This window comes from Ricinus communis, chromosome 5 (genome assembly GCF_019578655.1).
Source record: "Ricinus communis isolate WT05 ecotype wild-type chromosome 5, ASM1957865v1, whole genome shotgun sequence".
Taxonomy (NCBI): domain Eukaryota; kingdom Viridiplantae; phylum Streptophyta; class Magnoliopsida; order Malpighiales; family Euphorbiaceae; genus Ricinus; species Ricinus communis.
This window is the reverse complement of record NC_063260.1, coordinates 5,389,397-5,455,372: the sequence shown is the minus strand read 5'-3', so window position 1 is coordinate 5,455,372 and position 65,976 is coordinate 5,389,397. Positions and strand designations below refer to the sequence as shown.

Sequence of the window (65,976 nt, the reverse complement as noted above, 5' to 3'; positions counted from 1 at the left end):
AAAGACATTTTTATACCAATTTCCATCAGAAGTTGGTATATCCATATAATTTCACATGTTGCTTTTTCCATAGCTCTATATTCTGACTCTGCGCTTGATCGGGATACAACATATTGCTTCTTGCTTTTCCATGAGACTATATTCCTTTCAAGAAAAACACAATAGCCTGTAGTAGATCTTATGTCCATTTTAGAACCTACCCAATCTGCATCCGAGAAGCATTTGATTTGAGTGTGCCCATGATTTTGATAGAGAATTCCTCGTCTTGGAGCTCCTTTTAGATAACACAATATTTGTTCTAAGGCTGCCCAATGATGAACTGTTGGAGCTGCCATAAATTGACTAACAACACTAACTGAATAGGCAATATCTGGTCGAGTTATTGTAAGGTAATTCAACTTCCCAACTAGCTGTCTATATCTCTCAGGATGCTCAAATAATTCACCATCTTCTGTGAATTTCATATTAGGATGCATTGGTGCATTGCATGGTTTTGCCCCCAGTTTTCCCATTTCTTGCAGTAAATCAAGGACATATTTTCGTTGGGACAGAAAAATACCTTTCTTACTTCTCATTACCTCAACACCTAAAAAATATTTTAGATTTCCCATATCCCTCGTGTGAAACTGGGAATGAAGGAAGGACTTAAGTGATGAAATGCATGTAGAATCACTCCCAATGATGACAATATCATCCACATATACCACTAATAGAATGATGCCAGATTCTGAGTGTTTATAGAAAATTAAGTGTTCAGATTTGCATTTTCTCATCCCAAATGTCTCAACAGCTTCACTGAATTTTCCAAACCAAGCTCGCGGGCTTTGTTTCAACCCATATAATGATTTGTGAAGATGACATACCTTCCTAGACTCCTCCTGAGCAACAAATCCAGTTGGTTGCTCCATGTAAACTTCTTCCTTAAGATCACCATGAAGAAATGCATTTTTGATGTCCAGTTGATGTAATGACCAGTCATGTGTAGCGGCTAGAGAGATGAAAATCTGAACAGATGCCATTTTAGCAACAGGAGAGAAAGTATCAAAATAATCCACTCCATAAGTCTGAGCATAGCCTTTTGCTACTAAGCGGGCTTTGAGGCGAGCCACTGACACATCCAGATTAACTTTGATGGAACATCCATTTACATCTTATCGCCTTTTTGCCTGTAGGTAAATCAACCAATTGCCAAGTACCATTTTCATCTAATGCATTCATCTCTTCTATCATGGCGTAGCGCCAACCAGAGTGAGATAAAGCTTCATGCACTGTTTTGGAAATAGTGATGGAATCGATAGAGGCAATAAAAGAATAGGAAGGAGGTGACAAATGATCATAAGATATAAAGGAAGAAATGGGGTAAGTGCATGGACGCTTACCTTTCCGAATGGCAATAGGAAGGTCCAAGTCGGGAGAAGGATTTAATGATGAAGAAACCATAAGTACAGGACATGAATCGCTGGAAATTGGCCTTCTGGAATAGACATTGTGAATAGGTGGTCGCTGAATTTGTGGTGGATTGGAGTCCATAGCTACTATGCTGGTAGTCGTATAAATCAACCAATCATCATCCTCAGCTTGTTCTGAAGAAGGAGATACAAAGAAAAACCGAGTGCTTTCGAAAAAAGTAACATCAGTAGATACCAAGTATCGATTAAGATCAGGACAATAAAAACGATATCCATTTTGAAGACGAGAATAACTAAGAAAGACACACTTAAGAGACTTAGGATCTAATTTTGTAACATGAGGACGGACATCTCTGACAAAACATGTACACCCAAAGATTCGTGGTTCGATAGGAAATAAAGGTTTATTAAGAAACAAAATACTATAAGGAGGCCTACCATGAAGGACAGAAGATGGCATACGATTGATTAAGAAATAAGCGGTTGAAACCGCATCAGCTTAGAATGATTTAGGAACTTGCATCTGAAATAGAAGAGCTCTAGCTGTTTCAAGGAGGTGCCTATTTTTCCTTTCAGCTACACCATTCTGAGAAGATGTATCAACACAAGAAGTTTGATGAAGAATACCATTTTGAGTCATATGAGTTTGAAAAGAGTGGGATAAGTATTCTCTTGCATTGTCACTTCTTAAGTTAAGCACAAAAAGATTAAATTATGTTCTAATTTCAGCACAAAAATTAGAAAAATGTGAAAATAACTCAGAATGATTTTTCATTAAATCAAGCCAAGTAACATGAGAATAATCATCGACAAAAGTGACAAAATAATGAAATCCATTTTTAGACACTACAGAATAAGGACCCCAAATGTCAGAATGAACTAACTCAAAAGGACTACTAGCCCGTTTATTGACTCTTGGACCTGAAAAAACACGATGATGTTTGGCAAACTGACAAGACTCACAATTTAAAGTAGATATACTAGAAAACTGAGGATATAACTATTTAAGTAGCGGAAGTGATGGATGACCCAATTGACAGTGAATATCGAATGGACTGAGGGCACTGGAACATGCAATGGGTTTAGGCACATGAGTATCTAATATGTATAGTCCTCCTAACTCATGTCTTCTACCAATAGTCTTCTTCGTCATAAGATCCTGAAAAAGACAGTAGTCAGGAAAAAGTGAGATACAACAATTTAATGCTCGAGTAAGTTTGCTAACATAGATTAAGTTGAAGGAAAATTGTGGAAGATATAAGACAAATGATAAAGAAAGGGATGAAGTTGCATTAATAGTGTTTGAGCCAATAACATGTGAGGGCGATCTATCTGCTAAACTAACAGTGCTAGAAGAGGAATGTGGTTGAAAAGAGGAAAATAGATTGGGGTTACCTGTCATATGATATGTAGCACCAGAATCAATGACCCATTTTGATAAAGAGGAACCTTAATGTCTCTTGATATTGAGAGAATTTAGCATATTCATCTGTAGAAACCATGATTGTCTTATCAGTTGGTTGAGGGGAAGGAGTTGTAGTAGCTGTAATATGCGCAGATGGATTCCTTTGAAGCCTATTTTGCAATTTCTTGCAAGTTCGTTTTGAGTGTCCCGGCTCATGACAATAGTAGCACACAACTCCCCCTAGTTCTAGAACCCGATTACTTGAACTTCCCCTTTTATTAATGTTCTTGCTGAAACGCCCAGAATCAGTATTTCGACTGATGAGGGCATTAGTCGGCTGAGATGAAGCAACTGATAGGGTTGATTCATTGCGGACAACCCTACTAAAAGTCTCCTGCAACGTTGGAATTTGGGGACTGGAAAGAATATGAGATTTTACCGACTCAAATTCAGGACGAAGACCAACAAGAAAACTCATTACAGCTATTTGTTCTCGTTGAGCCTGTTGGACTATTATGTCAGGACTAAAGGGCAATAAAACATTAAGCTCCTCATAAGTACGCTTAAAGTTCATAAAATAAGCAGTGAGAGATTGATCTTGCTGTTCAGTACGTTGAAAGCTCCGGCATACATCATAAATACGAGAGATATTGCCTTTTCCCCCAAATACATAAAATCCAGATAATCCATTAGTTCCTTAATATACTCACAGTGATCAATGAGAGGAAGTATTTCACCATCAATTGAGTTCCTCAACTGTAAGAATATGCGGGCATCATCTGTTAATCAAGCTTCCTTGGTATTGTCATCCGGAGGATTATCTGTTAGGTGATAACCCTTGTTGATGCTTCATTAATACACACGTACAGTCTTGCTCCATCCACGAAAATTGGACCAATTTAATTTTTGATCCATAATTTTTGTCATTGCCTGAACGATATCAATAGTGACAGAAACTGATTTGGTACCACTCATGATTACAGTAGTAGGCAGCAGAGAACAAAATGGATAATAGCAATGTCCAAATAACAAAGACACAGGCAACAAAGCAAGAAACACCACAAAAATCTCATAGTACTGCTCACTAGGGCAGAAAATTATTTTTAACAAATGATTGCTCACTTGGGCAATCTAAAGCAAAGAAGGATCAGATAATCAGATTAGGCTGTAATACCATGTAAAATTAGAAAATAAATATGAAATTGTTGTTATTTTTTTATTGATTATGGAAGTATATATATATATATATATACAATTGGAGAAGTTTTTATTCTAGAATATTTTAATCTCTAGAATTATCTCTAATTAAATACACTCTATCTTCTATTAATTACTCCATATTCTATAATATTCTAGATTATTCTACAACAATAAGAATAAAAGTAATAAAATAAAATAATAATAAATAATAATTAAAACTAAAAATAAAAATAAGATTAAAATTAGAATTAAAAAGAAATAAAAGGAATATTGCCCTTAATATTTTGGTATATTAACACCCATGAGAGGTCATTTTGGGTCATCTTTGTTTGAGCCATTGCAAAGTTAGAGAGGAAAACAACAAAAGTAAATTTAGTTCCTGACATGGCCATTTTACAACTGTTTTGAAAAATGTGATGAAATATGAGAAAGAAATTGGTGGTGAAACACGACCATGTTAAGCTCGTGCGTCAAGCCATGTGAGGTAGTTGGCAAAAGTAAGAAACAAGGATATGGCCATGTTGCGGTCATGTGTGAGGGCATGTTACCCACTAGAATTTTAATCAATTTTGGATATTATATGGCATAGCCATGTCATGCTCATGTTGCAAGGTATGTTATATTACGTACGAAACATTAAATTTCAATAATCTTAAGCACGTCAGAGCATGCCCATGCTGAAGACCGTGTTGCCTACTGAATATAATGCTTATTGTGTCACGATCGGGCACATGGCCATATCCTTACCATGTTTCCTTTTAGACAAACACACAAAATGATTCGTACCTGAGCACGGAGAACGACATGGTCGTGCAGCTGGGCATGTTGAGCTCCTAAACTTGCTTTTCTCAACTTATTGCCCTCTTTTCTTCATACATGATAATTCTAAGTGAAAAACATTGAAAACTAATATAAATAAGAGAAAAATAAAGCATAAAAATTAAAGAAAAAATAAAAAAGTAAGAAATTATTTGGTTTCCTCCCAATTAGTGCTAATTTAAGATTTTTAGCTTGACCAAACCACTATTATCTCAATTGAGATTGTTGAGCGTGTAACAAATACTCTTTAGGCTATCCTTCCTTATGTGATAGAGCTTAAGGAATTGTCCATTGACTTTGGATATTACATTTTCCTTCTTTGTGAGTTCAATGGCTCTATGTGGAAAAACTTATTTAATTTTGAAAGGGTGCAGACTATCCTAACTTGAGTTTTTCTCATAAAAAGCTTAAGTCTTAGATTGAAAAGAAGCACTAAATCTCCCCTTTTAAGCCCTTTCTTTCATAGATGCTTATCGTGTGACTTCTTAGTTCTTTCTTTGTAGATTTTTACATTATCATAAGCATCCATTCTAAACTCCCTAAGTTTATTAGGTTGGAGAAGTCGCTTAGCTCTCACCTCTTGATTGATGTCATCTCCTTTTACATCATGAACTAAACATGCTTTAAGTGGATCACTAATGAGTTGTTGCCCAAACACTCCTTGTACACAACTCTCTCTCACATCCACTTAAAGCACGGCCCTATTATTGTGGTTGCTTTTCCATTTTAAAGACATCAACTCCACTTTATTATTTCCTTTTCGAGCAAGATTTTTCCTCATTTGACATCTATAATTGTGTCAGCTAGGGCTAGCAAAGGACGCCCTAAAATGATTGGAACTTGATGGTGGTCCTCCATCTCCAAGATGATGAAATCTCTCGTCATAAATTAGTCTCTAACTTTTATAGGTATATGTTCTAAAATTCCTTTCGGATATATAATGGATCTATCTGCTAATTATAGTGACACCGTTGTTGGTTGAGGTTCTCTAATGGTTAGGTGCCTGCAAAGAGAAAGAGGCATTATACTTACACTTGCAACTAAATCATATAAAGACCTACATATAAACTCATTCCCAATGGTTCAAGGAATAATGATACTCCTTGGATCCTTAAGCTTTTATGGAAGCTTATTTTGAATCATTATGTTGCACTCCTTATTAATTGGAATGGTCTAAAGTCCTCCTAATTTTGCTTACGTGAAATGATATCCTTAGGGAACTTTGCGTAAGCAGGCATCATGTTGATCACAACCAAATTGGCATGTTGAGCTTGAGTTGCTGGAACATCTTTATGAACTTTCCAGACTACTTATCTAGCTTTTTTTTTGCTACTTTTAAGGAAAAGGTAATGGTGGAGTTTTTATAGACACTTCCTTTTTTTATTTCATTCTTCTTTTCAACTTCCTCAGTATGTATTTCCTCTTCTCGTGTGCCCTTTATAGCCTCTTCATCATCCTTGATGATTTTTACCTCAGGTAATTTCTTTCTACTTCTTAATGTTATAGCTTTCACTTACTCTTTAGAGTTTTCAAGTTGACTAGGCAACATTCCACTTTGTCTCGAGCTTGATGCTATGGATGAAATTCGGTTTTCCAACATTTTGGTATGAGCAAAAAATTTATCCCATTTGAGATGTTAAATTTCTAATAACCTCATTTTGCTCCTTCTTGAAGCTTCTCCATCATACTTTCAAGGTTAGATTTACTCTCATGTTGTTCATGGAAAGTATTCTTTTGTTGGAAATAGGGTTATGGCTGCTTGAATCCTTCATTTTGCACTTCTTCTTTGATTAGACCATGAAAAATTAGGGTGGTTTTGCCATTCTGGATTTTATATCTTCTACTCCAACACTTCTCCTTGAGAGTTGATATTCCCTTGATACTCCATTGATGAATGTCCTCCTCTACAGTACTCACATAAATAAACTAATATCAAATCAAGTGCCTTGGTTATAGCTTCTAACTTTTTTATAAGCATATCAATCTTTGCATTAGAAGGTTCCAACCATCCACTTCGTGCATTCCTGTAACTTTTTTAAGTGCACTTCTTTCTCCTTGCCATTAATAGTTATTAGATGCAATGGTCTCAAGTAAATTGTATGCCTCATCAAGTGTCTTACTCATAAAAGATCCTTGAGTTGTAGCATTTTAGTGATCCTCATTGGTTTGGTGAGTCCTTGATAAAACTTCTGAATGAGCGGCCATTTAGGGCCTCCATGATGTGGACTTTGATGTTGTAAGTCCTTGAACCGCTCACATGCTTCATACAAAGATTCACCATGGTGTTGAGCGAAGCTTTTGATCTCTTGTTTAAATTTTATTGTCTTACTCGGTGGAAACTATTTACCCAAATATTCCTTTGACAACAAAGCCCAAGAAGTAACTGATTATGGTGCTAGAGAATTCAACTACAACTTAGTTTTATTCCTTAAAGAAAGAGAGAATAGCATGAGCTTCACTGCATCTGCAGTAACCCCATTCATTCGGAATGTATCACGTATCTATGAAAATTGAGCTAAATGGCGATTAGGGTCTTTAGTTGATAGACTTCCAAACTAAAATTGTGAAACCATCTGAATGATTGTAGGTTTAATCTCAATGTTATTAGCTATTTTGAGTGTCTTTCGGATTAGGCATCGTGTACTCTTCAAGAGAAAAATTCTTTAGTTGTTGCGTTGCTTCATCTTCAGCCTTGATTTGCTTGTCTTTCTCATGCTTTTTCTTTCAGGTCTTCTTGTAAGGTTTCTCAATTTCAGGGTTGATCCTTTCTACATTTCCTCCTTGATATTGAGTGTTAAACTAGCAAAAGCCTAAAAAATCAATAGACAAAGCAAGTATACAATAAAGAAAAATAGTAATCTAAGAAAAGTAAAAATTAAATTAATATCAATATTGTCAATTCTCGGCAATAGCACAAAAAACTTCTTGTGTTCAAAATCTGCAAGCGCACAGATCATGAATTGTAGTATAAAGAATTATTATTTCCTTGAGGATTGTATATTGAGTACTAAAATTTCTATTTATAATCTTAGCTAGCAAATCAAGTAAAGATGATTAAGCAAATAAAATATAAATCTAAATAAATAAAACTATAAGAAACTCAAATAATTAAAGTTTAGAGCTTAGGCTTAGTTTTACTATTCTAATCTAATAATGAAGACCTGTATTATTAAACACCATGATTTCAATTAAGGGTAATTATTCTAAAATACTTAAAGACTATTTTGAGCTCAATTAAGCATGTTAAGATTAAATTTTAACCTCTCGTTATTAAGAAGTTAATCAAAATTCATTAAGCTCCTTAATAATTATTTTACCTTAGAAAAGCTTGCCTACTCTCGTGGTCAAGTGATCTAAGTTTTATAAGTCTTAAGTTAGTAAATCTTTCTAACTCTCGTTGGTTAATCTACCCACAAACATGAAATCAAGCTGGCCAAGAATAAAAACATAAATAAGCACAACACATGGAATTAACTGAAAATTAAATTAATAAAAGAAACATGTTCAATCACATCATGTAATAGCTACTCCTAATCCTAAACTCTAAAAGAAGTTTAGCCACTCATAATTGTGGTAATAAACACAAACATAATTAAACATGAAGAAGATGAAACTCTTGAATCTTGCGTGATCTCTCCTTTAATCTCCGTTCAAAACTTGGTTTCTCGTCAAGCCAGAATCCACAGAATGATTCTTTATGTCCCTTTATATAAGAAAGGCTTGAATAAAACCTATTTACTCTTGAATTCCAAAGTTCATTTTGAATAAAAAAAATCATCTATCTTTCGACATGGCCATGTTGTGCTCGTGTCACGTGACTTCTTCTCCGACGTGGCCTCAGCATGGACATGCTTTTGAAATTTCTTCTTCCAACGGATGGCACGAGCATAAGCACACCCATGTCATGGCCATGTCGCTCTAATCTATGACGCTTTAGAATTCTTAAATAAACATACTTGTAAAAAAGAAAAACACTAATTAATACTTAAAAAAACTCTAATTAGACTAAAATTGAACTAGAAACAATAAAATCCTAATTAAAACTCTAAGCTAAAATATTCCTAATTAAACTAAAATTCTAACCAACTAATAATTTTTATTTATCCAAAATTCATCAAAAGTCAACTCAAATATACATATAATTATATACATCAGCTTAAAGCTTTGCTTTACTATCAAGATTGTGGAAAGGAATCAAAGTATCTTTCTCAACTTACATTAGTATTTCGAATTCATAATTAATTAGGTCATTGATGCTAACTTCTAGAGCTTCTTTCTTGTATGTACATGTTTTTACGGCCTTTAAAGATGTTAAAGGTCATTTCTATCTTTTACTTTGTCGATTTTACTCAAGACCATGGACTTCAAAAATGTCCAAAATCTTGAAAGTCTGAATCTTGAAGGTTGCAAAAGGCTTTTTAAAGTTCATTAATTCCATGGTTTTGAATAGTCTAGTTTCATTGAACCTAAAGGACTGCAAAAGCCTTACAAGGCATTCAGTTAGCATATATGATCTTAAGTCCCTTAAATTTCTTAATTTGCGAAGCTACTCAAAATTTGAGGAAGTTCCGGAAAGATTGGGTAACATTACAAGTTTGGAGAAGCTTAATGTAGGTGGAATTGCTACAAGTCAATTTCTATTAATTAAGCTACAAAATATTTTACATTTCTATTGATTTGTAAATTTCTATATATAACAAGTTTCATCGTTGTTTCTTTATGGCAATGTAGTTTAAAATTTTATCATTATATCATGTACAAAGATTTGATGATGATAGTCAATTTGAGTTTGCCTTTGAAGAGAGCTAGCTTTTTTTCTTTTTGGTAAAAGGGAGGGTGAAATCCCGACTACACACTTTGTTGTACATACATTGATGAAAGCATGGTGGCAATGGGGGTGGGTGTTATTGTGGGTCTTTAGAGACAACAAGAGCAGACAAAGCTATATGGTTCATAAAATATCTTGCTTTAGTTTCTAACTCTTTAAAGAAAAACTCATTTTCTCCTACTAATGATGTTAGGTTAAAACGTTAGGGTGAAAACCATCACCTTAAACTCAAAACCAATTATGTAAAATCAGTAAGAATTAATAAACTAATATACATGGAAGTATACCTAAATCCATAGTGATTAATCGCTCTCTAGGTCTCTACACATTACAGGCCCACATTCTATCAGATATATTAGAGTCTAGATTATCCAAGCCTTATTAGATCATTTTTAATTAGGCTCAATCTTATATGACAACTTGTAATACATAATCATTGACATATAAGCCTAATATTGGATTAAGGATCCAACAATCTCCCACTTGGGTTATATGTATAACCTTATAATTATGCATTGCCAAAATAACTATATGAGCTCAACTTTTGCTATCATATTTGAGATGTATCTATAACCAATATGGTCCATCAATTACACCAACATAGAATCAATGTAGCCTTTATTACATTTTTTGTAACTTGACTTGTCTATGGTCACATATGCTGACACAATTGAATGATATGGATGATGATGTAGATGAGTAGCTTGGAAATTTCATGTAATGTGATCTTAACATGTCTATTTCCAACTGATCCATCTTTAAACCTTAATAAGATCAAACGATACCAAAATTAAAGTATGAATAACTAGAACTTTGTTTTTGTAGAATACAACCTCAAAATACCATAACCGAAATAACTGAAAGTATGTCTATAAGCATCTAAGTTACAAACTCCCACTAAAGTTGAAAATCGTCAAATAGCACGACTTTCATACGAACAGTATGCTCATGAAACATCTTGGTGGCAATCCTTTAGTAAGCTCATTTGCAATCATGGAGTTTGTACCGATGTGCTCTATAGATAACTGTCCACTTTGAAATCTTTCTTTAACAACTAGGAATTTAATATTTATATTTTCGACTTTGTTGAGCTCCTATTATTATTTGGAATATAGAACTATTGATTTATAGTTACAAAATAACCTTAGTGGTTTATCCACACTGTCCACTAAGCGCAGCCCCATTATAAGATTTATGCAGCCATATCCCATGATTTGATGCCTCACAACATGTTATGAACTCTGCTAGTATAGTAGAAGAGGCAATAAGAAACTGTTTAGCACTCTTCCTAGAAATAGCACCTCCAGCTAGTATATATATATAGCACAAAGTGGATTTCGAACTATCTTGGCATCCAATAAAGTCAGAGTCAGTATACCCAATGATCTCAAGTTTATCCAACCTTTGATATGTGAGGGTGAAGTCTTTTGTTATTTGTAAGTACCGAAAGACCTGTTTAGTTGCTTTCCTATGGTCCATTCTTAGATTGCTTAAATAAATGCCCGACATCCCAGTAACGTATGCGATATTAAGTCGCATACAAACTTGAGCATACATTAGACTTCCTACCATTAAGCATATGGAATCTTTTGCATTTCTTTTTTCTCAAAATCATTCTTAGGGCACTGATTGAGACTAGACTTATCTCTTTTAGCCACAAAGGTATCACTTAGTTTACAATCTTGCGTGCTATATCTTTTGAGAATCTTTTTGATATTGCGCTTTTATGATAATCCAAGAATACCTCAAGAGCGAGCTGGTGTATTTTTATGCCTAACACAAAGGAGGCGTCACTAAGATCTTTCATCTCAAAAATCTCAGCTAGAAATATCTTGGTTTCATGTAATAAGCCTATATCGTTCTTGGCTAGCAAGGCTAAACCCTAAATGTAACACCCCCATCACATGTTAACCAATAAACATTAGCCAGGAAGCATACAAGCGTCGTAGAATATATACTACAGGTAGATAGGTCAATATGTAGGTTGTTAAGAATCCAGACACAAGGTAATTAACATATAAACATATGATTATACTTAAACATCATTTAACAAGTATTACAAACATCTTCTTATGCCTTATAAGGCATACTTCCATATATATCACATAGCGCATACAAAAATGCATCGGGAGGAGACTTCACAAAACGGCCCAACTTGACAGGCTAAAAGCTAGACTTCGCATACAACCAACGGATGCACTACTATTTACAAACCTGAAAAGAAAAATTTTGGAGAGGGGTGAGCCTCCATTTCGGTAAATAAATAATCAACATAATCTATATCACATACACTTAATACAATTTCCACCCAATCACATAACCTTCCATGATATTCATAGCTTAGGTATAAAGTCATACCATTCTACTCAATTCATTACAACCATCATAGAAGAAATACAATTCAACAATTATGGTTAGTTCTCACGGCTTGTGGATCCCCTTTAATGTGCTGCTTTGCCTCATCCTCACATATCACACACGTAAGCTGCTCCGCCTCATCTCACATTATACACTTTTATAGCCTCTCTAGGCTTTAGCCTCCCAAGGCTTTATATATATATCTTTTTTTTTCATAGGGAAATCCACCATTCACATGCACATATGCACTTAACATCACAATTCAATCATTTCACTTATATCATATTTCAGCAATAACAATTGTTCCACTCAACACCAATCATTTCCATCTCAGTCATTCAAACATAAACAATATTAAGCAAACGCAACCATTTGCGGAACATTTGATTAAATATATGAACATAGCAAATATTAACTAATTACTTACTCAAAATATACTTATTCCTTTAGCATATAAGAACCTCCTTTCTCCACAACTTCCTTTCCAGGCCTTTGAGTACCTGTCAACACATTCATCAATTCACATTTCATGCATATTACAAATATTCATGTAAATGCGAGTTCTAATGCATTACAAGATCATCCCCTCTCTAATTCATAGGTCTAACTCTTCCTCTAAGACTCTCAATTACTGTTTTAATATCCTATAAACATTTTCCATCTAGTTAAATACCAATTTAACTCAAATTAACATCAATAAATTGCATAAAACTAATCTCCAACATTTCTGTTTTCTAGACAGAATTTAGTACCAAGGTATATTTATTGCTGGGCAAAATTTGCTTAATACAAAAATCTCATATTAAATAGACATATCCATTTATGCGTCTAGTTTCATCTCCAAGAAGAATTACTCAATTCCGACTTCTATAGATTTAATTATTTTCAAATTACTGAGCAAGGGTCATACAGCTAGTTGTACCCGAGCAGCAATCTGTTTGCTCAATTTAAGCAACCAAAACGGCAAAAATAGCAAAATCACAAAACTACAAAGTTATAGAGGACTCTTTAAACTTTCCATAGACACCAATTAAGCTTAATTTGGACTTATATAACCCATGTTATGCCTAAAATACAGAACATTAAGGTTGCTGGAATTTTGACAGTTTTCTATCTTAACATACTTAAACTTAAATCAAGCTTAATCTTTATGCAATCATTCAATACTCTACTAATTCATGATAATCAGACCTTTAATTAATCAATGAGAGCATCAAATGAAGTTTTTTCAATTTGTAATCAAGAATTCTAATGACAAATTAATAATACTCAAGTAACAACTTACCAATTTCAGCTTTTGGGTTGCTAATATGCTTAAATCTTTTAGCTTTAGCTTGGCTCCTTCAATAGTTGGCAAAATCCTATCTTAATCTTAAGTTTTTCTAGGTATTTCACTCCTCTCTCTTATTCCAAATTTTGTGTTTTTGGCCATGTACGAATTTTAGAGAAATGAAGAGGTAAAATGAGCTTACTAATGGTTCCAATTTCCAATATTCCTCTCTTAATGCCACCACCTACTAAACTATTTTTATCATCCTAAATTAATTCTTACTAACCATATATAGGTACTAACTTTTAATTGTATCTTTTAAGTCCAATCTATTTACCCAACCTTCAACTATTGGTTCAATTAAGTCTTAAGGCTTAATACACATAACCCAAGTACTTAATCAACTTATCTAAATTAATAATCTAATATCATGCTTCTTATTCTCTACTTATAATTAATATATATATGTTCTCATAAAATAAAAATATCATTGATATACCATCATATGCCCAATGATTAAATGTAAATGCACATAACATGGATGATGAGAAAATGCAGGCGTTACACTAAACCCTAAACCCTCATCAACATAAAAAAAACTAGAAGAATGTATTTACTCCTATAGAACTATAGTATATGCAATCATTGACCAAATTCATCTTAAAACCGAACGAGATGATCATTTGATGAAACTTGAAATACCATTATTGAGATGCTTGCTTGAGCCCATAGATGGATTTTTTAAGTTCGCCAACCATATTCTTTGAGTCTCCAAACATAAAGTTTTCTGATTGCGCTATATAAATTAACTCATCAATGTTACCACTGAGAAATGTCATCTTCATGTTCATATGATATAACTCAAGATTAAGTTGTGCCACTAATGCCAATATAAGTCTGAAAGAGTCTTTTAAGGATACTAGAAAGAAAGTCTCTTTATAATCAATGCCTTCTTCCTGTGTAAAGCCCTCTATAACTCGGCGAGCCTTGTTTCTCTTCACGTTACCTCTCGAATCCATCTTATCTTAAATATCTATTTACAATCAATAGGTTTTGCTCCTTCTAGCAACTAGACAAGGTCCTATACATCATTGTCCTTCATGGACTTTATCTCTTTATTCATAGCATCAATCTATTTTTTAGAGTTAGAACTTTCCATGGATTGATAGAATTTGATCGAATCATCTTCCATCACTCTTATGCCTGCATCATATTCTTAAAGAAATGCAATGTAGTCATTTGGCACTACTCTTCTCTCTCTAGTGGATCTCCTTAATGGCATAGATTCTTGAGGTGCTTGAGTTTGTTCTTTTGGAATAGTTTCTTAAAAGGAGGTTCTCTAACATTATCTTGATCTATTGTGTCTTGGACAAAGTTAGGAATAGGATCCTGATCAGTGCCAATAACTCTTATGGGAACATCTATTTATTCCTCTTTAAAGATAAAGTCCTTAACTGTATCTCCTCTTGCAAACTCAACATCCTCAAAGAACCGAGCATTTGCTGTCTCGAAATCAACTTAGTCATGGGATTATAAAACTTGTACCCACTAGATCTTTTAGAATATCCAATAAAATAGCAACTCACCGTTCTTAAGTCCAGTCTCTTTTCATTAAGCTTATAAGGCCTTGCCTTAGTTGGACAACCTCAAACATGAAGGTGCTTTAACCTAGGCTTATTACACGTCCAAAGTTCATAAAGAGTTTTATAGTTGCTTTAATTACGAATCTGTTAAGGATATACGATGCAGTCTTAAGTGCTTCTCCCCATAGTGATTCTGGCAAGATAGAATGATTAATCATACTCCATGCCATGTCTCTAAGCGTTTTATTTCATCTTTCAACTGCACCATTCATAGTGGGTGAACCCGGCATGGTGTACTATGGGATGATACTGCATTCCTCTACGAGTTTAGCAAATGGTCCTACACGTTGTTCACTTGTACCATCATATCTGCCATAGTACTTACCTCTATGATTAGATCTGATACTTTTGATTCTTTTATTAGTTGGTTCTCAATTTCAGTCTTATATTGTCCAAACACATCCAATGATCGTGACTTTTCATGAATGTGATATTTTGTAGCCATATATGAAAAAATCATCTATGAATGTTATGAAGTATTATTGGCCATTCCAAGCAACCGTATTGAATGGTCTAAAATATTTATATGTATAAGTTCTAAAACGTCAAGAGTCTTGTTGGCTTCAAATCTCCTTTTAGTGGTTTCTTTTCCCTTTATGTAGTTCATATAAACATCAAAGTTTGTGAAGTCTAAGGGATCTAGAAATTTATTTGACATGAGTCTTTCTATTCTCCATCTAGAGATATCAGCTAATCTCTTATGTCATAACACATTCGAATTCTCATTGATTAATTTTCTATTAATACCTCATGCATTTAATTGCAAGGATTCATTAAATGAAGCAATTGTATCAATTGAATAAAGATTATTGTAACCTGAAAAAGAATCAGGACCAACCAATTTTGAATAATGAAACAAACTGAATTGTCCATTCCCAAATGAACAAGAATAATATGATTTGTCTAAAGCAAAAATCGAAATCAAATTCTGTCTAAAAGACAACATAATAAATGTTTCATTAAGATTCAAATAAAATCTAGTCCTTAACAATAATCTAAAAGTTCCAATTGCTTCAACTTGAACTGTTTTGTTGTCGTCCTCATAGATGTATCTTTCACCATCACTTGGCTTTCTGCAATTTAGGCAACCCTGCATAGACACGCTGATGTGGGTTGTTGCACTATAATCTATCCACCATGTGTGTCTAGGAACTGTAGTTAAATTAACCTCCGAAAGTACCAAATTAAGAAGCATACATTTATTAGCATGCCATGCGTGATAATTGGTGCATTATTCTTATGCCCTTCAGCTCCATTAAAGAAACAACTAATACTTTCTGGTTTATCCAATTTCTTTTGTTGTTTCTTTTAAGATGTTGTATTTATAGCTTCCTTATCCTTCTTTTTCCTTTTCTTTCCCTTGCCCTTGTCTTTGAAGGTTAAGGCCAAGTGTGCACTCTTTGTCCTATCTTGCTTCAGCCTTTCTTCTTCTTGAACACAGTGTGAGAGGGGCTCATTTAGAGATTAAGTCTCTTTCTTTCAATTGTAGCTCACCTTAACCTAGTTAAACTATATTGAAAGTGATATCAAAACCAAATGCACTAGCAAGTCCTCAAAGAGTTCTAGCTTAAGTGCTTTCACCTTTGAAGCAAGATGAGACATTTTCATGTTCTACTCCCAGATATTGCCTTTAATCTTGTACCTCATTGAAACTAGACTTGTCAAGAGCGTATCAATTTCAGCTTTCTCATTCTTGATAAATCTCTTTTCAATGTCCGCAAGGAAATCCGTAGTTGTTTTTATTTGTTCAGATATTGTGCCCCTGAATGCTTTTGGAATGGCTTTCTTCATGATTATCATACACATGATTCGATCTCCCCCACCTTTCAACATCCCTTTTTTTATTAGAGGTATTATTATCTATAAGATGTGTAAGAGGATCAATCCTTAATGCAAGGTTGAGTTCTATGACTCTAAGAACTATCAATAGATTTTCTTAACATGATTTGAAGTTAGTGCCATTCAGTATAGGAATAGAGTTGATTTTGGCAGTGATATTAGCAAGATTATTCATAGCAAAATTTAGAACAACAAATTCACATAAGTCTTAAGCAATAATAAATTCAAATAAGATATATCCCATCTCAAGATATTGGGATTCCATTAATATTTTATCTTTGGACAAAGATATTAACTTCTGAGTGATATCTTGGAGTAGTAACAAAATATTGATAATAAAGTACATATCAAATAATAAATCTTTCTTTGAGCCGTTATTTATATATAAGATCAAATAACCATCATGCATTTATTACTACAAGTGCACAAGTAATTCTATTGAACATTGACCTTTCTTTATGCTCATCAATATTCACATAAATCACATGCACATAACCGATTATATTTTAAAATAAAATTAACTTTCATAAGAGATGTCACTTTAGTGATATGTTTTTTCAATTAATTCATCTCAAAATATATATAATACAAATTATTAATATTTAAATTTAAAATTGCACTAAATTTGACAATCAAAATTAACCCAAAAATCGACAATAAAAATAGTTGATTGGATCAATCTTAATCCTACTCAATTACCTACAAGCCAAAGCTGAAATATATATCAACAAATATTATAATCATTCATCATAAATATAAATAAATCATATGATATAAATAATTTATAGAATAGCCTAAATAAATAAACAAAAGATTATAAAATATATTATTAAATATACTGAATTATTACTTGACCACAAATCTATATATATATATATATATATATATATATATATATATATATATATATATATATATAGGACAACAATGTTCTCTCACAAAAATAGCTATCCTGACGTTGAAAAAAAATGATTCAAAACAATTTTTCTTTTTATTAACCAAATTAATAGTAAAGAGCATGTATCAGTAGTAGCTATTAATTTTCAATTCATATACATATCCAAAATTCTTCTTAAATCCAAATAAAATAAAAATAAAAATAATGGATTCAAGAACATAAAAAAATATATATATTTAAATTTAATTTAATTTTCAATAATCAACATAAAGGGTGGCTCTTGTACCACTTGTTAGGTTAAAATCTTAGGCTGAAAACTATCATTTCAAATTCAAAACCAATAATGTACAATCACAAAGAAGTAATAAACTAATATATGTGGAAGCACATTTAAATCCGTAGCGATTAGCAGAGAGCATAGAGAGTTCTTTAATTTTTTCAGTATTTTCTAACTGATGATGGAATGTCAATTTAGAATAAAACCCTACTTGTGACCTAGGGACTATAACCATTATAAATAGAGACATAATAAAATTCTAATATTATCTTTTGGTATTTGTATTTTAGCCCATTTTAAAAATAGAAATTACATCCTATCAGGCACATGAGTCCAAATTATCCAAACTTTATTAGATCATATTTTATTGGACTTAACTTTATATGACAATTCGCAATACATAACTATTGATATATTGCTCAATATTGGATTAAGGATCCAAGAAATGATCTTTCTCGTCCTATTGCTAAGTTTCTCTCTTTATTGTTCCTCTTAACTCCAATGATGATAATTCTTCTCGCCAGATTCACATTACCTTTTTGTTTTCTTATATTTTAGTAAGTATAGAATGTATATTTGAGTTCTTTTTGTAATATGCATATCTTCTTTTCTTGCATTGATTGGTTTATAATGTGAGTTTGTTGAGTTTAATAGATTCTAGCGTTTTTGGGTATTCTTTTTTTCGATTTTATTTCTATGTTTTCATGCTCTTTACATTAAATGATTTCTTGGGATTTTTTGTTTTGGGTTGTTTGTATTTTTCTTTCAAAGATTAATGGAGTATTATAATGGTAATAGATTCTTGTTTTGTTTTGGGATTGGTTTTGTATATGCATGTTCTTGCATTTTTTAGGCTGAAATTCTATGAATGTGCACTCTTCTGTATCAGTACTTTAAGTTTAATTTATAATGCACATCAGCATTTATATATATTTATTACTTGAGTTTAATAAATGACTTATATTCATGTAAAATTTTCTTGTAAATGTAGAGCTAAAAGCTATAGTATATTTTGATATATGAATAATTTAGGAGTTAACAGGTAGTTTTATGAAAATATTTTATACTACTAGTGTTTTTGGAAGAGAGAATACTTTTGATAATGATCAATGGGTCACTTAATTAGGATGGTTGTTCATAAGCTATGCATATACCTACGACTTTGAGTCAATTGCAATGTGTAATGGTAGTTTGGTATAATTAGGAGTGAGCATCATTCGGAGAAATCTGGAGATTTGTAAATCTCTAAAATCATATTAAATTTCGGTTCAAAATTAAATATTCAGAACCATACCGTAGCATAAAAATATATATTCCAAACCGTACTAATTTTTCGAGACGATTCAGTACAGAGATTCGGATTTAATGAAACGGCTCGGTTCGATATGATATGATATGGAATAATAGAGGTTTGAAAATTTTCTACTTTTAAATAGTTAAATATATATTTTTAGCTTAAATCAATTGGACTAAAATTAATTAAAATTATACAGTAAAAAATAAAATACTTAGTTACATTATATTTGTATTCGACAATTACATAATACTTTTTAATTGATAAAAAAATAACTACATAATAGAAAATTTATTTTTAGTCCACCAAGCTAATAAAAAATCGCATGTTAAATAAATGTTTATTTAATAGTTATAATCCACTAAGCTGAATATTCACAATTTTTATTGTCCAACTGATAAATACATTTCATCTAGCCTTTCTAATACAATATAGTATTGTTTTATTAAATAACACATTATTAATAAGAATTACTTTACAATATGATCAATGTTATGTTAGTACTATATCATCATAAGTTAATAAATTAATTTGTTTGATACCAAAAGAGTTTTCATTATTAAGATTTAAAAAAAAATTAGGTCTTATATCTTTTAATTAAGTGAATGACAATGATGTGAACTTGTAACTTTGTTAAGAAATCAAGATAAACTTAGTGAATAATTAATATTATAATAAAATATAAAATTTAGTGCTTCTATTTTATATTTAGACCAATAAGTTTAAATTTTGTTAGAACATAATTATTATATTTGTATCTAGTAAGATCTTTTTTATATTTAATTTTAAGTTTGAGCTTAAGATTTGAACTTATCTATTATAAAATTAATCATATATATAAATAGATACAATTTTAAATCGGTTCTAGTTTCAGTTTTTCGATTCGGGATAATACAGGATAGTTCGGAATGGTTTTCGATATGGAGAATTAATGAGATCCATAACGATACTAAAATTTTTTGGTACAATACAGTTTAGAAAAAGTCAAATGGTGAATAAATATTTTTAGTTTTGAATTCCTTCGATACAGTTTGAGATCTCCAAGCCCCATGCTCCAATCCTAATTTTAATGAAATCTGATGATCTATGTGTTAATAAAATAATAATGACCAAAAAAGCATTCCCTTCAAATATTGCAGAAGACCACTCATTATCTCTTGCCCTCATACTCCATTTTGAAGCTAAAGCCTCCATTGTCAAAGGATCAATAATGCTAAGGAAAACATTAGAGGTAGAACTGAGCAGAGCACCTGTATGATCATGTACCGAATTATATAGTAGGGGATAGTGTATCATACCATCATCTTGTTTGGTTGTTTTGCTATAGATATGATCTCTTATTTTTTTAAATATAAATTGGTAAAATATTTGAGATTGTTTTTATAAATTGAAATTGATAAATATTATGTGATCCCACTCATAATTGAATTATAATAAATAAAAAAAGTTGTCAACTGGTAAATTAATTAATCAATTATAAATCAATTACCAAGAATAATAAGTTTACCTTTTAATGTTATAGTGCCACAATAGTAGTTAATAAACTTATCATACTTATCTTTTAGAGATTCAAATACTTGTTTTCTTATCTTATTTTTTATTGATTATATTATATTATATTTTTTTATTAAGTATAATGAAATAGTAAAAGTAAATATATAAATTTTCAATTTAAAATTAAACTTAAAACTATTTCGTCACTAGATTTTATCAATTACCAACAGATAACTAATGCAAAGCTAAAAATAACTCATTATAAATATTAAAAAAATTTCAATTAAATATCAGTGAAAATTTTTTGTCACTAAATGGCATGCCAAAATTTAATACCAAAATGTAGTGATGGATTACCAATAATTATTTATCAATAAAATTTTTCATTGCTAATCAAGGCATGAAAGAATGAAGTCAATCATCATCAACGATGAATGAAGTCAATCATCATCAATAGTTTATGGATGAAAACTTTTGTTAGTTATTTATATTGGCTTTTTGTTAAAGAACCTCCAAGAATAGAACCCATGAACCCTGATTCTTATGATCCTGTGAATCACTAACTTGAGAACATAATAAATAATTTTAGATCATATTCTAGGATCATCTAATCGGATTGAAAATGATCAAGAATTAGAACCTAAAGAAAACTAAGTCCTTTAAATCCTAATTTCAAATACACTACAAGGATAGATCAATTTCTTGATTATTAAGTTTTCTATTCACTCAAGAATACCAAGTTCAAAGCAATAACTTTGAAAGGAAAAATATTTGAAGAATTATTGATAAAAGTTCCCCCCTTCAAAGAAGATTCGTTTTAGACTCTGTAAGTCTCAAAAACTCTAATCCTAGCTTGCTTAGGAAATATATCTCAAAAATGAACTTTTCTAACTAAAAAAGATAACTAAAGACAAATCTTAATTAAGCTAAAACACATAAGTAGTCACTCATATCAAGCTATGAAACTATAAATTAAAATAAGTCACGTACATGGGTCTCATTAAAGTGTAAAGTAACTAGGTCCAAATAATAAACTTAAACTAAAGTCCAAGTGTGGTTTGTGGAACTCGCCCATCTTGAATTTGGACTTGCAGTATATTAAAGGAGATGTGATCCACTGTCTTGTCTCAAATAATCTCTTTTGTCCGCCCACACGTGGAATGCTAAGCCTTAGATATACTTTGTTAGGGCCTCTTGATACTTCTTAGCTCTTGATCTAGTAATAGGGCTTTGTGAAAAGCTATTGGATCATTGGCTTATTGGACTTCTAGTCTTGGTCGAAATCCATCATGTTTTTGCTCATCTTCATCAAGTCCAATTTTATGAATTTCATGTGATGATAGTTAGTCCATACCATTTTTCATGATGAAATGATGATAAATCAAAATATTAATTTTTATTTTATAAAATACTAACATAGATGATCAATCAATAAATTAAGAAATAAATGAAATTTTTCGTCGAAAAATTTCATTTATTAACTATAATATATTTTATTAATAAATCAATAAAAGAAATTTATTGGTATTTATCGGTGAAAATTTTATCAGTAAATTAAAAAATTACAATATTAAATATTTTTTATTTTTGTAAAATGCCAAAGTAAATTTCTTTCTAAATTTCTATTAAAGTATTAATGGTATATTCGACTGAAGTTTTATGGTCAGTATTTGAAATTCTAGAAGAAAATTATCTTTTAAATTTCTAATACTGATGGATTATTGATGAAAATAAAATTTTGGATAAATTTTTTTAAATTTTATATCATTTGATATTTTTAAGAAATCAAATTTAAAATATAATCAGTATTTCCTTTCAAAAACATGTAATCAGTATTTTCCAAAAAATACACATAAAAGATAATCCAATCTCTTTCTCATCACTTTTTCTCATTAATTAATATCTCTATCTCACTTTTCTTTATTCTCTTTCTTTCTCAATTTTTTGTAATATTCTTTGTATTTTATTTCTTATTTTCATATTTCTTCCTTATTAAATTTTCATATGATCTGTTTCTTTCTTTTCGCTAATATATTGTTTTAATTTCTCCATATCCATAAAAAACAGATGTTTTTTACTTTTCTTATATTTACATTTTTAATTATTATTTCTTTTTCTTGACTGTATTAATATTGAGAACATAATATTTACTAAATTTTTATCTTGCATGATGTTTATCTTAGGTATTTTTTATAACCCTTATTTTAATTTTTATTCTTTACATTTATTTTCGTTGACATTTTGTATAGAAAAATTGGTGGCCAATAATTTCAATTTTAAAATGTATTTTTATTTTTGTTTTTCTTAAATACAGAAATCATTTTTCAGAAAAATAAAATTAATATACCGACAGATTTTATTTTAAAATTAAAATTTTAATATTCTTATTTCCTTAAAAAATATTTAAATTGACGAGCTACTGAGGTAATTTTATAGTCAGACCATCTTATATATGTTAGTTAAATATAGTTACAGTTATTTTGGGATTAAATTTAACGTAAACTAACCAAGTAAACATGTATATTGACCCACTTTAGTAGCATTTTCTGAGAAAGCATGCCAATGCCAAACAAGTACACAATCGTTCAGGATATTCCATTCTTCAGTGTGAAAGCTTATATGGATATATAGAGGATTGAGAGAGAAGAAAGCCTCTTTTTTTTCCTCCTTTTTATTGATAACTATATGCAAACGCCTTGGGCGATCAATAGGGATCATATGAACAATCATCAGAATGAAGCTTCAAGTACAAGAAACCTTTTCCACCTCTCCTGGAATAAATTTCATCTTGGGATGCAGAATGTTATAAAGGTAGGTGAGACATTCATAAAGTATGGAAAATTACCACCTATTGCCCCGAACCGCATGGGCACCGGCACGGCACCCAACTTTCATTTCTTGTGGAATTGTGAAGTCACCAGCATGGAAGGAGCTTTAGTATCAATGTGCAAATTCAGCCTGTTTCTTTGTAAGAACCAATATGAACACAAAGAAATACTGACAATTAGGTTTTGTTCTGATGTTGGTTTGAGTCAACATAGCCTTCAATGCCATACTTCTGGTAGACTGTAACTTGATTCTCTTCCCACCATCGCTCTGCTTCTTTCTCTGCAAATCGTTTCCGGCTGCAAAACACAGTCCAAGGAACAAGAATCTTTAACCAAAGCTGATTCAGACTTAAAAACGGATTTCATGCCACTACATGAATGAGACATAATAGAATAAGAGAATGAATGACACAAGAAGCTAAAGGCAGAAATCCCAGCATGAAGATGTTGGGATTTGGGAACATTTAACCAGCAGGTTTGTTAACGAAGTAATTACCTAAATCTGACTCGTTTTAGCCCCTTTTCCCCACCTGGCAAGACTGTAAATGTAATATAAACACCAGGTTCATATTGTTCGACCCATTCAAGCCTTGACCCTTTGGTTCCATTTTGCTTAGAGTCTGCTCTTGGTGTTTGAGAATCATTCTCTAGTCTGCCAATTTCATGGCACAACCCTCTACTGTCCATGGACTTTAAAGTATTAGAAAATACAATAGGAGAGCTTGATAGACTGTCTAGTTGTCTGTCTTTCGGTAGATTTACTTCAGGAGGCAAATGAACTGATGCCAATGTAGCTCTAGGACTCACAAGAGAAATGATGTCCTTATATGCAGGTGTGTTCTGAGAAACACTAAGCTCGACTCCACCTTTTGTTTTTCTTCCGGCTGATATCTTCTCCGACATTGCTCGAAGCTGCACCATTAAATAGGAATTACTGCTTAATTCAGCAGGTATATCAAGCACAACAATTTCTAACCTCTACTCCATGCTGGGATTTGATAAGAAAGTAAATTATTTTTCTTATGAAGAAAAAGAAAGAAAAAAACTATCGAATGAATAATTTTTATCTAATGAATAATTTATACTATCTAAGAAAGTAAATAATTCTTTTATAAAGAAAAAGAAAGAAAAAAGAACTATCTAATGAATAGCTATTTTTTATGAGCAAAGCAACCAATACATCTGAAGACAATTTTAGCAGTTCAGTTTCCCACTAATGCATAGTTAAATAAGTTTCGACATCGAGTCTCTAGACAGAAAAATTACCCTTGATGTCAAAGCCTTAATAATCTCATTTGCGGCTTTGCGTTTGGCTGCCTCTTCTCTGGCCAGTGACCAAGTTCTCTCTATAGTTTCCCGACATTCTTGAATCTTCTGGTCTCTAATCTCGCATTGCATTTCAAGATTCCTAGCCTGCGATATAAAAAAAATATTTAGAAAAAAAAACTCAACATTTCCCAACAACAAGCATTTTTCTTATAGAATCGATTTTGAACACACGGAATACAACTAAAACAAATATGGAATGAATGAAGATATTGGGGCTGAGAAATTAAAAGACACTAGACCACTGGCTGAAAAAAAAACATATAGAAGAGCTATACTACCTCCCCAAGGCACATCAGACAGAAGAACCAAAGAGAGCAATTACAACAGCTAGAAAGGCTTTCACATTTCATCAGTAATACATACAATGGCCTCATACCCAGAGACTACAACAACACAAGAATGTCAATGCTGCTAAGAAAATGACCAAAAATATGAGCCAGTTTCTTCCCTGCAAACAGAGTTTCAGTTAGACCTTGTGATGTAGACATTTTATTACCAAGATTATCAACAGTCTCGTCTATGTATGTCAAAATCCCCTTTGGCACATCTTAAAGTAGCAATCAGATACTATCTATAAAGCACAAATCAGAGAGATATTTATCATATCTGCACAACTATTATCTATAGAAGAACATTTTGAGAATAAGTTACGCCCAAACAAGAAATGCAGAAGGTACAAAGTTCAAGTTCAGAACTTCAGCAGTCGAGAAGCCCAGATCAGCATACAAACAAACATGATAAGAGCCTCCTAGTAGCAAGGATTGTAGACCAGCTACCATGCATTAATATAATTACTAGTTTCTAAAAGCTACAAACACCTCAAATTGTAAATCAAACTAGCATAGTCCTTTTGCATCCTGACCAGTCGCTAGCATTGGTCATGTCTCTCGATATGAATTTGGGAAATTTTTTTTACTCCTCTCTAGACTAGTCATTGGACTAATGAGCACAGAGGTTCAATCTTGAAAGTAAATCATAGTGTTTTCAAGAAGACAGGTGACACCTATCTGCTGAATGATTGGAATGATAACGGTGTTACCTTCATAATATATTCGAAACACAGACTTTAAGTAGATGTTATTCAATAAACTGAAGCTATACATTTTCAGGAACTTAGAGACCTATCAAGGAGAAAACTAGTGCAAGTGGTAATGGCCAAGACTAACAAACTGGCCTTCTGATGCTCACCAGTAATGATAAAACCAGTTATCATGAAAATTCTTCCATTTATATGATAGTTGTTTATGCACATTGCTGAAAGAGAATCAAGTGCAATACCATGAAAGAAGAACATTTCGTCAAGAATAACCACCCAAATGTTAGAGCAAAGTCACGTGAAAACCTTACCTGAGCTTCTAGTCTCTGAACAGAACTTAGCATCATATTTGACTCCAACATGCCATCGTCTATAAGTATAGCGTTTGAATCAGTTGATTTTGATTCGACTGGCAGGAAGGAATTCTTGCTATAGTATGATTCAAATACAACAGGGCATGAGACCTGCCCCCATCGAGGCAATCCAGCTGAAAGGGAAGAGACAGTTTCTACATGATGCTGATGTTCCCCTTGGTCTTTTTGGGTTTTCCTCTGACTAACTGGGCTATCTTGATTGTATGATTGGCTCACTGACCGTGTATGACTTCCTGGAGGTGTTGCTTCCCCCTTGCCTTCTTTCTCATTAGCTAACACCTTATTTGGACATAAAAGCTGCTTTGAACCATGAGTTCCTGGTTTCGACATTCTACCTGAAAGTGTAACTTTCTGCAGATGATTAAGACATGAATCGCAGACACGAGAGGGTTTGCTTTTATTAGGAGCCAAAGATGCATTTATGACCTTCTTGCTGCTACATGAATGGCAGAAAAGAAGACCGCAATTATAACAGTTATGTTTTTTTCTTGTAAGTCCAAATGGCATTCTACAACCACTACAAGATGACTGATCAGTAACAGAGATGGATTTGTGCAGACAGATTGCAGCAGTTAAATTTGATCCACAAGCTATACTTTCAACCTCCCTGTCTCTCAAAGCCTCAACATAAGTTGGTGAGTTTCTATCTTCAATGTTGCCTAAACCTAATTGTCCGTTTCCACCTTTCCCCCAAGTATATACGTTGCCTCCCGATGTCAATACAGCAACATGATATGATCCTGATGATATCTCTTTAACAAACTCCTCCTTAAGCTTGCCTTCAACAATTGTGATTGATTTATCCTTGGCCTGTGGATTACCCAACTGGCCATGCACTGAACTTCCCATTGTATAGACCTTACCAGTATTGGTAAGTGCAACGGTCAGCATTCTTCCACAGGAAACCCGAATAAAATCATAATCCACAAGTTTTGCAACACATGTTGGTACAAGTTTTTTTTCCATGTCACTATGCCCAAGTCTACCTTTATCACCATCTCCCCATGTAAATAGTTTCCCACCAACAGCATTAAACTTGAAGCGGTCGGCAATAATGTCCACAATAGCAGCAGTGTGCCATGATCCACATGCAACGGATTTTACCGATAAACCTCTTAAGGATGCAACTTCTTTGGGATGAGAAACACTTTGAAGACTCCCATGCCCAAGAACCCCAAATGTTCCATCTCCGTACGTAAACAGCTGCCCAGACAATGATACAATTGCTGTATGCCATTCACCACAAGCAACTTTTGATATAGTGATACCATCTAAAGGGCCAAAAAGTTTATATGGTAACCACTGGCTTCTGGTTCTCATCTCATCAGTCAAATTAGCACCATTTTTGTTGTCACCCCAGGTGTATAATTCACCAGAATGTGTCAAAGCACATGTTTGATATTCACCACAGACAACAGATTTTATATGGACATCATCAAGAGATTCAACAACTTTTGGCATGCCTACATCCATATTTACTTTATGTCCAAGCTTTCCCCTACTTCCATCACCCCAACAAAAAACTTCACCCCTCTTGGTTATTAAAGCAGCATGTTTTCGTCCTAAAGATATACTTCTTACATCCAGCATTGCAGTGGATTCCAATAACTTTGGCACTAAAGCATCAACTTGCATCACACTCTGGTTGCCAAGCCTCTGAACCATACCCCCTATATTTCCTCCTTCCACACCTTCCCCCCACATTAGAACATCCTTCAAACTGTCATTTTTTCCTATCTGTGTACATCCATATGCAGGGGTAACAAACCTAAAGGACATATCTTTTTGGAATTTTGAGCAAGCATAATCAGATCCGCATTTCTCGAGAATTGGTCCAACACATGGTGAATTGGGAACTAAAATGTCGACTGCATTATGCATCTGCAGACTTGATTCTGATAAACAAAAGCTATCAGAAGAAAGAGATAATCCATCTGAAAAACACTTCTCTGAAAGTGATGGAGTAGGACTCCCACATAAGCTGCGCACCTGCAAGATTTAAGACAGAAAAATTGAATTATTGACATTAGTAACATGGAAAATAATAGTGGCTCTCAAAAAGGGGCTATCAATTATACTCATAAGTATTCCACATCTAAGTTTGTATATTCGTAGCTAAGAAATATACAGAAAACAAAAACAAAAAAAAACTCATACTGACTAATTATACTCTCATCCATGTATAAAATTGCATAACATACGAAGTGAGATAGTGATAAAAGTAGAAAGTTTTCTTTTTCATTATGCATCAGTACTATTCAAAAATAGGAGACAGGTGAAAGGAACCATTCTCATGTGGGAAGAATAGTAATGCACCTAATAATCATGCCACAATAAACCATAGAAATTTTCCAGCAGTATATATATTAGGCCCCTATGGGCAAGATTATCTTGCATAATAAAAATTGCATTTTCAATCTCTAAGCAACATTCTTACCTAGAGTAGCGAACGAAAATGAAATCAAAACAAACCCTCAACACCCGATAAAAGATTCTTTAGAGTATGCAGAATGAAAAATAACAAATGACTACCTAAGTGAGAACATCTGACATTCTTCAGTGACTCAGCATGACTCCAATTAGCAAGTAATAAGATGAGCTTCTCATCAACAATTCAGGACAGTTATTAAAACACTTCATAAGAAAGAACGAAATTTTATTTGTTATTTTCCATATGAAACATCATTTTTGTTTTTACCTTTTTTCAATCCTGAAACAAATTACTAACATTTCATAATGGCTAACCAGTTAACTTTGATGGTTTCCAGTTCCTTTCTAATATTTCATAATGGCAAACCAGTTAACTTTGATGGTTTCCAGTTCTTTTCGTAATCAACTTTCAAATCATAAATATCCTGCCCACCAAGTAAAGTTTTGGGAGTGCCAAAGTTATGCAATAAATGAACAAATACATTAGCTTTAGTATGAAATAATTTAAGGGTAGAACCTGTGAAAATTCTTTGTCGTCCTCCAGAATTCCCAGATTATGCTTTCGTCTAAAGTAACCTGCTGGACTATTGACACAACTTTGCGCACTTCTGTGGCTCCTGAGAGCAGTAAGAGGCCTAGAACGGTGACACCTTGATATCACAGCTCTTAAGCCTATAAACCAAGAATCAGCCTGTGCTTTGTCCTTGCATATCTATATTAAAGATTATGAATAAAAAATAATGAAACCATCAAGTTGTTGAAGAAATGAAATAGACATAACATGTCAGACAGCTTAGATGTCTACATAAGAATCTAAAGTTACCAGATCTAGTGAGCGTTCGCCTTTAGCATAGATTAATGAAAATGACTGGTGCTCCTTATCTGGTTGAAGTTGCCTTTGAAAATTGACCTGTGACAAGTGAATAACCATCAACAACAGTAAGAGTCAGATTGGCAAATGCCAGTAGAAAATATTTAAGTTTAACCCAAAAGCATCCTTGTTTACTTACAGTCCTCTGCCCAGTTACAATCTTCATAACTGAGCTCAATTTCAATTGCTTTTCCTCCTGTCCAGAATACCAGATCAAATATTTCTCATCCTGAAATAATAAATAAAATTAATTGTACTTATCCATTTCAGAAACACAATTAAAAACAGAAAAGAATAAATTATATATATATAATTAATAGATAAACCCAGAACTTTTGGTGGGAAATGCCAATAGATTGTCTTTATGTATAAGTCAGAAAGACCAAGCTAATTGTATAACAAAAAATTCATTATAGCACAAGCCTTAAAATATTTTCATATCTAACCACATAAAGAACTCCATCACATCATTATGAGGGACTTAACAAACATTTCCATCCATACTTCAGTAGGTAATGACAAAAGCCTAATTACAAATTCTTCCATTTATTACCAGAATAATGCCCAAGATAATGCATATAGTAGTAACCTAGTTGGGTACCTCTAAAAGAGAAAGTTCTCGTTTCAAGTATCCCGTCGCTCGACTCTCGAAAAGTTATATTCTCTAATCTATGAAAAAATGTCAATTTTATCAGGAAAAGCTCTGTCCACTTGGTTCAAGCATCTTTTAGTGACCAAGAGGAAAGAACCTCCATAATCATCCAATAAGCAGCAAAACCAGCTCTCTGCTTTCTTCACTTTAAAATTAGAAGACATGTAACATGTTATACTTACACTTATACCAACATACATTGCAGGGCACAAAATTCATGAGCGTTATCCAAGGTATTAATACATCCTGCATTGAAACTAAAGACTAGTTTCTAGGATGTAGAAAAAGGTTTTTGTGGCAAGGAAAGTGAGTTTCTGAAGACATGCCTCTGGACAAGTATTGATAGATTAAGACAATTAGCAAAGCTGAAGCCACAAAAAAGAAAAATAATCACCTAGCAATTAGACAAAAAAGCTGATCATAAGGTCTCACTTTATTCCATGTAAGATGCACCTACCGTGGATAACCTAAAAGGACAAAATTTGGGCTTCCCTCTTCTTCCATACTTCAAAAGATGTGCACCTTTCTTCAAAGCCAAAATTGCCTGAAAGCCATTAAAAGTAACTTTTATCAGTCTCCCACCTCAGAAAAAAAAATAAGATAAGTAAATTAATCCATGTATATTACAAACAGATATTAAAAAAAATAACAAGGTAGCATAGTCATGCAGCTAAATTGATCAAGAGCATAATCAAAATGAAAATTGGAAGCTCTAAGTAAATGAGCCAGTGGAGGAATGAAATTGCGGGAGTAATACAACCAAAGGAGAGCCCACAAAGCAAAAATTGCGGAAATTTAATCAAATTTTCCAGCTAGTGCAAAAAGAAAGTAAATTGCTAACAAGAATGGAAAAGAAGAAACAAGTATGTGAAATCTTTTATGAGAAATTCTAATATACCAGTAACTAAAAAGAATTAAAATAAGTATCTCATCTAGAAATCAATAAACACAAGGAGTTTTCCTTTAGATGATATAATGTGAGTTCTAATTACAAAAGAGGAAAGGCTAATCAGTCTCCACTCAAAAAGCTTTAAGAAAACCAAAAAAAGAACACAACGAAAAATTAGAGTTCAATGAGTGAGTTTGATTAATTGAAGAAGAACCCACAAACTGATAACGTAATTTATGAATAACCAGCATCCCATCATCCAAAAGAGAAAAAAAAAAATCTCAACTTGCAAAAACAACAGATTGAAAAAGAATGTTATAAGTTGATGATACCCAAGAAAGAAAGAAAGCAGTGTACAATGCAGAGAAGATAGAAAGAAAGATCAGTAAAATGTCAAAATGGTAACAAACAAGTAAATGAAAGAACAGACATTAACACAATTTCAAAAGAAAAAAGAAAAAAAGAACAAGAAACAAGCATGACAGAGAGAGAGAGAGAGAAAGACCTGTTCAACAGTTCTGTCAAAGGGCGCAACTTGCAAGGATTCTTCAACCATATTTGACAGACAAAATTTCAAGAAAGAAACATTGGATATACAGAGAGAGAGAGAGAGAGAGAGGAGAGAGAATTATTTAGGGAAGTGACAAGAGAAGCAGAAGGTGAAGAGGAGTTGGCATCCCCATGAGGGAACCTTATGAGTAACTTGTACAGCAGAATGTGTGATTTGAGTATATGTGTCTGTAAAACAAGAAGAGAAAAAGAAAAGAGAAGTAATAAAACTACAAAATAATGGCTATCTCTGCTCTGAACTCAACAGAGTACCTCTGCAACAGGCGCAACAACAACAACATCAACAACCACCACCACCACTACTGTCCTGTATATATGCAAATATAACATATTAAAGAATAAAAAAATTTAAAAGAAAAAAAGAGCTGTCTTCTTGTTTTCTTTTTGCACTTAATATTGGTTTCTCCCTATTAATTCTTTATACCACTGAATATGTTACTTCCATTACTGTTTTTGTTCACTTTGTAAGTCGTGCACAAAGGATTAGAAGAGAGGACAGAGAAGGAGACTGGGTGTTTATATTAAGTAAAACTAAACCCATGTGCACGTGTACACTCCAACACATGAAAATTTTGATTTTCTTATAAATTTATTTATTTATTTCTATAATTTCCTTCTTTAAGTAATTTATTTAATAATATTAGTATTATTACCACATGTTCTTTTGTCCTTTTCCATTGTTTCTCTTTGTTTCCTTCTGATTGCTTCTGTATGTTACTGTAATGATATATCTACAGTGGTGTGGAGACTGTTACTGGTACTTAAGGAAAAAAGAAAAAGAGACAAAACAACAAAAACATTAAAAGTGGAATTTGACTGTTTCTGATGGGAATAAAATAGAATTAGTTCCTTAATTTTGGATTAATTAGAGCATGATTATAGTTTAATTGTTTTATTTTTGTTAAGTATGTGCTGTAATGCAAATGTGATTTGTTTGATTTAATTTAGGGTCAAAAGTCAAGCCACTCAATCCTCAATTATCTTTTAATAGCACCCTTTTAAATCTTTTTTCACCTCATTTGTTTCCTTCTATGCATATTAGCACCCAAGACTGTATCATAACACACACTTATATATACATATACACCTTTGACTTTACAATATCAAACCAATAAAATTGTACATCTAAAACATAAAATTGGATTTTTTTGAAAAAGAAAAAAGCAATTTAATCTTATTTTATAATTAAAAAATTAAAATAATCAAACATATATTCTTTATTTTAATTTAGTAGAACAGTAAAACTTATAAATTTAATCTGACAATAAGTACATATCTCAATTTAGATAAAATTTTAAATTATAATCTTTTCCGTCATTTATAACTCAAAACTAAGTCTAATAATAAAATTATCAATTCATTTAAATCTCATCAACTAAACAAAATTACATATACCCAAAAGAATTACATAGATCATATAAAAAGTCTTAAAATCTTAAAAGAAATAGGTTACTAAATTGTGGTTTTGTAGCCCCAAATGTCTTACTTGTCTAAGACTGTAGTCTAGCATGCAAACAAAGAATCATAGACAAAAGAAACAACTTGAGCTCCCTCCCCATTTTCCCTTGCCACCTCCCATTTCTATCATTGCAGGAAGGTTTTGCAATCCATCACCACCCTACAAGGGATCGGAACACCACTAAAATATGAGTTTTTCCTTATGTGTCATCGTAAGAATATAACACATATTCATATAGTTTTATATGTTATTAGCTAATAAATAAAAAAGAAATAGTACAGATAGAAGGTTATGGAAGCTTAATAAAAACAGAGAAACTGAACCGATTAGTTTAGTTCTTTTCGGTTATTTTTTATTTTCAGTTCGCTCTAATAAAAATAGCAGATTGAACTAAATTCGATTCGGTTTGATTTTAAATGATAAGATATTGTGAAATTGAATAAGATTTAATTGAAGTTTTGTACTTATTAATAAAATATTTACAATAAATTATGAAATTTAATATTTTAAAGAAAATTTTACTTAATTTAATATATTTAAAAAAATAAATATTTTCTCACGTATGTAATATATAATCTTCTATTGAAATAAAAATTTGAATAATATAATTAAAAGTTCTAAATTGGAGAACAAAATCGAACTAATTCATATCAGCTCAAATCAACTTGTGTTTTAATCTTAATTTGAATTAAATTTTATTTTAAAAAGAAAATTAATAGTTTAATCTATTATCAGTTCAACTTGATTCGACGATCATTTAGTAGTTTTAAGTAATAATAATTAACAGAAATGGTAGATGTAAATCCATAGATGGAGATTCAACTATGTTACTAAGTAGGCATTTTTGCAAATATTTAGCTTTATTACATTTTCTGTTATTACTATATACTAACTACAATTTTTTTAATTAAAGAAAGGTTCCTTTTAGTAGTTATATATAGTATTATGGGCTACGTTTTCTGCATCACATTGTATTTGTTTTTAGGTTTGGTTTAGAATAAGGTATTTATATATAGAGCAAAAGACTGCCAAAAATATATAAAATATAAATTGATTGATTAAAAAGAGAATTACTTATGTAATTTCGTACTTTCTCACTTGTAAAACAAACAAATAGATTGATTCTACTTTAGATAAAGCTTTGATAGGCCATTCATGTTCACATATACTTTGTCAAAAACTCCATAGCCTCCCCCGACATAGAGTAAACCTCTAATTCCTACAAGAGTTTCTCTATCAACATGAAAATGAAAATTGTAAGTACATATGTAATCTAAACTTGTGGAATTTATGGTTTAATTTTAGCTTTGAATTAGCTTTTGTGTAGGAGGGAACTAGTTTCTCTAAAAAATAAATAAATTTTGTATTAGTAATTAATTACTGGAAAAAAAGTCAAAACTGCTTGAATGCTTTGTTGTATATATAAATTTTTTTATTTATACCAGGTGTATACACCGTAACAAATATAAGAGAGATACGTATATATGATCATATTTTTATATTTTTTGATGTTAAATTATTGACACATACTGAATTATATAAAATTAATAAATAATATTGCCACAATCATTTATTGATTTTGATATATACAATAATATCCGATAAGAAATAGTCGATAAAGTGAGAAAATTGGAAGTAGCTAGGCTTAATTATTTAGGAACCTGGATAGAAGAAATCACTATCATGTATACATGTGATCTCCAGACTTTGAGATGGTGCATTTTATTCAATGAAAGGGAACATATCTGAGAAAGAGCCTTTATAAGGGAAAGAAAATGCATGAATGAGAAGATGAAGTAGGGTTATTGGTCTGCAAGCAAAAGAAAAAGAAAACATATAATTGACACTGGAGGACAAATATGCCCCCAAAAATTGTTGGAGATAGGCTATGCAAAGACAGCAACCCTTGTTTTAAGGTCCATAGACAGCCCAAGTAGAGAGAGACCAGGGATTTGCTTCTATTGTCAACATGTTCTCTAGAGGTTTCCTTTTCTTTTCTTTTTTTCTTCTTCTTAGGAACTGAATGAAAATCACAGTTCATGATTTGTCATGGGTGTATAAAATTTCTGTAACTTCTTCCAAAGTTAGCAAGCTGCCTGCTCCAACCCAAGAAAGTCAGCTTTCTTCTGCTACCCTGACACCCTTGTAGGACCATACTTTTTTTCTTTTCTTTTTACTTTATTCTTTCATTAGATTTCATGCTCCAAATTTTTCAAATCATTGAGCAGCAGAGAGGAAGATATTGAAGACAAGAAAGACAGAAAAATTGAACCACAAAAATTAGTTTCCTATATTAATATATAAGTGAATTTGATGTAATTTATTGATCGGAAGAACTTCAATCCTAAGAGTAGAGTCACTACACTATAAGCGAATGTATTTCTTGTTTCGAATTGATTTCTTCAATCAAAAGTCTAAAAAATGGATTTATTATTCAATTCATCCCTATACTAAAAAAAAAAAAAATTATCTAATTTAAATGTATGTCATCATTTATATACTAAATTAATAAATAATTAATATATATTTATTAATTTTAAATAATTATGTATGTGTTAATTATTTAATGTCAAAATATATGTATTATTTTTTTATTTTTGAAGATATACACATCTCATATAAGTAAGAATTATAATTAAAAAAAAAAGAATTAAATTGACTTCAATTTCATATCATATTACAGGTAAATTAGCATTAAAAACTCTGCAATTCTCATGGTAAATTAAATAAGCTGTTCCTAGGCATAAATTTCTCATGGCACATGCATGTAGTTGCAATTCTTTTTTATTTTCTTTTTCCATGGACAGTTACACTTTTTAAAGAAATAAATAATTAATGTTGTCTGAAATCTTGAATTCTAATAATGAATAAGACTGGTTGATAATTAAGCCTGGGACCATGGGACAAGATTTGTACTTTTTTGGCATTAAGAAATTTTCCATGTAATTATTGACTAATTTGTTGAAGAGAAAGACTTGTGCAGTGTAATTGACCTAAATAATAAAACAAGATAAGGTTTTACACCAAAATGATGTTGGGTTTGAGGATAATCCTCTTAAGGCAATAATAGTAATCATAGGAAGCAAGAGTGAATATGGAAATTGTATGACTATGAAAAAAAGAAGCAAAGAACAAAGTCACATAATGTCCATAACATGTCAAAGAGATTTCATGTGTTATTTCACTATTGCTTCCTATGATTACTACTATTCTATGAGTATAACAGTAAACAAAAGCTGTTCAGAAAAAGAAAAAAAAAAAAAGAGTAAATAGAAGGAAAGAGATACCCAATTAGCACTGCCAATGTTATATGAAGTACATAATGAAAGTAATTATTTATCTCTCATAAATTTTCATCTTAATTATTTATTTGTATTAGATAAAAGGAAGAAGGGCAGCAATTAGTGGTACAATTTCTGTTAAACATGATTAATAATGTTTGATGAGTCGCTTAACTTGAGACTATAGCATAATTTCGGATCAATTGGAAGAGATTTGACCAATTAGCATACTATGGGTTGTTCATAAATATTTAAAAGTCGGCCTTCGATATTGAAACCAGATCCTTGTAACTTGGTAAAGTAGGACCAACTATAGAATAATTACCATTGATGGAAATCTCCATCCAGTTTAAAAGCATTCAACTTAAAGAACTGTTGATAAAAATCACAAATCATACATCAATAGGAAATGACCTAAATTGATATTATGGAGAAAAAAATTTAGCTTAGATAGTGGCCTAATTAACATTGATGACCAAGTTATATCTAAAAGAAGAATCCAATTAGAATTCACTCCTGTTTACTTGTGAGTTTAGTATAATAGTATAAAAAGATACATCCATCTAAGTCTAGAGAAGTTCAAATATGAATAGAGACAGGATATCGAGATATATATAAGAGATCAAAAGTAAGAATTAATTAATTAAGCATTTTAGCTATAAATTAAACTCATTTAATATCACCAAAGCAAATAACTATTTTACTTGATCGTCTGAGTAAATATTGGAATACCGATCTAATATTACTCTAATATTTTATTTTTACAAAATTAATCAAAAAATCCAGTGAAAGAGTCATCAAACATTATATAATAAAAAATATTTTATAGAATAAGTATTTATACTGTCCGTATAACTCGCAGATTAAAAAAAGAAAGAAGGAAAATTTGAATCCCACCATTTTAGAGTGTTGCCTTGGATTTTATATGGGGGAAATCAAAAAGTTTAAATTCCATCAAAATAGGATGATTAAAAAGAAAGGGTTATTCAATTATTTAACATGTTCTATTCTTCTTTTCTTTTGTTATCTACTATAAGTAAAAGGGGAAAAAAGTGAAGTAAATTAACTAACACTTCTCAAATCTCCGTGGATGTGCAGCTTGGAGCCATGGGCTACTTGTTTTTTCCTATATAAGAATATAACCTAACATAACAAACCTTTCTTCCTCTTTAAACTTATTTCTTTTTAAGAAATTGTTTAGGGTTTCTTCTTTCAAAGCAATACAAAACATTGCACATGGTCATTCTTAGCTATTTGTCAAAAAAACGGCTAAATTAAACTGTATCTGAACCTCTCTCTCTCTCTCTCTCTCTCTCTCTCTCTCTCTGTTTTTACCACAATTAGTCTTTTAAATGTTTTCCCTTTCAAGAAACAAGAAGCCCAGTTTAATTTTGTCATAATCAATGGTGAAAAGGGCACCAAAAAGTTGGGAAAGGGATAAATGTTTTATTGAACCCAAATAGTTAAATAAAGATTTAAAGGCGACATTAAGTCTGCATAAAGTTACCATTTATCCTGAAACCACATCAAAATAAAGTTACAGGAAAAAGACTTGTGTCCTTCCATATATAATAATTCTTTTAAAAATAAAAAAATTAAGACATGGCAGATGTTAAAGAAAATTAGAAAACAAATGAAATTATTATTTACATTCCTCTCTTGAAGAAACAAAAATTGAATTTATGACTTGGATGCCACGTAGATTTCCTGCAAACATTTAGTAAATTCTATCCAAATAGCTAGTCTATAAGAAATACATATAGCCCACATGTGAAAGAAGCACGTTTTAGGTACTATAATAATAATAATAATAATATTGCTATGAATAATTAATTAATTAAGATTGCGGGCTAAGCTAAAACCATGTAGCTAGACCAAAATAATTACTCTAATAAGTACGGATTAGTGTCAGGTTTAATTTATAATATTAATGCGACATATTGGGAAGACGTTCAATTTGCATTTGCATGTGCCAGCCACAAATACATTAATTATAATAAACGTTTATTAATAGTATAAAATATATATTTATTAATATATATTTTTTTTAATTGAACTCATTCAATAATTAAAGTATTAATACGTCATTAAAAATAATCATTAAAAATAATGAATCATCAAATTACACAATAAAATAATTATATTCATCTAAACTTAATTTCTCAAAAGATGAAAAAGAAAAAATCATTATGAAAATATAAAATTGCAAGATAAAAAAAATAATAATAAAGATTGTACTGGAAAAAGAAATCTCCTCCTTTTTCTATGCCATGGAATGCACCAACAGTTTTACTATTCACTATAAGCAAAGGTACCAAACCCTATTACACATCTGCTTTTGTAGACCTTCATGACATTACATACTTTTATCATGTACTATAAATGGAAAAGCACCCAAAAAAATAAAAAATAAATGAAAAATTAGAAAAATAAAAAGCCCTTGAAAGAGGTGAGAGCCAAGGAGTTAACAATTAATATTTGTTTTCTTTTTCTAGTTTCCATTAATTTTAAAGCTGCAAAATGAACCAATTATTTGTGACTCAGAGTTCCTCAAAGAGCCTCTCTATGTATGATAGAAACAAATGAAAAAGAAAAAAGAAATTGACATATTATTTTTTTTCTTGAAATTAGTGAAGCCAAAAAGTAGTGCCATGTGAAGCTAAATCATTGCATTCCATGAAAAAGTAGCTTATGTATTTTACTTGCTGTCTTAAACTTTTCTTTTTTAATTTTTAATTTTTTGTTTTTACCCTTTTTATTTTTCTTTTATAGAAAGATGTCTTTAATTTAAAGTATAAACACTGATCAAAAAGATAATTTGGTTTTACCCTTTTGGACCTTTTCTTTCCTTGTCTGGTAAATTTAATAGCACAAGTGAAGTGACTAAGTGATGTTTTATTTATAAATTTTATTTATTTTAAGTTCTGCCTTCCTGATTTGATGGGTCAAAATTAGGGTTACAAGTCCTATAAATCATATCTATTTTATTTAATTATATAAATTTTATTAACTAAATTCATGGAATATATGTTTGCATCTAATAAATAGATAATTAGCTTCCAGCAATTTAGAAAAAATCATAATTATTGATCGAAATTCACTGAAATATTTTTTTAAATTCTTTTTAAATTTTTTAATTTGGGCCAGAATATTTTAGAGAAATATAATTTCAAGTAAAATCATAATCAAAAGTTTTATATCCAACTTAAATCAAGATGCAATGTGATTATATCAAGGGCTAAATTAGCATAAATTTATGTAGCTTGATCTGAATCTTCTCACTTACTAGAATTGCTACTATTACAAAACCTATGGCTTTTTAATTTCAATTAACCCTATGGAATAATTGGAACTAACCCAAAAAGAAGGTAAATTTTATGTCATTATTTCTGCAAACAATATATATATAAATAAATAATCTCCCATGCTAAAGTAGGATCAAACTTTATAGATCTTTGTTCTGTTAGTTATTTCATTTTTGAGCTTTGGATTCGGCTGCAATGGTCAAAAAAGAATCTTTAAATGTGATTCCACTCATAGTAGAAGGTAGTTTGGAAAGAATAAACTTTTTGTTAATAATCAAAGGCAGTTTGCTTTTAGTTTTCTAATATCAGAAAATAGGGATGATTAGCCTTTTCATTCAATCCATTTGTAACTCAAAGCCAAGTTCTTTTTCCATAAAAACAAAGTTTGCTTTTGTGGGTCTAATTGTCTCTTATATGAGTGCAGGTAAATAATAGAACTACTAATCATAATATCAAGTTAGTCTGTGCTTTTCCTTTTCTCCCAGGAGATAGTATGTGTTTATTCTTTTGTTGTTGATGGTTTGTATACGTGGTTGTAGTATATTCGTAGGATCACTTAATACAGTTTTATAATAAAAAGATTTTATATTTCTGATTCGTAATTAAATTTTAATTATAATATAATAATAAAATTTCCCAGCATATATAAAAAATAACTGAATAGATAATTACTAAGTTTTATATTTTGTAAGAAAAATTATTATTATTTTAATTTATAAATAAACAGTCACTAAATTTTAATTTTAATAAAATCAGTAAATCTTTTTCAATGCACATTGTGCATAATTGGTGGTCTCTAAGCTTTACATATTATTAAAAAAAAAATTAGAATTAAATAGCCACTAAATTTTTTCAACCCGTTTAACTAATATAAAAATATTCTAACATTATTCGTTGTCTAATTCCACATAATATGTGGCCTTCCCCTTTCATTTTTGTAAATTAGTTGTCATACATTATCTATATCAAAGTATTCTTTGCCCTTTAATAATAAAGATTTCACTTTGGCCCTTCTATAATCTAATTAAGTTTTAAATTCACAATTCTCAAAATCTTCTAAATTTAATATAAAAAATAAAAAATAGAACAAATTGGCATCTCCAAACATCCTTTTCTAGCCCCGTCCTAGGAGGTTCTATAAATGGCAGTTGGCGAAGCCATAAGTGTTATATGGACCTTATGACAACTTAATTTGATACCTTGATTAGTTTTCTAAAGGTTATAAGTTTATATCTACTTATCAACTTGTACTATTTTCTCTTCTAGAATACATCTTCAAACTATCTCATATGCACATCTCCTAAACAACAATGGTTCATCCCACATATAAAATTTTACTTCAGCTAGGAATTTCTTTTTTTGATGATATTTCAGATCTTGCGGAAAAATATTAGACACTAAATAGTTAACAATGTCAGTAAACCATGGTGTAGAGATATCTTTTACTGCTCATAATTTCTCATCCGGAAACTCATCCTCAATGATTTTCTAATTGTCATCATTGTTGTAAATTATTATTCTTGACAAGTGCTCTACCACAGATTTTTCACATCCTTTCTTATCACAAATCTCAAAATCGAATTCCTGCAATAAAATAACCCAAGGTATTGTTCGTGGTTTAGCATCCTTCTTAGTAAGAAGATAATTGTTGAATGGTCTGTATAGAATACTGTCTTGGAACCTACAAGATAAGAGTGAAATTTGTCAAAAGCATAAACAACAGCTAATAACTCTTTTTTAGTAGTAATGCAGTTTACTTAAGCATCGTTCAAAACTTTGCTCGCTTAATAAATCACATGCAATCTCTTATCCTTCCTTTGCCCTAAGACAGCCTACTAATGCAAAATCACTTGTATCACACATAAGTTCAAAGGGTAAATTCCAATCAGGCGCAGTTATTATAGGTGCAGAAATTAAAGCTTTCTTAAACTTCTCAAAAGCTTCAAGGCAAGCTTTATAAAAAATGAAAGGTGTCTTTCACAAGTAAAGTACATAAATATTTTGATATTTTCAAAAAATCTTTTATAAATCTCCTATATAATCCTGCATGTCCAAGAAAACTCCTAATAGCTTTCACACAATTAAGAGGGGGTAATTTTTCAATCATTTCAATTTTTACTTTATCAACATCGATTCTTTTTTTAGAAATCTTGTTTCCTAACACAATCCTTTCTTGTACCATAAAATGACACTTCTCCCAGTTAAACACTAGATTGGTTACTTCACATCTCTGCAAAACTTTATCTGGATTAGTTAAACATGCATCAAAAGAAGATCCAAAGATAGAAAGTTCATCCGTAAAATTTACTACAATGTCTTCTACCATATCAGAAAAGATTGACATTATACAACACTGAAAAGTAATTGGAGCATTACATAGGCCAAATGGCATCCTAGGATATGCAAAAGTACCGTAGGAACAAGTGAAAGTGGGCTTTTCCTGATACTCAAGATCAATAGCAATCTGGTTATAACCTAAATAACCATCAAGAAAATAATAGTATGCATAACCTACTAAACACTCAATCTTTGGCCAATAAGTGGTAAGGGAAAGTGATCCTTACGTGTTGTTGCATTTAGCTTCCAATAATCAATGCATACTCTCCATTTTATAACTATTCTAGTTAGGATGAGTTCATTGTTTTCGTTCTTAACTACAGTTTTGTCTTCTTTTTTAGGTACCACCTAAACAGGACTTACCCAAGTACTATCAGAAATGGAATAGATAATGCATGCATCAAGCAACTTAAGAACCTTATTTCGCACAACTTCCTTCATATTGAGGTTCAGACGCCTCTGGTTTTGAACAGTGGGCTGATAGTCTTCTTCCATCAAAATCTTATGCTTGCAGATTAATAGGTCAATCTCTTTAATATCTAAAATGGACCATGTTATCACAGTCATGCGTCTCTTCAATACTCTCATTAATTTATCTTCCTCTGCATCAGATAAGTTAGCAAATATAATAACAGGATAAGAATTATTAGAACCCAAAAATACATATTTCAAATGAGATGGAAATTGTTTTAATTCGGGTTGAGGTGGTGTTATCATTGAAAGGTCTAGTTTTGGTTTCCCTTGACCAAGTTCTTCGAACTTAGAACTAGTTTTATTAGATCAAGCACCTTCCCCCTCTAATCTTAAAGCACACTTCAAAACTTCACTATCTACATATTTTTCATTTAAGCATAATGCTAGACATGCTTCCAATGGTTCCTTATATGATTCCTTGTAGAAAACTTCCTCCATAAGAGGATCAATAACATCTATACTAAAAGAGGCATCATTCACATAGAGTTTCTTCAACACTTTTACTATGTCAAAATCTTCTTTTTTATTGCTTACCCTAAATGTCTACATGCCCTTTGGTACATCTATCAAGACTCCTCTTATAGCTAAAAAGGGTCTACCCATGATGATAGATATATACATGTCCTCTTCTATATCCATAACAAGAAAATTAGCAGGTAAATAAACCTTCTCCACTTTAACTAATAAATCTTCAATTATTCGTATTGGGTATTTGACAGATCTATCAGCTAGTTGAAGTGAAACAGTGGTAGGTTTGATTTCAGTAATACCAAGTTTTTTTACAAGAGTTAAAGGAATCACTAATACTAGTGCCTAAATCACACAAACAATTCCTAATACCAATATCACCTATAGAACAAGGAAACGAAAAACTCCCTGGATCCTTTAGTTTAAGAGGTAACTTCTTTTGCAGAATGGCACTACATTCCTTAATCAATAAAACTATAGCATATTCCTCCAACTTGCTCTTGTTGGACACAATCTCCTTTAAAAACTTTGCATATGATAGCATCTGAGCAAGGACTTCCATAAACGGAATATTGATTTGGATTTTCTTTAAGATGTTAAGAAATCTCTAGAAGTTCTTCTCATTATTCTTCTTTCTTAGCATTTATGAGTATGAAATTGGTTGCACATAAGGCTTGACCAAATAAGGACCGTACTTAGATTCCGCTTCCTTTTCAATGTTCCTTTCTTGCCTAACTTCTTTCTCTACATTCTTGCTTGACTTTTCTTCAGCAACCACCTCCTTCTCTAGCTTCTTCTTCACCAAGGTGACAACCATAACTCCTTCTTTAGGATTTATTTTAGTGTTACTTGGCAGTTTCCCTTACTCTCTTTCAGCAACCTTTTTAGCTAATTGCCCCAAGATTATGAATCGCTATTTAATTGGTCTGAACCACTTGGTTTATCTTTGCATCTAATTTCTCCCAAGTGGAATCCTGAGAAGCCATATACTGCATCAGCATATCCTATAAAGATGGCTTCTTTTCCTGAGACAATTGTTGATGACTAGTCTAAAATTGTTGTTTCTACTGTTGGAACCTAGGTGGTTTTATTGGCTTTACAACTCCTTGGTCTCTCTAAAAAAAGTTAGGATGATTCCTCCATCCAGGATTGTAGGTGTTTGAAAAAGGATCATTCCTAGGTTGCTTGTAAGCTCTAATGTAGTTAACTTCTTCTTGAACTGTTTCTAGCATATCCATATTCATACATGCATTGGACAGATGTCTATACATTCCATAGTATGCACGAGCTTCTCTATTAGAAGAATCGTTCTTTAATAACAACTTCATCTGCTTAGTAAGATCTGCTACTTGCATAGCCATTTCACTCTAAGCATTGATCTCATAAATTCTCTTCCTACCACTAATGGCCTTCTGCTGAGAATTCATTGCTAAACTCTCACAGATTTATTACACTTTTTCAGCAGTTTTTATATCCATAATATCTACCATAAGCTGTATTAACCATAGTTTAACAATTCGCAGTAAGTTCATCATAATGAAATTGTACCAAGAGAGAGGAAAATTATGATGCGGCTATTAAATCAAATAGACCTTAAATCTTTCCCAAACATCATAAAAAGATTCTCCTTCTTTTCGAGTAAAATTACAAATCCTTGACTTATAATCTAACTTGTTTTAAGGTGAATAATACTTTAACATAAAAGCATCATACACCTCATCCCAAATAATCAGTGATCCTTCAGGCAAGTTTAACTACCATGTTCTAGCAGAGTTTTTCATACAATAAGGAAAACATTTCTTCTTAAGTTCTCCTTCATTCAGATTCTTTAGAGGGAATGTTTGCACTATACTATAAAACTCCTTCATGAACGATAATGGGTCTTCAGTACCCATTCTCTCAAAGTGTGATAACATTGTCAAGTGGATGGTCTTCAGCTCATAGTTCCTAGCATTTGCAGATAATAAAATGCATGATAGGTTCGTATTGATCTTGGGCCTTTAGAGATCCCTAAGCTTAGGAATGTTCTCTTCAACTGCCACGACTATGTTCCTATCATTCGCCATATGTTCCTTCCTGCTTTTCCTATTAACTTTGCAAGTATTTTCGACCTAAGGATCGAATGGGATGACTGTCGCTCGTTCTGCACTCTTGGACCTCTCAAGTGCATAAACATCTTGCAAGAGCAGTACCCAAGTAAATAACAAAATAAGAAAACAATCATAAACAAAATATCAATCGTTTTTCCTGACAATGGTGCCACAAACTTGATTAATTAAATCTTCAATTCCAAGTGCACAGGGCAACTATAGTATAAGGTTATCAATTAAGGTCGATCCCATGAGGATAAAACTAATGTTTAGGTCTAAGAAATGTGCAATAAAGTCATTGATTTATAATTAAAGATAAAAAAAATACAAAATAATTAAAATGAATATACTGATAAGATTTTAGAATACAAGAGATCTGGATTTCATCTAATGGGATTAATAATAGATATCAACTCTAGAGTTTATTCTTGAATGCAATTATTTCAAAAATACGTCAATTCTCTTTCAAGTAATTTACCTGTATCTAATCAAGTAATTTTTTATTCTTAAGGATAATTACCTAGACAAACCCATTAAGCAACAATTCTTGCATCACAACAACGAGATATATTTTCATATCTAATTTATTGTGTTTATTCTTCTAGATCTAGATTTGTATTTCTCCTTTCAGTTCATCATACAAATCCCAATACAAAAATACTATGGTGGCCAATCAAAGCATTCACAGTAATCTCAAGAAGAATAAATCAAGAATTAAGCAAACTCTATATTAATTACATAATCAAAAATCCAATTGACTAATCCTTCTTTCTAGAATGACAATTAGTTGTTCATATTCATAAAAAAAATAAAGACAAACAAAAGTTAAAGAAAATATAATTTCAGAAGAGATATATTAAATATTATTTTGAATCTTGAAGTTTTTAAAAGCTTCTTGAATCTTTTCGCAAATCTTGTTCTCCGGTGAAAACAAAGTGTTTCTTTTTTCATTTTCCTGTCTCTCTAAATAAGATGTGTTTATAGTCTAAAACTAGGATTCACTTTTAAAAACCCTCAAAAGCCCTTTAAACATGTAATTAAACAAATATTAAGTGTTTTTTCGTTCTCAACCTGTTCTTCACCGAGTTCTAATGGCTTTTTCCTAATGAAGCAGTTGTAGACCCGGTTCACTATTCTTCCCTTCTGTTGTAGACCGGTTCTATCAATCTGTCCTGGCTCTTTTCTCTTTTAGAACTCGTTAAATAACCGGTTCATCATAATAGCTCACAGCTCCCTTTTCCTTAACCAGTCCTTGAACTGGTTCTGCTTTCCCAAATCGGTCATAAGCCGGTTTAACTTGCAAATTCCCATTTCTTCACATGTATTCTCTCTAAATCAAACCAAGGGTCGATCATATTCCCAATTTCTTGAGTTCTTTGTAGAAATTTCATTAATACAATTGAGACAAACAAATTACAATGTAATATCAAAATCAAATAAAATCTCCATAAAATTATAAGTATATGATTTGAAAATGCACAAAATCCCTAAAGAATTATACTTATAATTCAGATTTATCACTTATATATATTCTTAAATTAGCTTTATAAGAAATAATTGTCTTTAACAAGTACTTGGTTAATATTGAAGCGAGCTTGAAATTAAATAGATAAGTAAAGATAAAAGAAGTAATTTTCTGCACTAATAACATCTGCAAACAATACATGAGTTTGGAGTACAAATGGAAAAAGTATCTTAATTATCCTGAGGTCCCTCCTTGCCATCTCCATGGATACTAGACCCATGGTAAGCATCAACGTCGGTATCATCGTCTCTCATTTTGCTCGTCAAAGTCATTATGTTTTAGGCTTTGAGCTTGGAGAGTAGACAGTTAAAATGTCAGAGTGTCAATCCTCTTGTGTTGAAGATATGAATGCCTTTGTCCAAATTAAATGATGATATTAGATATGCATTTGCATTTACATACTATTCCATACATCTTATGTGTCTTTAATCAAACATATATTAAATTCTTCACTAAAGTGAAGAAAGTGCATCTTTAAAATATTTGGAAGTCTAAAAACATGTTCAAATTGATCTCTTTGAACCTGTAATATTTTTGCATAAATATTACTAATCGATTTCAGGAAAATAATAAACTTGAAGTAAAAGAAAAAAAGGGTACTTACATGTGTGCAATCAGCGAGTACTAGATTTTAATACAAAGATATACATATTTAATCACTACCCGACCGTGCCTATCGAGATCTAATAATGTAAAGTGGAATCTAGAAGGAAGGGTGTGCTACCAAGAATCAAAGTCAAGGCAGTGGATGGTGTAGGCTCTACAAGAGCAATAGTAGAAGAATTCAATCTAGGCGCAGCCCTAGCACGTCGAGTAGATCGTGTATCAACCGACTCAGATCTTCTAACAGGAGGTGCACAAGGTCTGCTAACTTAATCAAGGTGCATAAGGTCTGCTAACTTAATCATAGAGGAAATAGTTAATAAGACAATAAAATAAATTAGATGAGATATTAATGTGAATGAATATCTAAGAGATAAGAGCCTCCCTAAAGGCACAACTCTTAGCAACTCGCTTGATAAAGTGAGATACTCGTTGATCTTAATCTTGATGGTAAACTCATCAACCTCAAGGCTCTCAAGGCTGGTATCAAGCTCCTCATAAGAAAGATTGGTGGTTCAAAATATCAAGGTAGGTACTAATAGAGGTACATGATAATGTCTAAGACCCCTATCCCAGCCATATATGGGGCTCCCTTAAGTACTACATCCTACATATCGGACCTCGGAGTAAAACTCTTTTCTCTTCATACTCTAATGCAGATAACTGACATCTTCTATCTCCAAGTAACTTGGGGACTTTGCAAAAAATGTACTCAATTAAGCAAGTCTCTAAATTGAAATCATGAATATGAATTAACAAATTTCCTTTTTTTTACCTTGTCCCAGGTAAGATTGTTAATGCAATTCCTACATAAATGGCCATGCGACAAGTTAAGAGGCAAGGTATGCATAGAAACCCCACCGACTCAGAAAAGGAAAGAACTTGTCCATGCTAATAGGTTGGATATTGAAAAGTAGACCTATCTCTAAGGCTAAACTTGCATTTGACAATTCGTGATAAATCTCAAGAAAAAATGAAACACGGGGTTGATTAAGTCTAGATCCAATTATAACAAGAAGTTTTGAAGACCAGGTCATAATCGGACTTAAGTTAAAAAATCATACCCGACCTAGGGTTCTATTGTATAACCAAGAAGACTCGTCGTAATAAGATTGGGAGACTTTATATTCACAAAGTCCTACTCCTTAACAAGGATGGAGAAATATATATGAACAACATGTCAGAATCTGCAAACCCACTTACCTCTATGGCCAATAATGTCAAGTTACTAGTATAAGAAAGCAAGTGCAATTTGCATCCTAAGTTGTATGAGAAAATTTAATTAAGATCCCTGAGTTAGGCAAGAGAATGCATATCTAAAGAACTGACAAGATCGTTAATTAGGGTGGTCCCGGTAGATAGAAAAGAAAGGTCTAGGCCATTCGGTCCACCTTTCTAGTCAACCACGGTATAAGTCTTTTATAAAAGACCAAGATGGATCCATAAGAGAGACATCGGGTGCTCCTACGAGCTAATAGCATACCTAATAATTCAGTGATATACTCGTCCCTAATGGTGGAACTTTGATCATGTATTGCATCATCCAAAGGGACTGGAGTGCTAGAAAACTCAAGTCTTGTATAGCAACAAAGTATACCAAGGATAAAACTTCTCCTATAGAAATATGAAAAGTATGAGTGGTGTCCATTTAATCGCTCAATCAAAGCGTATATAAATATATGATCAATCTTCCAAGCAGTAAAAGGAAAAGTAGCCACCAACTGCTTGAATTTAGTATCCCCAACCTTAATTCTCACTACCGACAGAAACTCATTAAACCACTCCCAAGCACTAGAAAAGTTTTTAAATAGTCAAATAGTGACTACATTCTTTTATATGGATGAACAAAATGAAGTCAAATTATGGAATTGACTTTGGGTGAATGCCAAAAGTGTAAGCCATAGTAGTCATGCAAAGCCTTTTAGCTTTGATAGCAAATCCATGTGGCTTTGCACTTGTAATTTCGTGAGGCATTTACCTGCAGAGTTATGAGGCTAGCACACAATATTGCTTGGCATTACGTAAAGCTGAGCAGTTGTTCCTCATCTTATCTCAAATAAGTTGATCCATTTTAAACAATTTTTTCAAGTTTTAGTAAAATCAAGTATATTATACATGGGCAATGATGGATAATGAAGAAAAATACCGCATTAAAGGCAGAATAAGCTTTGTGCGTGTCAATTTGAACAAAACTGGTATATAATCCATTTGACTAAACTCAAGTCATTTAGAGCGAATAAGCAAGTGAAAACTCCAACCAATGCAATTGAGGTACGATTTTTGCTTCTTGATGAAGAATTGGCCATTTAAACCCACTAAAAATGAGTAAGAAAGAAATAAAGAAAATGAGAAGACAAAAGAGAACTTTAGTTTTAATGAAAGTGAAAATAGGAAGGAAAACCGATTGGTTTTGCATATTAGAATGAAAAATTACTAGTATTGCCTTTAGTAGGAAAAGTTACTAGTTTATTCTTGTTAAGAGAATTACCAATTTGGTTCTTGGTATAAAAGTTGATAGTATAGTCTCTGAAATAGAATATTATCAGTTTAGTCCCTAAAAAGGAAAATCATCAAATTACTTCCGAGTGTGAAAAATCATTTAATTTCATCCTTTAAAAGGCAATTTTCAAGAAATCTATGGCAGAAAGCTAATTCAATTGTAGCGCAAATTAAATGCAAAATCCTTGATTATAGATACTGAAGAATATTACTAAAGAGAAGTGTTTGCATTACTATAAGGAAAAGTCCTTAGTTTAAATATAAAAAAAAAATACTATTGCAGCAGAAGTACTGTATTACTATAAAGGGAAGTTCGTTAATTTTAGAAAAAGTATTATGGCAGAAGGAAGCTACATTACTATAAAAGGAAAGTCCTTAATTTTAGAAAGTATAATTAGAAAAAGTCTGGCAAGAAGTTTCTGAAATCATTATGGAAGGAAGTTTGTATAATGAGGATCACTATAGGAAGAGGTTTCTGTGAATGTCAATATAGTTGCTAGGAGGACGCTTATGCACTATTTTAAAGTGAGGTCTTCACATGTCAAAACACCGTGGGAAAATTTGATTTGATTTGGAGCTCCTCATTCAAATTGATTTTAATTTTCAAATTTCAGTTAATACTTTTCAGTTGGATCTAGGGAAAGCACTTCCTATGGAAACCAATATGTAATTAAGATCCGGTTGGAAACTAAGGAGTTGTTTAGTTGTGGAAAGTTCTTTTTGTTTTTAATTTTCTATTTTCTTCTTTATTTTCAAGTTTTTCTAATTTCCTATTTCTAATTTGAAAAATAGAAAAATTAAAATTAAATTAAGAGTCATTGAAAAGAAAAAAATCTATATATATATATATATTCCTATTTCTAATTTGAAAAATAGAAAAATTAAAATTAAATTAAGAGTCATTGAAAAGAAAAAATCTATATATATATATATATATATATATATATATATATATATATATATTTTTGAATTTCTGAAACCTAAATTTGTTTTGACACGTGTGCTTAATTTTTAACATGTAGGATTTTTATTTTGATATGTGTACTATTTTTGACACATAGGATTCAATCTATTTATAATTTTACAGATTTTTTATTATTTTATTAATTAATAAGTTACATTCCTAATTAAACACTCATTCTAATTTTAAGAAATAATAAATTACTAATAAATTATTAGATATTAGATTTCTAATTAGATAATGATTATTTTAAAAATAGCATATTAATTATATTTTAATATTATATTAACTAACAAATTAATTTTCTAATTAGATAATAATTCTAATTATAAAAAATAATATTTTTAAATATTATATTCACTAATAATTTAACTTTAATATTAGAGTTAATAAATAAATATTTTATTAATAATATTAATTTAAAGATAATATTAATAAATAAATATTTTATTAATATAATAATATAAATAAAATATAAAAATTAAAATATTTAAAAATAGTTAGTTTACTATTATTTTTAAAATTATTATAAATTATATTAATGAATTTATATCTATAAACTTAATTTTATAATTAAAATAATAATAACGGTTGTAAAACATATCATATGAATAGACGACTAGTGAGTGTTAGTTTGGATATAGATAATAAAAAATAATAGTATATGACTTTATTTTCTCTAAATAGAAAACATCAAAATAAAATTTCTACACTCATATATAATATTTAGAAAATACTTTTTTATTTATCAATTTCAAAAAGTTAACTAAATATAAAACTTTATTTTCTATTTTCTTAAAAGAAGTTTCTAGAAAACAACTTAAGTTCCCCACAACCAAACAAACCCTAAGACTTTTTTTTCCTATTTTATGTTTTCCAAGTTCCTATTTTTTTTCTATTACAATCGAATAGTATATGAATAAAGTAATATTTAAAACATGTTTGTTCTTTTTATATGGCTCTTCATTTAGATGTATTATTTTTGTAGATTTTTTTTTTGTTAGGTTTTTTCTTTTTTTTTTTAAATGAAATATTTAAGAGATTTATTTAAATTTTTATTTTTTTTCTTTAATTGCTATTCCATCTAAACTTTCTAATTTCATTGTCCTTTTCTTTTACATATAATTATTTCTCTTTCTTTTTAATTTGTATTCTCCTACTTCCAAAAAAAAAGAAGAGAAAATAATCTCTTTATTTTAGTTTTTTTTTTCTTGTCATCTATTTTATTTTATAAGTTACTACCACCTTCTTCAAGTCAACTTCTTCATTATTATATTTGTCATTATAGATATTTTTACATGTACTGATAAATTTATATTTATCATCTTTTATTTTTTTTTTATGCAATGTCAGTTTAATTTAAATAATAGTCTATTTCTATTAAAAAAAGGTGTTATAGGAGTTTTTTTTTTCTAGATGTATTTCCATTTTCAAAAACTATTTTTATCTATTTGATATATTTTTTTAAAAACATTATTATCACATATTCTAGCATTTTTTTCCTTACATGACACTCTTTCTATTATTTTTTAATTCAGTGTGTTCTTCAAATATATATTGTTTTTATTAAATTAAAACTTTTATCACTTCGTCTATATTAATTTCTTTCTTCACTTTTAATTATATAAATTGTAAATTTTAACTTTATTTTGATTCTTTCAGGTATTTTAATTAAGAAAATATTATTCAAATACGATTTATCAAGTATTGAAAATCTCAATGACCAATAAAACACTAATTATAGTAACATTCAATAACTAATTATTTATATTATATAATTATTTATTATTCTATTATATTTTATAATATCTATGTATAATATATTATTAAAATTATTAATATATTATTTTAATATGCCCATAAGACGGGCGCCCATCTAGTTTATCAATTAAAACTAAATTGGCTTTATCTAATATGATTGGGATTTTAAAGTAGAAAACTTAACTAAATCAAATTAATTTGTGCATGTTTTTATAGATTTCATATATATAATACAATAATATAGAGGGTTGAATTACAGATAAAACCCAAAAAAATCCAGCAAATGTTATTCAAATAACAAACATGATTATTGATATAAATTATAGTGAAATAACAATCATTCTACAAGCTATGATATGAAAGCATGTAGGGGTCAGAAAAACAAATGTCCTGCCCAACCCAAAGCAAGATTTTGCATCCCATCTGCAAAGAGAGAAAAGAAAAAAGAAAAAGGGATTTTTCTTTTCTCTTTTTCTTTTTAAATTTACTTTATAGAAATTAAAAAAAAAAAAAAGAGAAAGAGAAAAAAAAAATCTGCAGGTTTTTTGTGGCCAGGGTGAAACCTGAAAAGGAAATGTCCTACAAATAAGGCATAAGAAAAGAGTGATGGAGATGGGCTTTAGTAGATGTCAATTGATGGTGGCATTTTGCCTATAAAAGTAATTGTAGGCCCAAGTACTTGCTATCTTGCCAGTTTCCTCATGTCTTTCTTACAGACTTTGACAACAGTAACACTTACGTTGTTATTACTTAACCTTCATTGTCTAAACAAATTGGGTATACATACATCAATATAGCTGCTTGGCCACAGCCACCACCACCGCTGTTTTGTCCTTAGCCTTCTCCTCTCGAGGAATTTGTGGCTTTCTTCCCCTTGTTTTGATACGAACACTTTTTATCCACAAATGTACCTTAACTGTCGAGAGTCTATCTCACAATATGAGTCGAGCACATAAAATTAAAATGATAGCTTTATTTTTAAGTATATACAAAAGACTAAAATCTACCTTTATATTATAAGGCTTAATTACTGATTAAATTCTGAATTTTATATTTTTCAATAATTTTATTTAATTATTTTAAAATTTTAATATAAATGCTTATACGTTTAATTTATTATCTTGGCAAAAGATTTTAAAGTATTGACAATGAGAAAAATGATGTGCCAAATCAATTCTACTTACTAATAGAAAAATTAGTAAATCAGCAAAAAAGTTGTTGCGTTTAGATATAAAATGTATAAAATGATGCATATATGTGAGACTTTTAATGACAATATTATTAAGTTTAAAATAAACTATTTCTGCTTATTCACAATTATTATTCATTTATTAAGCACAATTGACTTTTCAGATCATCTTTATTATTATGAAATTTCAAAAATTGTCATTGAAAAATATCATTAAAATAAATTAAAAGTCTGATATTTGTTTTAAAATTTTAAAATAATTAAATAAAATTATTAACAAGCGTGAAGTTCAGAATTTAATTAGTAATTAAGCCTATTATAAATGGACAATCAATTTATAGTCACAGTTCAACAATTAAATATGTTGATTCACAAGAGTGAAAATTGAGAATAAGAAAAATAAAAGAATAACCTGACTTTATCTTTCACATTTCAATTTAATCATTTTTTAAATTTATAGATCTTTGGTTGAACCTTCACATATTTAGCTCAAATTAATTTTATTCTAAATAAAAATGAGAGAATGCTGGATAAATAAAATAATTTAAAAAGTTTTTAATAATTTTAAAAATATCTTTTATAATTTTAATATAATTAATAAAATTAAAGAATATATAGCTCTTACCGTCATCATTTTCGTTGCAACCGCCCTCACCTCTACCATTCACAACACCCTTACCACAACTACCATTGCAGTCGCTTCCTTCACCATCATTATTAAAAAAAAAAAAAAAAAAACATCCACAAATAATAATATTTATTATGTTGATTGCTTTTTATTTAAAATATCAATGTTTGTTAATTTAAATAATTTAATTTAATTTAATTTTAAGAAATTAATGAGAGAAAATACACTCCCTCATTTTTATTCAAAATATAGCTAATTTGATCTAGTTGTTGAATTTACCCTCGTTATCCAGGAGATTAAATAATAACTAATTGGAACCACTTTATATTTCTTTTCTTTTTCTGAAACAAACTTTAGAAAATTTGGTTACCAATCAAAAGAAAGAGATATTGTGCATGGAACTCTAATAATATGTGAGAAAAACATATATAGAATAAGAAATGTGGCAAGATTGAAAGGCCTACAAATGATTATCATACAAGAAATTAAGTTAAGGAAATTATTATGTATAATTGTGTTGTGAGATGTGCTTTGACATAATTCATGTGTTGTTGGAATGAGTAGGACACTTCAAGTGGGAAATTTGAGAAGTTTGTTAAATTGCTTCTTGTGAGGACAGCATATTCACCTAACAAAAAATGAGAGGTTACATCTAAAAGAAGGATAAGCATGTATTTGGACACCTAATTTTATTTTATTTTTATATAAAGATTGCAATCATTGTTAATAAACCAATTGATTAATCTAAAATATATCTCTTAACCTTTTCTCAATTATTAGGGTTCAGCGTATGATACCCACATGCCATTCTACACTGACAAGATCCAAACCTCCTATTTTCGATTGTAATCTATTGCATAATTTTCTTTATAACTTCACATAGTTGTCCATTGACACCATATAGTTATCTATTATTAGTTGTTATGCAATTCTTGTTATTAATACAATTTTATTTTCTATAACTTTGTGGTTTCAAGATATATCAGTGTCAATTTTCAAAGTACAGTACAAAACCCACCTGGAATAAGGAAAAAAGAAAACAAATTATTCGAATCCTAATAGTAAAATTACTTTTATTTAAATTTTGTAAAATAATTTTACTTAATTCTAATAGCAATTATAAAAATATTAAGTTAGGATCTAATTTTTCCATTATCATCTAATCCATCGTGCAAAGTTTAGTAGATATGATCATGTTCATTTTCAGCATTTATCGTTTTGCTTAGCTATTGTTGTTTTTTAGTTTTTTTATAAATATACAAAAAATAGGTTGTAAGATTTTATTTATACGGTCTCCCTTTTCGAAACTATATTATGGTAGCTTTTTAATATTTTATTAGCGTTGTGAAATAAGGAATAAGAAGAAGAATAAAGAGTATTGTAAAATAAAGATTAAAAATAAAATAAATAAAGAGAGAAAAGAGAGTAATTTTTATGTATTGTATATATATGTATATGTGTTTATATGTATCATTACATTGATTGAAACACCTATTTATAGATGTAAAGGGTTACAAAATAGAGTCCTATTTACATAAGGAAATCTATCTGTAGACATAATGATAGACATTCAATATAATCCAAACACTTTAATATTATCATAATACTCCCTCTTGGATGTCTATTATAATGAATATACCTCGCTAAAATCTTACTAAGAAAAACTCAATGGAAAAAAAATCTTAGTGAAGGAAAAAGAGTACAATATTCATGTAGAAGCTTGCACCATAATACTACCTCGTTAGAGACCTTCCTAGGGAAACCAAATGGGACAAAACCTAAGCTAAGAAAAAAAGAGTACAATGTATTAAAATCTCCTCCTTATGAAATCATGCTCTCTAATAAAGATCTCTTAGTCAGCGCATGCCAATTTTATTCACAAACTTCTCAAATGTTGTTGTAGGGAGCGTTTTTGTAAATAAATATGTCAAAATTATTAATAGATTGAATCTGATGAATATCTAAAACACCTTACTTTTGAAGCTCGTTTGTAAAAAAGAACTTTGGCAAAATGTGCTTCATTCTATCTCCTTTAATATATCTTCCTTGGAGTTGGGCAATATAAGTAGCATCATCTTATATAATATTGTTGGGCTTCCTTTATCAAATGGAAGATCACATGTTTTCTTGATATGTTGGATCATTAACCATATGCATTCTCTACTAGCCTCGTGCATTGCCAGTATTTTAACATAGCTAGATGATGTGGCAATTAAAGTTTGCTAAGTAGAATGTCAAGATATAACCGTGCCACCATATGTAAACAAGTAAACCATTTGTAGTCGAGCTTTATATGGATCAGATAAATATCCAGCATCTGCATATCCAATTAATTATGACTTCGAGTCTTGTGGATTAAGCTCATATATGATGTACCACGTATATAATGGAAAATTTATTTCACACCATTCCAATATTTTCGAGATGATGAAGGACTATATCTTGCTACCAAATTCATAGAAAATGCTACATCAGGTTTTGTACAATTAGCAAGATACATTAATGCTCTAATAGCACTAAGATATGGTACTTTTAGACCAAATATTTCTTCACCATCTTTCCGAGGACGAAAAGAGCCCTTTTTCACATACAGGTGTCTAACAATCATAGAAGAATTTATTGGATGAGATTTATCCATATTAAAACGTTTTAATATCTTTTGAATATAAGTTAATTGATGAATAAAAATCTCTTAAAATAAATGTTCGATCTGCAAGCCAAGATAAAATTTTGCTCGTCCCAAATCTTTTATTTTAAATTATTTTTTAAAAATAAATTAGTGTTTCTATCAACTCTGTAGGAGTCCCAATGATGTTTAAATCATCAATATAAACTGCAATTATAATAAAATCAGAATTTATTTTCTTAATAAAAACACTTGGACAAATTGAATTTTTAGTATTTCTTTCATTCACAAGATATTTACTTAGGCAGTTATACCACATTCGTCCATATTGTTTTAATCCATACAAAGATTTTTGTAACTTAATTGAATACATTTCTCGAGGTTTTGAGCTACATTCTTCAGGCATTCTAGTCCTTTAGGAACTTTTATATAAATATCATTATCAAGTGATCCATATAAATAAATTGTAACGACATCCATAAGATGCATATGAAGTCTTTCTAAACTTACCAAGCTAATTAAATCTAAATGTAATTGCATTCACAACTAGAGAATTAATTTTTTCATAATTAATGTCATGTCTTTGTGAGAACCCTTATGCTACAAGTAGTGCTTTGTATCTCACAATCTTATTTTTTTCATTGCGTTTATGCACAAAAACCCATTTATAGCCTACTGGCTTAATATCTTCAGGTATCAAAACAATGGGCCTAAAGACTTGGTAATTTTTTAATGAGTTTAATTCTGCATTATTACATCTTTCCATTTAGGTTGATAATTTCTTTGTCGACATTCAATGACGGACTTAAGTTCAATGTCCTTACTTTCTTTTGCAATCTTAATTGCCACTGCATATGCAAATACATTGTCGATAATAGTTTCATTTCGATTCCATCTCTTACCTGAAATGACATAGTTGATTGATATCTCATTGTTTTCATCATCTTGAGGCACTTGAACCTCTTTTAGGGTTATTTGTTCTTATATGTCTTTTGTCTCTTCAGGAACATTAATTTTGGGACTGTCATCTAGTTTATTTTGTTCACTTTCCTTTCTTGGATTTTTATCTTTGGAACCAGGTGGTCTACCACGCTTTTGGCATATCATGGACTCATTTGCTATAATATTAACGTGTTGTTCTACTGGGACATCAATTCTAGCTGGAGCATTTACAACTGGTATATGAGATTTAGTAACTATTTTTGGATCACAAAATGCATCTGGCAATTAGTTTGCTATACTTTCCAAATGAGTGATCCTTTGAACTTCTAGTTCATATTGTTTTGAATAAGTTCAAGATGATTTAATGATGACTCATTCAAAATAGTTTATTTTTCTGATTATTTGTTTCTCCCCCCAACTTAGGAAATAAAGCCTCATTAAACTGACAGTAAAGACATCCTCTGTTAATAGCTTAAGATATTGAATTATAGATGGAGATTTGTATTCAATATATATTCTCAATCTCCTATGAAGTCCCATGTTTGTGCGATGTGGGAGGTCAATTAGGACATAAACAACACATTCAAAAGTTTTCAAATGGGAAATATTTGGCTCCTAGCCATAAACCAACTTTAATTGTGAAAATTTATGATAACTAGCTGGCCTGATGCGAATAATAATTGTTGCATGTAAAATTGCATGTCCCCAAGTAATTATTGGAAAATTTATTTTCGTAAGGAATGATTTAGTTATTAACTGAATAAGTTTAATAAAAGATTTTGTTAGACCATTTTAAAAATGAATATGAACTATTTGATGTTCGACAGTTATTCCAATTGACTTGCAATATTTATTAAAGGCCTTAGATGTAAATTCACCAACATTATCAAGACGAATTGTCTTAATAGCATATTCTGAAAATTGTGCTCTTAATCGAATTATTTGAGCAAGTAATTTAGGAAATGCTAGATTTCGAGTTGATAATAAACATACATTTGATCATCTTATTGATGAATCTCTTAACACCATAAAGTATTCAAATAGTCCATATCATGGATGAATTAGTCCCATAAATATCACTTTGTATACGTTCCACAAATCTAGGTGATTCATTTTGAATTTTGCTTGATGAAGGCCTAATAATCAGCTTTTCTTGAGAGCAAGCTGAACATGAGAAATCATTAGATTGAAGAGTCTTTCGGTTCTTTAATGGATGGCCATAAGAGCTTTCAATAATTTTCTGCATCATTGTTGATCTAGGATGACATAATCGATCAATGCAAAATAAAAAAAGTATTTGGTTCAGTAAACTTCTAGTTTACTACCACTCTTGTTTCAATCGTATATATATATGTGTGTGTACTATAAGACAAAGAAGAAAACAGGTAATTTCTCCAATACTCATTTATTTTCCATTGTGAGGGTTGTAACGTAGAGATATTCAATATTTCTCACATTTATAGTTTCAATATAATATCTATTTCGGCTAATATTTTTAAAGTTCAATAAATTTCTACAAGATTTTGGAGAGAATAATGCATTTTTAATTAAAAAATATGTACTGCCAAGTAGTAATATATTTACTCTTTCGGAGCTTTCAATTATATTTTTACTACTAGATATTGTATTGACATAAGTTTCTCTCAATATTAAGTGGGAAAAATATTTATTATCTCTTAATAGGGTGTGCGGTAGCACTGTCTGTAAGACATAAATTTGAATCATTTGTTCTTAATCCTACTAAAGATTGAGTAGGATCCATAATATTTTACCTTTCTATACAAAGAAAAATAAATAACACGTCAATTGGTATCAATCTTTTAAAGACTAATATATTTAGTTCTTTAGGAACATAAAATATTAATTCCTTAATAATTTAGGATGCTAGATTTTAAGATACTTAGATCTTCGGGAACTTATGGTCAAAATTCTTTAGGAATTTATACATTTAGTTATTTATTTATTTAATTGTTCTTCAAGAACTAAAACTAATATTAGTTCTTTAGGAACTAAAATTTATTATACAAGTTTTTCAGGAACTAAAATGTATAATATAAGTTCTTCAGAAATTATATATAATACTAGTTCTTTAGGAACTAAAATTTATAATGTAAGTTCTTCAGGAACTAAAATTTAATTAACATTAACTAATATCGGATAATATATCTATAATAAATTAATTAAAATAAGATAGAAATAAAACAAAACTATGATCCTATAAAGTATGCAGATAAAACTATAATTGCAATATAAATTAGTATTTGGCTAAAATAAAGAAATTTAATAGAGATTTAAAAGCCACAAAACCAAAATAAAGAAATAGGTGTTATATACTCATTAGGACTACCAAAATGGATCATTGTAAATTTAATAATAAATTCAATAAAAATAGAGTATAGCCTCATGCAATTTTTTTTTAATATGAGAAAAAACAACTCTACCTTGAATCTTGTTTTAAGCAATCGTACTGATAACGTGTTATGAAATAAAAAATAAGAAGAAGAATAAACAGTATTACAAAATAAAAATTAAGAACAAAGAAAATAAAAAGAAAGAGAGAGTAATTTATATATATGTGTGTGTATGTTTGTGTTTATATGTATAATTCCATTAATTGAAACACCTATTTATAGATATAAAGAGTTAGAGAGATAGAATTCTATTTACATAAGAAAATTTATCCATAGACATAATGATAGACATCCAATATAACTCAAACATTTTAATATTATCATAACAGTTGGTATCATTTTAGTATCTTTTTAGTATCATTTTCTTAATAAAATTATAATATCATTATTCCATCATTCATTTCTATCCACCTTATCATTGTCATAAAAAATAGCTATTATAAATACAAATCTATTATCTTTAGTGGCATCTTAAATAATTTTTTTAGTTTTATTTTAATTATATCTTTATGTATTTTAATTATATTTTGATATATTTTTAGTATATTATTGTATATTTTTTAAAATATATATCTTTGTGTCATTAAAAACACACTAGTTGCTAAAAGAATGTAATATTATTCAATTCATGAATATCAAACATAAAAATACAAAATAAAAATGATAAATCTACCTCATTTGGCTGGTTTTACAATAATATAAGTTAAAATGATATCCTTTCGATATTTTTTAGATATATTTTTAATATCTTTTTATGAGATTTTGATAAAAATTAAAAAAATCATATAAAAAAATTCAGAAAATTTTTTGAGAAAAAACTCATTAAAGTAAAATTTTAAATGAACTATATGCCATGAAATTTCTTCTTCGTTTTTTCAAGTCACATTTGGCCTATATATTTATGACTCTGTTTATTCTTTTTTGTTTTAACAAATTACATTAAGATTGTTAATATAGGGCATATTTGGTTTGATTGATCAATGCAGCTGGTAGCTGGTGGATGATGCTGGTAGCTGATGGCTGATAAATTAAACCGTTTGGTACAATTTGATTAACGGTTCATATTAATATATTAAATGACCGTTGATGGTGTAATTTATCGTTAAGTATATTATATTATATTATATTATATTTAATGATACAATTAATAAAAATAATTTATAATAATTAAAAATATTATAATTAATTTTTTAGCTCAATTATATTTATTATTAAAAAATTTATAAAATTTATTTTAAAAATAGAAATATTTTAAATTTTACTAATTACTTAATTTTAAATACTATAATTATAAATATTATAATTACTTAACTATTAAGAATAATCTCAAAATAATAATAATTATTATTATAAAATATAAAAATTTAATCATATAAAATCAACTTAAAGTAAGTTATTATTAATAAGTTTTAATAAGAATAATAGTGTTCGAATAAAATTTATTTATTAATAAAGATAATAGTGTCTAAATAAATAAAAATATCAAATTACCTATCAATTTGATGAGAAACATTCTAAAATAGAGTCAGCAACTAATTGAGATTAAATTAGCTATTAGTTATTGTCTTTTAAGTGTTTACCAAATGTTTTAAGAAAGTTGTTAAGTGAAAAATAGCTATCAAAATCAAATACTTTCATAATATGAGTGCTTAAAAAGTATCAACCTGGATGGAATGTTTTAGTGCATCTTTCATCCCATAAGAGATTGAGATTATGAATAAATGTGGTTTGATCAAGTATATATCTTCCTAGAATTATATGTCCAAACTTAAAAATAATTCTACTAGGACTCAAATAAAATAATCTCATTATAATATCTGAATATTTTAATAAAATTACATATTAGACAAGAAAAATTCAAATAAAATTGGAAGTTCTTTTTTGTACTGTCTTACTCTGAATAGGAATAGGATGACTTCAAGACCTATATAAGGGCATGACGACAAGAGTACCAGATAGATAGTATATATATAATTCAATTCTTTTCTATTTTTAAGGTTTATTTACTGATTTAGTCATCGGTATATATAGCTATCAGAATGACTCACAATCAGAAAATCATCAAAGATGACTATTTTGATTGGTTATTGACATTCTTCTTTAATATTTGTATATAAAGTAGTATTAATTAGTCATTTGGTATATAACTTCTCGTATGAATAACTTCACGGACTATACTAAACTCATCTCTCTAATTCAATCAAAAACCAATAATGAATATAAAATTATAAGAAAAGGCATTTCTCTTATGGTCCTTTTAATCTAGTCATTGAAAGAATTACTTGTCAATTAAGCTAAGTTTTGAATTATTTAATCCATAATACACCATCATATCAGAGACTTGAAGACTAATATGTACAAATCCTATGGCACATATACATCAAACTGTCTCATTTTCTTTTTATCTGTTCGGGGTCTTAATTAATCAAATCCATCCATCAAAATCTTATAGATTGGCCATATTAGGGCAGGGTGAATAAAAAAATAATATTGACTAGAATAAGTATTTGGGAGCATGTGAATGGCCTCATTACAAAGAGCATAGACTGAGAAATAGCACATTGGAGTAGGGGACAACTAGGGACATGTGGATCATTTCATGGAAGGAGTTGTCACTCCCTCAAGCCACCAATGGCATGGGCACAATTACATGAAGGGAAGCAATTTGTTAAATCTATTGAATGATATGCTCTCTTCACAGGCTTCACGTCCACATGCCAATGGAAGAATGCTACAAAACATTGCCATTGCATTTCCTGACAAGGAGTAGGAGACAGTGCTACAAAAGTTGCCTTTGCTTGCTTCAACATCAGCTATAATATGCCCCCATGCACTTAACTATACAAGATTTGGTATCATCCCCATTCTCTAAATCTTATCAATCTTTGGATGAATTCTTTTAGTGGGTTCCATTTATTTTGAACTTGTCTCTTTATTACATGGCATGATTTACTATGAGCAACCTCTCCTAACATTTTAAAGTGAGATTCCATTTTGGCTTAATAATATTATATGCCTTATTTCATGCCATTAAAATCCCATCTAAACAAAGTCATTCTCTTTGTGAAATGTATATTAACCAGACAAATCCTTTGCATATTTCATAGATAATAATATCAATATACTGACTTGGATCATATTGCCAAGTCTAAAAGAAGAAGACACTCAGGTCCGTAAGATGGAGAGAAACACCTTTTTCTCTCTATTCTTTTGGTTTTTTTTCTATTGCAACTTAAAATTGACTAAATTTTGTAATAGATGCCAATGGCCCTTTTGCCTGACAGTATCTTCACAAGTCTTCATAAATAAAATGGCTCAGGTGTTATTGGTTTCTGTCAAGAATCATAATTATGAAGGTTAGTTACAGAGGGGTTTTGACAGCTAAGTTGAAATATAAAACTTTCCTCAACAGCTTTATTGACATTTCTTGGATTATGATTTTATGTGGAAGTTGTGCCAAACTAACTAAAGCTTTCACAATATCAACCCCCACCTACTGGGAGAGCCCACCTCATGAATGGTCAGATATACAAATGTTGCTAAATGGCCTTTCCCTAGACTACACTGCTGTACTACATTGAGTAAAAGGAGTGGACTATTGTGAAAGTGATTTCAAATGAAAAAATTCTAATACATTATTATATCAGCTTTATAATAAATTACTTTCTATAATTTGGTTCTGGAATTTAAACTCCCAAGCAAATCCCAAATTATCAGACTTTATCGATGAGTTCAATTTTTAATTTTTCATAAATTAAATTTTTTCAGAGTGTTTGATACAGCTGATTATTATTTTTCACTCAACAACATTTGGTAAAAATTAAAAAAAAAAACAGCTGATAGCTGATTTAATCCCAATCAGCTGTTGATTGTATCAACTTTATTTAAAGTTTTTTCTTATTAGTGATAGCTGATTTGATTTATTTATTTATTTAGACACTGTTATATTTATTAAAACTTATTAACAATAACTTACTTTAAATTGATCTCATTTAATTAAATTTTTTATATTTTAAAATAAATAATTATTATTTTGAAATTATTCTTAATAGTTAAATAATTATAATATTTTACATTATGGTATTTGAAATTAGAGATTTTTATTAGTTGGATTTAAATTTAAATTTCTACTTTTAAAAAAATTTATAAATATTTTTAATAATAAATACAATTGAGCCAAAAAAACTAACTATTAATTATTATAAGTTATTTTTATTAATTTGTATTATTAAAAATAAAATATATATAACGATAAATTATACCTTCAATGTTCATTTAATATACTAATAGTAACCACTAAGAAAATTTTATTAAACAGTTTAATTTATCAGCCACCAACTACCAGCCGCATTAATAAGCTGAACTAAAAAGATTCTCAGTATGAAATTTGACAATCCATATTTATTTTAGTTTGATTTGATTTTAAAGTAATGCGAAATCTATAAAATAATTTATTTCATTTGAAAAAGAAACATGAAAAAAAAATGGAAATGTAAAGTTGAAAGAGATATTTTCATGTTATAAAGTATTGATCTATTAATGTGTAATTCATTTGGAAATTCTACATATTATATTAGAATTTAGTTTAACTATAACAAATTCTACACAAATTTAATTATATAAAATTTTAAATTAACTTTTACTCTATTTAAATAGTATGAATTTTATAAATTTTATAGATTTCAACAAACACTACATAAAAGATTTTAGTTAACCGAAAAAATGCGTAATAATACTAGATTACCTAGTATAAAAGATTTAAAAATCATTAGAGACCTCCCTAGAGAACTAGATTATGCAGTAATTCGACCGCTATTACTGTACTAGATATCTCAGGCTTATCCTACAGAAATCCTGGCTTTGCTTCTTTCGGGTGATGGATATAGTCTCGATTACTTTACCTAAGTATGGCATAAAACATACATTAGGTATTTGTTTAAAAAAACAAGAAATTCCATGTGCGAGCTCCTTGCCTCTTTTAGATTTAAGGAAGGCTATTTACCAAGTGAGTCTGCGCAGTGAGTAAACCCAGCAAACTACTTTCAAAAGAGGGTGATGACAAGAGCTCTAAATAGATTCAAATTTGAAATAGAAATAACTTATTTTTTTAATTAATTATTAATAAAATATTAAATATATTATACATTTTATTTTTAAAATAAATTTTATGTAATTCAATATATTTAGTTCAATGTTTTTGCTCTATTTGATTCAATTCGATTAATATTCAATGACATTCTATTATTTTAATTGGATTATTTCAATTTAATCGAAAATTTTGATTCGGTGAGATTCATATCTATAAAAAATTGAGTTTATTTGATAAGCATAGTTTTATTTGGTTTTGAATCGAACTGATCAAAAACTTACCCCTACCAACATGGGTCCCAAACCCCAATGAGTGTCAAAATTAATTTTTAAATACCAAACATTTATAAATTTGCTTTTATTCTTTATTGGTTTTATATATTCTCCCCTAACCTCTATTATTATGGTTATGTTTTGTCCTTGGTAACAAAACTTTCAAGGTACAAGAATATTATTGTCTTAGTTTTTTCTTTCTCATTTTTATCTAGAATGGTTTGAGTACCTGGGGGACTTTTCTAGTCCATTGAATAATTTTAGGAAGAGTGTATATTTTTCCCTCAATTTCAGAGGACAGCTCTCCACTTCTAAACTATCAAGAAATTTATGTGAATTTCCC

At 30.2% G+C, this 65,976-nt stretch overlaps 1 protein-coding gene and 2 non-coding genes across 6 annotated transcripts; 2 read left to right on the top strand and 1 right to left on the bottom strand.

Annotated features, from left to right (window-relative positions):
• The first annotated feature begins 7,044 nt into the window (after window positions 1-7,044).
• On the top strand, window positions 7,045-7,151 carry LOC112536086. Its single transcript, XR_003080151.1, has one exon. It is a non-coding gene; the product is annotated as a small nucleolar RNA R71 (small nucleolar RNA).
• Window positions 7,152-23,237: 16,086 nt separating this feature from the next.
• LOC8266505 (PH, RCC1 and FYVE domains-containing protein 1) lies at window positions 23,238-32,202 on the bottom strand. 4 transcript variants are annotated; one of them, XM_015723819.3, is made up of 9 exons: window positions 31,649-32,202; window positions 30,712-30,798; window positions 29,742-29,831; window positions 29,555-29,641; window positions 29,249-29,443; window positions 26,239-28,290; window positions 24,829-24,975; window positions 24,059-24,474; window positions 23,238-23,859 (listed from the first exon to the last, which is right to left on the bottom strand). In XM_015723819.3, exons 1-9 carry the CDS (start codon window positions 31,697-31,699, stop codon window positions 23,739-23,741), a joined length of 3,246 nt encoding a protein of 1,081 aa, XP_015579305.1. In that variant the 5' UTR covers window positions 31,700-32,202; the 3' UTR covers window positions 23,238-23,738. The 4 variants fall into 4 exon arrangements, with proteins under 4 accessions (XP_015579305.1, XP_025014446.1, XP_048230957.1 ...); XM_025158678.2 differs by having other exon boundaries at window positions 29,742-29,798; XM_048375000.1 differs by having other exon boundaries at window positions 30,649-30,798; window positions 31,649-31,710.
• A 12,395-nt stretch (window positions 32,203-44,597) lies between these two features.
• On the top strand, window positions 44,598-44,705 carry LOC112536087. Its single transcript, XR_003080152.1, has one exon. It is a non-coding gene; the product is annotated as a small nucleolar RNA R71 (small nucleolar RNA).
• Window positions 44,706-65,976: the final 21,271 nt, after the last annotated feature.

What these genes read in the sequence shown, in the direction of transcription:
- LOC8266505 (XM_015723819.3), bottom strand. Translation starts at nt 31,699, where the DNA reads ATGGTTGAAGAATCCTTGCAAGTTGCGCCCTTTGACAGAACTGTTGAA. An exon ending in GCGAACGCTCACTAGATCTG is followed by an intron (nt 29,444 to 29,554) that starts GTAACTTTAGAT and finishes TCTTTAATATAG; the next exon opens with ATATGCAAGGACAAAGCACA. An exon ending in TTAAGGCTTTGACATCAAGG is followed by an intron (nt 24,475 to 24,828) that starts GTAATTTTTCTG and finishes TTAATGGTGCAG; the next exon opens with CTTCGAGCAATGTCGGAGAA.